Below are 72,089 nucleotides of genomic sequence, written 5' to 3'. Positions count from 1 at the left end.
TTTGAGAATCTTGCTGGACTCCTGTGCCTCTTTAGGGATTATCCAACAATATATAGAGAATATGTTTATCACTCTCGGAGTTTCTCTCATTCTCTAGAAGCCTACATCTTAAGTCTGAGCACTGAGTGGCCTGTCACTCCTACCAATCTCCCTACTTGGGTCCTACTTCATAATGCTTGAATGTGGAAAGCCATTACAGGGAAAAGTGAGAAGAAGTGTGTGTCTTCTGTCTCCTTAATCTCGAGATTTTAGACCCTTCTTTAGCTAAATTGTTTACCTTTCTTTTGGTTTGTTTTTACTATCATCACTAATGCACTGCAAGATGCTTTATACTGTCTCTACTCTACTCTTTAATTTACTGTAATATAATTTCCATCTGACTACTCCATTAAAATGCCCTGGATAGAGTCCTCAGTGGTTTCCGTGATGCTAATTAATTTACTGGATTCTCATCAGTCTTTATCCTACTCTTTCTGAGCAGAATTTGACACAGCTGACTATTTCTTGTCTTTAGTTTTTATACCATTCACTCTTGATTTCTTGCTGACTTAGATCATAGCTGGTTTTTTCCCCTCCGTATTCTCCAATGCTCCTTTATAGGTAATCTCGTTTCCATAAGCCAAAAATTTTCAGATTCATATTGAAAATTTATGCAGTTTCTCTAAGCTTTACTCTTTAGATATAATGACCTATTTGAATTAGATGACTAATAAAGGTTTCCAAACTTAACATGTCTAGCACTAAACTATTTTTTGCTCTAGGCTAACACTTTCACCTTCTTCCTGGGGTAACACTTGTCACCTTCTTCCTTTCCCAAGTTCCCAGTTTGGTAAAAGTCCCAACTCTCCATAATTCTTGCCAAACAGCTGAAAATAACCTTGATTCTTCCTCTGAAAACTGTTTCTAGTTTTCACTGTAAAGGCCCTTGTGATTGTTTCCCAGCAGAGAAAACATTCCTGTGGCCTCCTGGTGTAGACTATGACCTGGTCTGCTTCAGAAATTTACTCCTTGTCTTTGGAGATGAAAGGATAAATCAAGGGTTGTTCTTGATTCATTTCATTTCAATACAGTAGGTATTGGTAGCTCACCTTTAGATTAGACCATCAATTATTTTAAGGACTATTTCTTGATGGATGATGACCATAATGATTTGTGTTAGATCAAGTCTACAGCTCTAGAGAGCACTACTACAATCATTTTTATGGTATTTAAAGACAGAGGATGCAAGCTGCTGAATTTACTGTATCACTACATATGATATATACAGCCCTTCATAGGCAAAATGAAACTAGTGACATAAAGATTAATGTATGTTTTATGAATTTAAGATACAACTAAGTGTTACATGATTTCTAGGAACATTAGCAATTTGAGAGCTAGAGAGGTAGACTGCAGGATAACTTTTGTAAGTTTTTTTAATGGACAATAGTTAAAGTCTTATAAAATTGCATTTACATCAATTGCAAAGAAATGGACTGAACTGAAAAATACATTAAGCGAAGTAAATCAGGGTCAGAGAGTCAGAGGTTGAATGTTTTCCTTCATGTATGAAAGCTAGCATTTTTTGGCTTACAAACATATACCTTGGCTTATATGAAGTGTACATAAATGTATTAATTGAAATACAGTAGATTTAAAGGATAATTCAAACAGTGTAATTCCTTAGAAAGGCAAAAATCATACTTCAGCAAAACAAAATTGAAAGGATGAGGTGGAGTGTGGCCAAAGAAAGGTGGGAGAGGTAGACGAATGAAGAATGAAGTACAAAATGCAGTAAAAAGTTCAAAGTATATCCTACAAAATTTAAGATATGTGAGGGAAGGAGGAGGTTGGGAGGGATGGGTAAGAATATTGAAAGCGATGACATTGGCCAAGATGCATTGTAATCATGGTTGAATGGTAACTTCTTTGTACTCAAAGATACTAAAAATGTTTTTAAGAATTGTTCCTAGCTCCCAGTGGATTTATGTCATATTCAAACAGAAAATTTTGGTCATTTTCAAATCATAGCTAATTGAGAGCTTTGGACTTATGTCACTTCGTTTATGAAATGTCTTAAAAATGAAAATATTTATTTAAAAGAATGAGACATTTTGGCTAATGGAGTTCTAGAGAAATTGTATAAATTAAATTATCTTCTAATAAATAAGCTTATTTATAACTCCTAAATACAACAGAGTACCCACTTACTTGGGTGGCCTTGAGCAAGTTACTTATAAAGTCTCTATCCCCATCCTTCTTTTTTTTTTGCAATGGTGAGAATGACAGCTCTGCATTGGTGCCATGATATGTAACACCAGACTTCTCTTACACTCTTTAAAGCATTTGACCTGTATCACTTACTTCATTCCCACAAGACTCCAGGTAAGAGGTTTAAAATCATCTTTTACTTGTGGCTTAGAGAAACTCATGACTTGCCTGAAGTCACATCACTAGTAAATGTGAGATCTAGGAAGCTTGTCATCTTTAGGAAGTTTGTCATCTCTAGAGTCCAGTATTTCTAACCATAATGCTGAATTCCTGAACACCTTTTTCCATTGGGTGATTGCTTTTACTTAGAATGTGATACTTAATTTTAAGTGTCAAATCTATGGGCCCATTGGACTTCTCTGTCTGTTGTATCCCGTTTTTACAGAGTCTTAGAGACTTAGAAATTTATAAAAAAAATAGATATATTTCATAGCTCTGGAAACTGACAAATCCATGCTCATGATGTTGAAAACATGGATTTAAACATCTGGTACTATTTCAACATGTTCTGAAGAGATTAGCATTTGGATTGGTGGACAAAGTAAAGCAGATGCTCCTTACCAAGGTGTGTGGGTTTCATTGAACCCTTGAGAGAACAGAAAGATGGAGGGAAGTCAATGTTCTCTCTTCCTACCTGACTGAGCAAAGGCTTCCTACTTCTGCCTTCGCATAGCAATTCATACTATCAATATTTCTGTTTCCCAGGCCTTGGGACTGAAAGGTATACAATTATCTTTCCTAAGTCTTGAGCCTGTTGATGAAAGACTGGAACTTCTCAGCCTTCATAACTGCCGCAGCCAATTCCTTATGTTTCTTAATTCTGTTACAATGGATTCATCCTCCTCAGCAAAGCTTTTAGGAATAGACTAACACCCACGATTTCAGCTAATCTTCTTCCTCTGTAAAATGTCTCTAGTTATCATTGTAAGGGCTCTTGTATTGATTTCAATCAGAGCAAAACTTCACTGAGGCTTTCTGAGATGGGCTTTGCCTTGCCTGCTTTAGAAAAGTACTGTTTGTCTCTAGAGATGAGAGTGACCCATTGCTGGCTTTTGTTCCTTGGCTTTGGACTCACCTCTGTCATTGCTTTGTTTCCAGAAGGCATTTGCAATTCTAACAAATTACTCATGCAGAACCTAAACCTTATGTTACCTAGTTCATATTTTCTCCACTGACTCTTGTCTTAGCTTCTTTTGGCAACCATGAAGTTCAATCTTTAATAAAGCAGGTTTGCTTTTATATTTAACATTCATGATCAAATTTTAGCATCAGTGTAATTGCTTGCTAACTCAAATCTAGATTTCTTTCACTGCCCTTCAAGAGACAGTATATTATTGTATTTGCCATTTAATACCTTTTAGGTCTTAAGGGTGTGAAGAACAGACCAAAAAGAAATTAAAGTTCTACAAGGTAGCAGAATCTGTAAAGCTCATTAAATCATGGGTGTGTGTGTGGAGGGTGAGGATTCATGTTCTCATTCACTAAGGGTCTATAGAATCATTAAGTATTGGAGCCAGAAAGGATTAGAGATAGTTTTCCAGATTCCATAAAAATGAGAACTAAACCATGTATATAGAGTGATAAATCTACTATCCCAGAGCCATTTGCATGCTGTTGAAATTTTACTTTCCAAAAGATACTTTCAACCCTAAGCACTGACACCTGTGAACACAATCTTATTTGGAAACAAGGTTATTCTAGGTGTATCTAAGTTAAGATAAGGTCATACTGGATTAATGTGGACCCTGACTCCAATGACCAGATTTCTTATGAGAAGAGGGAGGACACATAAAAATGCATGCCTAAGTCCATATGAACACGATGCAGAAATCAGAGTGATTCAGTCACAAGTCAAGGAGCTCATAGAACTATAGGCTACTATAAGAAGTTAGGAAAGATTCTGCCTTTTGAGAAAGTATGACCCTGCTGCTACCTTCATTTCGTACTTCTACTCCTAGCTTCAGGACAATCTATTTCCGTGGTTTCAAGCCACCCAATTGGGAATTATTTTTTATGACGGTCATAGAAAAAAATAATGCAGTGTGGCTATTAATAAAATGTTACTTTTATCTAATTCCACATAATGTTTAAATTTCATGTTTCAGTTCTTTCAGGGAGGCAGATACTTAAACTCAATTTATATTCCCTCCTCATCCATTTTTCCAGAAAGAACATTTTGCTGAAGCTACAAAGTACTTACAATTGTCTCACTGATTTGCCTGGGAACAATCTTATTTTTGTTTCAATAATTTTTACAGATCTGGTTGCTTCAGCAGCTTTCTACCTCCTGTAAGATGGAGTGTTCTCAGAGAGGAAGTATATTCTCCTCTATACCTGTTTGTATACTGGAATGTGAAAATTTGTCATGACAGCTCTACCCAGGAGAAAGTGTCAGAACTTTTTTATCCAAGACCCACCCTGTGTCTGTTCTCTCCTCTTTACCTCTGAAGTTATTGAAGAAATAATTAAACCCTATCTCCTTAAGTCCTATTTCCTGATACTTTCACGCATTTGTTCTAAGCTCTAAATCTCTAATTTTTTTCTTTTCTTTCTTTCCTTTTCCTTCCCTCCCTTCTTTCCTTCCTTTCCTTTTCTTTCTTTGCCAGTCTTGGGGTTTGAACATAAGGCTTGGGTGCTGTCCTTAACCACTTGGTGCTCAAGGCTAGCATTTTACCACTTGAGCCACTGTACCATTTCTGGCTTTTTCTGAGTAGTTTATTGGAGATAGGAGTTTCAAAGACTTTCCTGCCTGGGCTGGCTTCGAACTACAACCCTCAAATCTCAGCCTCCTGACTAGCTAGAATTTCAAGCATGAGCCACCAGCACCTGGCTAAATCTCTAATTTCTTACATTATACCTTAAGAATACAAATCCCTAGATATTTATAGATTTTTCAGTTTTGTCAAACACACACTCCATCACTAAAGTAATGAATCCAGAATGTTTACTGTTAGGGAAGAAGACAGGGAAAGAGAAAAATATTAGTGAGAAAACACACACACACACACACATATACATACAAGTTAATCAATAAAAACTAGTTTGCAAATACTAGGTATGTGAAAGAAACATATACTGACACCAAAGAGATATAATGATGACTTTCTAGCTGCAAATACTAGGGCAAGTTATATTTAATCTCATGGAGACTTGATACTTTAATTTACCAAAAAAGGGAAATTAGAAGTTATAAGTAGAGACCTTGTAAGGACTAAATTTAATAAGATAATTTATGCAGAGTTAAAGTATTTCCTTCCAGCAAAAGTATAATTAGTGTACTAACTATTCAAGTCAGAAATGTTGCCAAAATTATTTAAAATGAGTTCATTCCTATGGAACCAGCATTCATAAAATCACCAAAGATTTAGTCTACAGGCTCTTTTTGATTGTGGCCCCCCATTGTTGCCCAAAATACTACTTTAGAGGATGGTTACCTGTTTATTGCCTCCATTGTGAGGAAAGAATAGCTTGATGAGGAGGGTAACAGTTTTAGTTCTTTCTTTGGGTTGTGTTTAACTTCTGTGCACTTTGACTTTTGTGCTTTCCTGTATCCAGGTGAACATAATGTTAATTGGCCTTGCTTTTAAACTGGAATACTGCCAATATCCTTAATGACTGAAGTGTGCTCTATTGGATTTTTAGGAATTGATGAAACCTGTGTAGAGCCACTGTTAACTTCACCAGACTTTCCTCTGCTACCTAAGGGGTTGCCATGCAGCCATGAAGCCACTAGATGTCATAAATGAGAAGGTGTTCTGCCACATTCCCACAGTTTGTCAAGAATGATGGTGTGAAACAGTCCTTAACTGGAGTGGCTCCAATGGCATATTAGTGACCAGCTAGTCACATATCTGTGTTCTGTCCTTACAGCAAGGGTTCAAGAAAGCTATACATTGTCTTTATCCTTATTTATAATAAGAATTTCAGAACAGAAATGGTTTAAGAAGACTTCATTTTTGAATGCTGCAATGCAGGACAAAGGGAAGAGGAAATCTCATTGGAACCTCCACCCTACAGATTATCTGGATCATCTTCATTAGTGTTCTCAATATCTCTTCTATGACACTGAAGGTCTTTGACAATGTTTCTAGGGAATTGTTCAGAAATTACTTATTCCCAGCAAGGACATCTATGACACTCACTAGATCCTAGAAAAGTAGTTGCAAATAAGTTCAGTGGTTAGAGAGATCATCAGAGCAGATTAAAGACATTTGGTCCTCAGTGAAACCAGAAACATAAACACATATGGCAGACTTTCTTGTAGCAAAAGATACTTACCTCGAAGAAGTGGACTTTTAAAAGAGTTTCAGCTTTGAGTTAATGGTTAAAATCTCCTTTATTTAATAAAATAACATTGTAATATTCTTATTGGAGAGAATTAAACGTTACCAGCTTTAAGATGAATTTAATGTTCCAAAATGTTTACAATTAGAATCCAAAGTTACCTCTCACGTAAGATTACAACCCTGTCCTGTCCTCCTCAGTGACTGCAATTGGGAAAGCTGTCAAAGGACAGGAAATCACCCCCCCAGATAAATGGAAGCTGAAAACAAACAGATTAATAAATTGGATAATGAATAGTATTAAAGCTTTCCTTCAGGAATCAATCAGTTTTAGCCAGAGTATTGTATACATACTGGGTCTCTGAGATCACTTCATAATATCTGTATTTTATATAAGGCCCTCCATGGAAATTAAATGATCCAATATTTTTCTGGATAAACAGTTCAGTGAATTTTTTAAAGGGAGAATTCTATCTAAAATGAGTGACCCTCATAAATACAAGATTTATCATATCTTTGTCATTATAAAAATAAATCATCATGTCTTTATCACTATATTTATCATAGTCAATTTGACTCAATTCATTTAAAAATTGATACATAAGTCAGGCATGTGTGGCTCATGTGTAGACCTAGCTACTTATGAAGCAAAGATCTGAGATTGCAGTTTGAAGACAACCCAGACAAGAATGTTTGTGAGATTTTTTATCTCCAATTAAACACAAAAAAACCTCAAAAAGCAAACAAACACAAAAACAGAAGTGGAGCTGTGGCTCAAGTGGCAGAGTGTTAGATTTGAGCAACAATGCTCAGTTACAGTGCCCAGGCTTTGAGCCCAACCTCTAGGATCAGCACCTCTCATCTCCCCTTCAAATGATATACTACCTGTTGCAAAGAGACTTTGAACAGTGTCCATGGAGATTATATGTACATAATATATAATATTCTTCATACATGCTCTAAAATAAAAACATTCTTACTAATATCTGTAGCAATATCCCTAAATAGAATGTTTAGTTTTATTAGGAACAAATGCGGAAGACATCAAGAATATGGAGAAATAGCAGGAAAGGGTTCTTTTGTAGACTGGTGAGTGGGTTAAAAGTAGAAGGGACTGAGTTCTTTATGGCTATTACAATGACCAGCCAAGATACACTCCAGCATAAGCTTCACTTAAAGGCACCTATCCATTTAGTGCTGGTGGTCAGAAAAAGAACTGGTGGGAAACAGTAAAGATTCTTCTTGGCTAGAGAATTCTAAAAGGATAGAGTTGGCATGAGATTGCGAGTGGAGATATGTAGATTCTATTTAAAAAAGACACAGCCCTATTCATGTAGGTAAGTGTCCAAAACAATAGAACAGCTCCCCAACACCTGGAGAAATGGCTGTAACATGCAGATACAATCTCCATGTGGTCTTTCAAGGGAAGTTTGTGGGAGCACTGAGAAGATGACCTTCAGCTGGCATTTCCATGGATGCTGCAGGTATGGGACACTCATTTAAGGACAAATACTTTCTAACGTGACCCACATCCAACGATTGAGTAGTCACTAAAAGCTTGAGCATTTCAACACGTTATAGGACCATTGCCAAGTGCCATGAGGGCAGTCGGTATGTGCTGATTATCCCAACTGTGGCATGAAATTTAAACAGAAGGATCACAATCCAGACCAATCTTGGCAAATAGGCAGACACTCTCTCAAACATAACCAGGCAAAAAGCTCTGTACAGAAGCGTGGCTGTAAATATAACCAGAGGAAAAAGGGCTAGAGGCAGGGCTGAAGGGATAGGGTGTTTTCCTGACTGCACCAGAAGGAAGGATGACTAATTCAGAATGGGTAGTGAAAGCATGGATTGAAGTCAGCACCATCTTAATCAACGTATCTGGTGAAAGGGGACCTGGGCATAAGCACCAGCCTGTGCTCAGTTTACTAAACCATGTACTTGCTTCCAGGAAGAGTCAAAGTTCTGTCCCACCCAGAGGTGACCTCTTTATCTGATTTCTTCAGAAGCCTTGCTTAGTGTGCTTTTGTGACTCAAACTGAGAGAAGGGTGGATAAGCCAAGTAAAGGAGAATGGCTAGAGGAGAGGATGAGCAGGCCTGAGAAAGGAGATTCTTAGGGTAGTTAAGATGGGAAGGACCAGAGCGATTAGATGTTGGGAAGAATAAAAAGATAGCTGGAAGAAAAATAAATTTTTAAGAAGGATCAATAAAATAAAGAATTTGAGATACACTAAAATGTCTCTGTTGCTGGGCTGTTTTCCTTGTGAGCATCATGGTAACAAGATAACTTTACAGGTCAAAGTTGTTTTTTCAGATAAACTAGTGAAATAAGCGAACTTTACAAATCCAGTCAGTGGATGTTGGATAAAGGAATCTGTGAAAAATAGAAGGAAATGTATGATGAAGGAAACATATAAAGGGCTTTCTAAAATGGAGCTGAGAGGCCATGAAGGGTTTGGACTACAGGAATCTATCTAGACAATAAGACAATAGACTAAATTGGGTCCAGAACCTCAAAAAGTAGATTAAGAAGTTTTGGATGTTTAACTAATCTCTACCTTATTTTCTTTTTTGCTGTATGTAATGTGTGTGTGTGTGTGTGTGTGTGTGTGTGTGTGTGTGTGTGTGTGTCTTTTTCCTGGGGTTTGAACTCAAGGTTCTTGCTTGGATTTATCACTCAAGGCTGGCTCTCTACCACCTGAACTATCCCTCTATTTCTGACATTTCACTCATTGGTTGGAGATAAGAGTCTGCCTGAGCTGGCTTCAAATTGATAGCCTCTGACTTTACCTTCCTGATTAGTTGGGATTGTAGCATGAACCACCGGTGCGGTAGTATATTCTTTACTTTCTTTCCATTAGTCACATACTCCTGTTCTTAACTCCAACAGACAATGAAAGAAATTTTCTATCCTATAATCAGTCAATGAAGATTTGCTTAGTATAAGCGCCTGCCTCCCCTGACATTTATGGAACAAACACTGATTTGTAGCCATTTGAATATGTGACTCCTAAATTGCAATTCCTAAAACCTCAACTCTGTACAATATCCTCTCATCTTTTCTTTTTGTTTTGCAACTACTTGACCTTCAGAAAGTTAGTGCTTTTTATTAAGGTTCAATTTTTCAACTACAAAGCGGGATAATAATACAAAACATTTTATGGAAAGGCTGAGGATTAAGTGAAATCACATACATCTAAAGCCCTTTGTTTAGGATTTGGTGCAGTAGAAGTGTCAAGTAAATAATAATGTCCCATTGTTGTTTATGTTGCTAGATGGTAAAAATCAAAAGGAATCCTTCAAAGCCTCCGGCAAAAACTGTGTGTACTGAAAACTGTATTGCGCCAAGCAGAAAGCCTGGATTTCACTGAATTACAGTGACTAGGATCAAAGCTTTCTACTCTTCTGAGATACATATTTTTATTTTTAAATGCAACCATTTCATATTTTTCCTAAATAGAAGTTTCTTATGTTGTCTCTTTCATATAATTTTCACATTTTCCAGAGTTCCATTTGCTTATGTTTTCCTCTTGACATCCATATTCCATTTGGTTTGCATGCTTCTAGTCCATCTTTCTTTTGATAGGATTTAAAGATGTCAAAACATTTCCAAATTTGAATTCAAGGGACAACAAGGTTAGCATCTCTCCTCTTATTTTTCTCCAAGACACTGTTCTATTTCTCTTCTACACCCTCATCTATAGCTTGGATATTTTCCCTGAAAACGCTTTGTCCTGCATCTCAGCTCTTTCCCTCAGAGTAGAAATGTAGGGACTTTTGAGGTGGAGCTTTGTATTTCATGAAGAAATAATAACAGGAAGGAAAGTGGAGGGTCCTGCAGGATTGCAGCATGTGGGATAGTAGATATACATTACATATATCTATGAAAATTACATAGTGAAACTCACTAAAGACTTTTAAAGCAAGTGAAAGAAGGAGGGCTAAGCAAGAGCCATGAAGAGGGAATAAACTTGAGCAAAATGCATTATATACACGTATGTATATATCACAATGAGACTTCTTTGCATAATTAATAATTAATGCTAATAAAAAATTTAAAAGTCAGATATGACCACATACTGTCAATACTTATCAACAGCCAGTTGTAACTGAAGGCCAGACACAATACAAAATAAAATTCAACAAATAAGACACTAGGGCAATAATTTTTCATCCAGATAGATCCAAACTGTTAGCTCCCATGAGGCTCTTTCACTTTCTCCTAAAGCTTTGCCTGTATGCTTTCATACCATTTTCTAAAACCCTGTGTTCTCCATCTATGGTTTGAAGATAGATACTTTGAATCTATAACCTGTGGATGAAATTCTGAGGGGGGGAACCCTTTAATATAATTTTAAAGATTTATGTGTATATATTTTGTGTATATGTGTCTGTTCATGTTTTCTTTTTCTTTCTTTCTTTTTTTTTTTTTTTGTCAGTCGTGGGGCTTGAATTCTGGGCTTGGGCGCTGTCCGTCAGCTCTTCAGCTCAAGGCGAGCGCTCTACCACTTGAGCTACAGCGCCACTTCCGGTTTTCTGGTGGTTTATTGGAGATAGGAGTCTCATGGTCTTTCCTGCCTGGGCTGGCTTTGAACTGCGATCCTCAGATCTCAGCCTCCTGAGTAGCTAGGATTACAGGCGTGAGCCACCGGCACCCAGCTTATTGTTCATATTTTCTGAGGAACAAATGTTATCTATTCTACAAATCAAAAATGCCCCTGTAAAGTTAGTCACATTTTGTAGATTTTAGTGGTTAATTGCCATTTATTTCTGCTTTACTTTTATTGTACTCAAATTATTCTTACACATATGAATTATTCAATGGCAATATTTAGTTATGTTCATGATTGTCTAAGAGGATTATCTTTCAGTAATAAGGAATTTAAATTTAAAATAGATAATTTCTGGCAGTTTTATATGCAGATATACAGATTACAATAAACAGAAGGCAGGTTTTTTGTTTATTTGTTTTGTTTTGTTGTGCAGTTGTGGCGCTTGAACTCAGGGTCTGGGTGCTGTCCCTTGGCTCTTTTGCTCAGTATTAGTGCTCTACCACTTTGACCATAGCTATTCTTCCAGTTTTTGAGTGGTTAATTGGAGATCAGAGTCTCATGGGGACTACTCTGCCTAAGCTAGCTTTGAACCAGAATCCTCAGATCTCAGCCTCCTGAGTAGCTAGAGTTATGTACATGAGCTACCAGTGCTTGGCTAGACAGTTATTTTTTTTAAAAGAACAGTCCCAATAGCAATGAAGAGTTTAATATATAGGAAAGACAGTTGAGATGAAAAAATTCATACAAGCTTGTTGAATCTCACTGTCCCTTGAAAGCCATGGGAAAATCTCACAGTGAGAATAGCTAGTAAAGCAAATTGTTGGCAAAAAAAAAAAAGAAAGAAAGAACAACTGTTTGGATGCCTGAGGGGAAGTTGGTGGGACTAAGTCAACAATCTTAGTTGAACAATTTACTGTTTCAGTAGAAATCATGTATACATGTATTTGGGCATTTGTGTGTGTGTGTGTGTGCATGCTCATGCACACGTGCATACATCTTTATATAACATTTACTTTGGGTATAAATGTACTCAACTGTCAAAAGGCTTGTAGGTTGTGGGAGATAAGAAGACAGTGTGAGCAGTGTCCAGCATCAGAGCCTTAGAAACGAACTTCCAATTGTAAATCATAGGAGGGCAGTTCTATCAACATGTCATGAGAAGAGACTTGAATTTGTCAAAGGGAAAAGAAGCCAACTTTGTTATACACACTACTCAAGTCTATGAGCATTATGAAAAGCACCAGGCTATTGACCCTTAAACATGACTTAGGTTGAGGACTATGTGAATTTTTCACTAAGACACAAAACTAGAGCCTTCAGGCCAAAGAACATGAGACTAAACACTGTGAAGTTGTTTGTATGTTACAACTCTTTCATTGAATCAGACATATGTATCCTTGGCCTTTGGCTTGTTAGGAGAAGTTCAGCTGTCAAATTAAGTCAGCAAATATGCTCTGGATTTATTTTATATGGATCAGAACCCAAGGATAATGTTGCAAGTATCTAAAAAATTTGGCTTAATGGAATAAGCTAAATTAAGTGGTTATTACTAGTTAAGTTGCCACAATTGAGCTTTTGTCTTAGTGTGCAGAACTGTTTTAAAAAGGTAGTGAGATAATAAAACTGAATTAAATGTAATGTGTAGAGTAATTATGGAAAGATTTTTTTTGTTCTGTGAGTGGGTTTTACTAATCACTTTTCAGGATAAATATGTTACAGAATAGTGTTTTATTTGCATACATTTTTTGTTTTCTCACAAAATAATAGCCACTTGCTATGTTTTATGTGACAACTCTTGTTTCTTCCATTATTATCCTGATGAGTTTATTCAACTGTGTTGCTGACATACAGGCCTCAATTAATGCCCGGGGGTCTTGCAGGCAAGAGGAAATTGTTCAGGATATCATAGAGTACAGGATTTATCAGACACAGAGGGATCAAAGTAAATGTCTTATGCTTTCCAGATAAATGCCCTACTACTTGGGCACATGGCTTCAGTCATTTTTCTTTTAACTTCTTTTTCATATAAGATCTTGGGTTTTACTGAGGCTCTTCTGGACCAAGTGCCTCGTCCATCTACCTAAATAGCTGGGATTGAAGGTTTGTGCCTCTACACCTGGCTTGGAGGAAGGTTTTCCAGGAAATATCTTCTAGAAACAGCATTCTTCCTACCAAAGTTCACAGAAGTGTTAGGAAATTGATGCCACAAGAGCCTCAGAAAGAAAAGTCCTTGCTGAAGTCTTTCCGGGAATCTCCAGGAAGTACATTTGTAGATGGAAAATAAAAGAGACTGAGCCCTTTGAAGTCTAGTTTTTTGCTGAGCTCTAGCTATATGAGGTACAGAGTTATTAAAAAAATAAATTGTGTTAAGAATGGCTAAATGATATCTAAGGATAATTGGTATAGTTACCCTAAGACAAAGATGTAATACCTTTGTTGCTGGTCAGTGTGGGACACAGAAAAGGAGAAGCATACAATAAGGAATTTAGAATTGCTGCACAAGCAAACTTGGGTAGAAGTTTTTTCTGAACTCACCTTTTTAGAAAGAAGCATTTCTTCAAAGTACAAGTGTTGAGAATTTGAATAGATTTTGTTAAATTTATCTATAGGTTGTAAAGTCTTTCTTGAGTAGTAGTCTGAAGAAACTATTTTAAATACCAACAATGGAATTTCTGTGAAAGATGAAACTTTTTGCTTAGAGAAATAATTTGTGGAGCAAGGTATGGTGACACATACCTATAATCTCAGCTAGGGATACTCCAACTAGAGTTGAGACCCTGTCTCAAACCTAAGAAATAAACAGCAGCCAACTAAAACTAAACAAAAAATAAACATCTTAAATCTCCAGGGTCTTAGTACACTGATAGTCAACCAACCAAATGGATGGGGTAGTTGTTGTGCGTTACCAGAGACTTGGATGCTATTCAAGACAAAGTAGAGAGAAGCAGGGATGTAAATAAGGAGCTCAACCCTTGAAGATCGTTTAGAACAGTTATACCTGCGGTTAATGATTTGTGACTTGATTTGTATTTCTTTCTAGCACTCAAAATCAATGCAGCCTGCTGTGTTATCTCAAGGTACTGAATAATGGCGAAGATACCATTTTCTTTGGCAATCACAGCCATATACAAATAATAAATTAAAAGTAAATATCTGCATTCTATTATTTACCCTTTTAGGTACACTTGAAGATGTCAGGATGTTTGTCAGTAATTGCAAATGCAATTAAACTCTAAATAAACATCTAAATCCTTACTCGGACACTGTGTGCCTGATGTGCGATGATGCTGCAGATGCTCTGGGGATGCTCTTGCACCAATGGTTACACAACTCCCTGCAATGGGAATGAAAATCCAGGATGGGCAGCTTCTCAGTGCTCTGCAGAGCCACAGAGAAAACATTTTTGGATCCAAAGCATGGTCAGAGGACCAAGAACATCGTATACTATTCTTTGTAACCTTTGATAACCACATGGCTGTCATAGCTAAAAATAACACCTACGAGTTGCTGAAGAGAGAAGTTAAATGTATGGCTTCACTCTAATCTTTGTATGAAGATTAGAAAAAAAAACATTGTGTTGCTGTAGATGATGCTGAGTTTCCTCAGTTTAGTCATCCCATATCCTCCTCTGTCAGCAACAGTCATCACCCCTGCCTTGTTTGCAGAGCTAGTCCTCATCCTGGAAACCTAAAAATACCCCATAGGAGGTCGTAATGCTGCAAAGATAATGATTTCCCTCATGGCCTTCTCCCTATCCCTCCCTGTTTCTAATGTATGAGGAAATCGACACCCAGCTTGGTATAGTGATATATCACATATTTTAATCCGAAAGAAACCAAGTAAATTGCAAATGTTTCAGCGTCTCTCTGACCTCCTACCCTCCACAGGTGTGCTGTCCTATGCAGGAGGGAAGGTTGCAACACACACAAGTCCAGAAGGAACTGAGGAGATTTGATGTAGTGAATGTCACGACATCCAACATCTCCCTAGGTTCATTTGTTTGTTCATTTTTAGCAAACTGTACTTCTAAATGAATACATATTTTATGAAACCTCAGGCTCCCTTGTCATGTACAATTTTGTTTAAATGTATGTTACATGTTACTCTTACTAATCAGTCTTTTATTATTACAGTGCTGTTCGCTATGAGCCTCGGGATGGTTAAAGAACAATTACTTTTCCTCCTTTATGGAAAGACATAAGCAAGTCCCAGAGGGGAACAAATGAAAAAAAGAAATGTGACTTCAGCGAAGGATCACAACAAAAAATTGTGTAAGGATTTTTATGACTCAGGTGATCCAAAACATCAAAGAGGACACATCATCTCACACTTAGAATGACTAGTATAAAAAATGGAAAATAGCATGTGTAAGTAAGGAGAAATGAGAACCCTCATGCCACTTCGGTGGGAATGTAAAATGCTATAGTTGCTCTAGGAAATGCATGGCAGTTCCTCAGAAAGACAGATACAGTAATCACCACCCTCTAGAAATGTGAAATATGACTCTAGTGATTCTTACCATATTAACATTTAACTCACCAGGTTAGCGCATAAAGTTCACAGGTGATCCTTGTTAAGTAGTAAGGCAGTATTGGAAGCTTAGCAAATAGTAGACTACAGATACAGCTGGCGTTTACAAATGTGTTCTCTTTACAGGTCTATAACTACTTTGTACCCCAAAAGTATGTTCCAAATTAGCAACTTGCCCCCACATGACTTATTTTAATCTGTGTTTACACAGTAGTCTTTATATTTGACAAAGACTATATGGCTTAATTGCTTTAATCAGGGCTACATCAAATGGTCTAGATTTATGTTATGTTTTAGGCCACAGAAATATTGATCATCTTACCATGCTGTAACATTACACTTAGGATTTTGTTGACATTCATAATTGGCTGGAATATAAGCAATATGCTGGACTCTTTGGTGAGAAATGTGCATAAATGATTAAAAAAGAATCACATAGAAATTCAGAAACCAGCCACAGCCATAAAGTGTAAAATTAGTCCAGGAAACGAGGACAAGAAAGGGTATATCATCTATCTAAATTAGAATATGAGTACTTATACTTCAGATCCTTATTTTCTAGCAAATGACACATGATATAGAAGCAAAATTTGGAGGAATTGATCCAGCATTCTGTTTTCTCCTAGCACTGTAGTACCTGATGATACTCAATAAAATAGTACCATGAATGAATGTTGTACATGAGCTCAACAATAACTACCTTCTCCTTTCAATCATAATCAATGGAATTTGGTCAACTGATAAGAAAGTGTAAACTAGAAGAACCTGCCAGAAACCTGGTTCCATTATGCAGGCAAAGAAAAGCACCTTCACTGAAGTATGCAGGTATTTGGGCTCAATTCAGTGTGTTTGCTTTTACCTAAATATGTACATTGCTGTATGCTCCCTCAAACTTTTGGTTCTATTTTATACCTGGTTTCTTAGGGAAGTGGCTTTTCTTTTTGTTCAAGGTACACAATCTTCACCATTCTAGATAGATCAGGCAAAGAGTTGGGAGGTCTTTGGTACAAAATAGGGGGGTGGTAGACAGGCCTGAAGCTGAGCACTGGCAATTGTTGACGCTTTAGGATATCAGCTCTCTCCCTGGCACTGTCTACTTGAAATCTCTTGAAGTCTACTTGAAGACTCTTCCTGGTATACTCTCATCCATTCTCCAGCCCATGTGGCAGTCTGCTGATCTGTCTCCTCTCACCTACACCATTTTTATAGCTCTGGTGGTAGCAAACCCATTCTAGAAGCATGCTTCTCAACTTCCTGTTAGACTAGAAAAAAAATTTCGAGTGTATACCTTAAGTTTTTCTAACCAGACTATTATGCCTGAGTAACTTGTGTCTGACTTTGACCATTGGAAAGAAAGGAAAGAGAGAGAGAGAGAGAGAGAGAGAGAGAGAAAGACCATGAGAGTATACATGAACCAATTCTGTTATTATTGAACCACATCATGAACAAATATATTGTTTGCTGTATGTGAAGTGGCAGAAAATAGTATGAGTACTGCTGAAATACATAACATTCCTTGACTGACTACAGCAATAACAGCAATGTTTCGGTCAAATCTGGAAGTTTTCAGCTTTTAAAATTCACACTTTTCCCCAGTTGTTCTGGAATAAGTTCCATGTATTTCTACTTAGTTATTTAGAATACTAGAAATCATTGATGATTTGAAAATTTATCCTTGACCCAAATTTCTTCCCACATTTACCAAGATTGATTCATACTTAATCAACTGATAAAACACGAACAAATATCAATTATCAGTCACTTTCTTTTTCCCTACACAGCTGGCTTAACATTGAGGACTGCATGGAGAGGAGAAACTCAATTATTTTAGGATAAAAAAGTTAGATTAGGTGGAACACCACATATTTGCAGGCCATCTGCTTCAGTCATAAACTCCCCAGGGATCCCGAACATATTTGCATTTGAAAACAATTTGAACTTGAATGACTTTAAATAGGGACATCAAATGTAGCAACTCAGACTATGCACAGGTATTTAGCAAGGACTGATGAATAGATCTGTTTGAGCCTTATGTTCTATGGTATTTTCTTTTCCTCAGAGAGAACAAAATAATGCAACACCTGTTAATAACTGAATAAAAAGCATTTCTCTTGAAATTAAAGCATGCATGTATAATGTATTTTAAATAAATCTGAAAAAGTCATCTGTTCTGATATTAGCCAGAAAACAGATGAAAGAATGATAAATGTGCTATAAGTATTCTTTCCTATATAGTGGTTGGCATGGAAATGAGATCAGGAAAGTTCTTATGTTGAATAAGAAAATTGCACAAAAAAGTGCACAAGTAATTCTGGAGCCTATAAAGTAACAAAGCTAATTTTCATTGGTGGAATTATTTTATTATCCCATCAAAATCACATTTACATCTATCAGTTTCACTGAGGATTTTCAGAGTATAGTTCACAGGATAGCATATCCTACTGCACTTTCTCAAGAAGTCAAGGAGAATATATAGTGTTTTACCTCAAAAATTTTATAGCAGTGTTCTCTCACACACAAGAACATAAGAGGTGAGTCAATATGTGTGGACATAGTTGACGTCCTGCTTTTACTAGTTTGGTAAACACTAAATTTAGATTTCATTGGAAGTGGCACTGTGGCTCAAGCGGTAGAGCACTGGCCTTGAGCTGAAGAGCACAGGGACAACACTCAAGCCCAGAGTTCAAGCCCCACGACCGACCAAAAAAAAAATAAAAAAGATTTCATTAAAATCATACACTAAATGTAGATCTCATTAAAGTCATATACTAGATTTAGATCTCATTAAAATTATGACTAAGAATACCCTCTTCTCCATTAATTATGAAAATCAAATTCACTTTCACCCAGGAACAGCAATTTATAGCTTTATACTGTATTGACCATATTATCATTTAAAGCATTCTCAAATTTCTTAAGCATGTAAATGACAGTGATATGATAGATACTCAACTCTAAATTTGAATTCTGGACAGAGGATCTATTGCTATAGAAGATTTGTTAAACCAGAAATAAAATACTTTGTTCAAATGTCATAAGTCTTGCATTAAAAAAAAGCACAAAACTTCAGGGGAACAGAAAATGGAAGACAATGACCATAGAGAGAAGTTATTTTGGAAGACCCTACTCAGGTCTGCATCTTTAGGAATCAAAGTTCCCTGGATTGTCCTGTCTCTTGGAACCTATTTGGTAAGAATTAGCACTCCCCTGAGTGCTGACTAGGAGAGTTGATGTAGCTAAGGTAAAAATACTCAAAATCAAAGATGCAGACAGCTTAATATAGTGGGAAACTGGCCAATGTTACAGCAGAAGTAAAAGTTGCTTCTCACTGGGAAAACTAGCAAATCCCACAGCTCTGAGAGTAGAAAAGATCCATAGCAATGATTACACATGGTAGCTAAATTGTGGGAAAACAGACCTGGAGGATCTGAGTATTCTACTCGTCTAACAGTGAAACATTAGGTAAGTACCAGAGAGTAAGATCTAATGCTCCCAAACTTTCAGTCTGCTGTATGCATCCTTAGAATCAGGATGATTTTTTAGAGTAATTATTATACTGGCTGGGCCCCAAAACAAGCCCTCTGGTTTACTGGTGAATAACATAAATGAAAACAGAGGAAATCAAATAGTACAAAGACTACTCTCATCAGTCCACATGTAGCCAAAGTACATAGAGAACGTGAAAGTACTCGGCCATAATCAACAGGTTTTCCTTTGCTGTTGTTTTTAATGTACAAGGTGATTTCTTGTTTCTTTTGAATATTCTCCCCCTATGGTATATCCCCTGTTGTCACTGCATTTGATTTTGGTACCCTGGTATTGTATATACATTTATCTTAATTAGATCAGAAGGGGAACAGCAGAATGGTGACAAAAAGGACAAGGCAGGAACCAATGTAACAGTGATGTTCAAAAGACACCATCTTGAAAATGATTTGTACAACTTGGTGGCGGGGGTTGGGAAGAGGGAAAGTAGGAGAAGAATGAGGGAAAGGGAAACAAGTTTGACAAGAAATATACTTATTACCTTTCTCATGTGTAACCCATCTGTACATCACCTTGACAATAAATTAAAAAAAAGACTTTGTACTGTTGCTCTTGCTTATGAGAACAAAAACTTATCTTCTTTGTTTATTTAATAAAAATATTTTGTTTGCTCTTTCTTTTTCTTTCATTTTATTATTGGATTGTTTTTCTATACAGACAGCTAAAATGAAACTGATCAAATATTTAAATTTTGCATATGTCATTTAAATCAGTTTTGAATATAATTTCCTTTTTCCTCTTTGCTTTTAAATTTTGCCTTGTGCCATTTCTTTGATCTGTTTTAATTTTCTATTCTGTTTTCTTTATTGATGTGGGCTCTTGCCATATGCCTTGGGAGGCCTAGGGGTTAAGCTCTCTGTGGCTCAGTTTGTTAAGTTCTGGAATTATACCTAGATATGAGCCAGCATATCTGGTTTTTAATACTTAATATTTAATCTCTTCTTTCTCTTTATAGTTTGAAATTGTCCTTTTTGATCAATGAAATTAAAGAGAATGTGTATGAACACTTTAGTGCATTTAAAAATAAGTAGTTAATGAAAAAGGCAAAGTAGGATATGAAAGAGGAATTCAATGGAAATATGGAAATCTTGAAAAAAATCAAATTGAAACTTTGGAAATGAATAGCTCAGAGTAAGTTTAGGTTGGCTCAGGCAAAAGGTGAGAACTTTCTTTTCTTTTTTTGGGGGGGGGGTCTGGTCGTGGGGCCTGAACTCTGGGCCTGGGCACTGTCCCTCAGCTCTTCAGCTCAAGGTTAGCGCTCTACCACTTGAGACACAGTGCCACTTCCGGCTTTTTTCTTTTTGCTTATGTGGTGCTGAGGAATTGAACCCAGGGCCTCATGCCTGCAAGGGAAGCGCTCTACCACTGAGCTACCTTCCCATTCCCGGTGAGAACTTTCTTAAAAATAAATAGAGGTGAAACAAGCTAGAAGCATGGATCAAATGGCCGATCACCTGCAAGCAAAAAACATTGAGTTCAAACCCCAACACCGTAAAACCAACCAGAACAACCTCCCTTCAACTGAAAGCCTAATTAGTTGTAAAGTTGTAAAGTTCTTTTTTCGACATAACGACTGTACATCTCATTGTTGCAATGGGTCCACCTACATCCCTATTTAAACAATTTGTTTTTTCCCTTCCCCTCCACAAATTATACCAGAATCAAATACAGTGAAAGCAGGGGTTATACCGTGGGGGAGGGACATACAAAGCAACAAAGAAATCACCTTAAAATATGTTAGAAACAATAGCAGAAAGAAAAACCATTTGAATACTTACCTTGGGGTTCATTTCACCCGGGGAATGAGGGGTGGTTGCGGGAGGTAAGAGATGGGAAGGGATGGGAAGGAGAAACAAAGGAGGAGGCAACGATGCTTGATAAAAAATGTACTCATTACCTTGTCCATGTAATTGTAACGGTATTTTCACAATTAAAAAAAAAAGCCTAATTAATAGACTGGATACGATGGACGACATAATATCAGAGCTTGAAGACAAAATAGATTACTAGTTCATTCAAATAATAAATAAAAATAAGAATGTAAGAACAGACATATAAGAACTCTGGGGTAACAGTATAAATTAAATTAAGAATCATGAGCATAGAAGCAGAATTTCCATTCTTAAGAGAGGATAATAAAGGCTCAATAGCTATGTGAATTTGATTATATAAATTAATGTTTAGTGAAATGAACTCTAAGAGATGGGAACAAGAAATTTTCTTATTTTGCTTTTTGTTTTTGCTTCCCCCCTCCTTTTTTGCTGTTCTAGTTTTCTGTGTCTTTTGTCTTACTTGAAGGTTATCTGTTTTGGGGAGGGTTATGGGAAGCATAGAAATGATAAGACAAAGGGTGAACAAATGCAGCAGTGATACTAGACACTATGTTGAAAATGAACTATACACTTATGGGGGGGGAGGTTTGGGATGTAAAAATTAGGAGAAAACAAGGGAATAGGTGAAACTGTTCAAAAAGAGATGCATTCATTACCTGATTTATATAACTGTAACTAGGGATACAGGTGGACCCATTGCAACAATGAGATGTACAAATCCTTAAGTCAAAAAGTGAACTTTACAACTTTGGTGGCGGAGGGGGGAGGATCGAATGGAGGGAGGTGGGGGAAGTATGGGAAGGGATGGGAAGGGGAAACAAAGAGGAGGCAACAATGCTTGATAAGATATGAACTCGTTATCTTGTCCATGTAATTGTAACTCCTAGGTACGGTATTTTTGCAATAAAAAATAATAAATTATTTTTTAAAAAAGCAAAAAAATAAAATGGAAGACATTCCCTATATTGTCCTAAATTCATATGATTTAAAAATTATACATGTAAAGTACTTAGCCCAAAGTGATGGATTATGTTAGCTATTACCAAAATATATTAACTCCTTCAAATTTTGTAATTTTTTTGAGGAAGGCACAAATAATATAATTAACACTAATATTTTAGATTGAGAATGCAAGGCTAAAAAATATTTACCCAGAAGCAGTATGGGTTAGAATTAGATTTGAACTATAGCTAGTGTCGGTGATCTGAGCTACTGTAGACTTTAAACAGTTCATATGTTTCACATGATGAATAAGCTGGAAGGGGTATATGTTTTCAGTATGCATTATACGTAACAGAAACACACTTCTGGAAAAGTGTGTCTATGTTAACATGATAGTTGCACTGTTTTTGGTACTTGGTAAGCAGACTATCAAAATATATACCCCTATTGATAACAAGGACATTCTCTCCTGCATCATTTTTTTCCTTAGGTTAATTTTGTTTCATTTGTCTCTTGCATTTTGTCAGCACTTATTGACCTTTTAAAATCTGAAATCCTATGTTTGTAATGTAAAGCTCACAGTGGACAGAGCATTTTTGTCAGAGGTTAAATTGAGATCTCAGAAGCCATTGACTTCAAATATTTAGCACAATTATTGTTATATCCTATAAATTTTGCTAGTTTAATGTCAAGGTAATTCATAAATGGTTTAAAATAAGAGTTAAAAAATTGGAAACACTGGGGTTTGAACTCAAAGCCTCATGCTTACTAGACATTTGTTTTGCCACTTGTTCTAGGACTCTAGTACTAAAAGAGATTTGTATAAAATGAGTTAGTGACCATATCAAAGGAGGCAGGTAAATAACTTGAAACAAAATTCCAAGATTATGAGGCTTGTCCTCGAGGTGAAAGAGCAATTGAAAGAAATTACATTTATGATTGAAGACTATTCGAGTTCAGTTAAATACAAATTTCATTAGTTTTAAGAATAATTTCACAATGTGAGTTGTATAAATGTCAAATGTATCAGATATTAGTGGACTGGTTCTGGTCTCCTTTCCCTTATACGTGTTAAGACCAATGGCTTTCAACACTGTCTTCCCATTAGAACCTAGAAAAGTGTGGAATGGCGTGGTTATGGGAGTTGTTGATAAATCCTCATGTTCTCGTTGCTCCTCTGACTATGATCTTGGGAATGGACTCAGGTCTTAGTGATTTTCTAAAGTTTGCCAGGTAAGGATGTTATGAAAATACAACTACTTTAACATATTCCAGATTTCTAAATTGTTATGTATGCTAATCGGAAAGAGTGACTTAATTTTTTTCTCGTTTATTTGGATAGGTTGATTCTCATTCATTTGAAATTTGGCTCTCATCACAAGAGAAAGCATCTTCCAATGGAATAAGGATTTTCACTTGGGCAGTATTTGTTCATAGGAAGAATAAAAAAGAACAGCTTTTGTCTTTCTCTGGGCTTTTAGCAGCAATCATTTCACACAAATTCACCAGAACGTTAGATGAGCCTTCTGCAACACCATTTTTAGATTTAAATACAAGATTCTCAGCATATGAAAGACCATTCTTCTAATGGATTTTTGCAGGCCCATTTTCATTGATCAAAATCAGAGAGAAAACATAATTTAAGTAAACCAGGATGAAGAGCTAGTGATTAGACTGCTTCAAAAGAAAGAAAAACACAGGTGGTTTTTTTCTTTCTTGCTATTGTTTCTAATGTATATATAAGGTGATTTTTTTTTGTTGCTTTGTTTGTCTCTCCCACATGGTACAACCCCTGTTTTCACTGTATTTGATGTTGGTATAATTTGGGAAGGGGAAGGGAAAAAACAAATCGTTTAAATAGGGATGCAGGTGGACCCATTGCAACAATGAGATGTACAAGACCCTATGTCAAAAAATGAACTTTATAACTTTGGTAGCAGGGGAGGATCGGGTGGAGAGAGGTGGGGGGAGTATAGGAAGGGATGGGAAGGGAAGTATAGTCATGGAGATGGGAGGGCAGGGATGGTGAGGGAAAAACAAAGGAGGAGGCAACAATGCTTGATAAGAAATGTACTCATTACCTTGCTCATGTAATTGTAACCCCTCTGTATGGTATTTTCACAATAAAAAACTTATTTTTAAAAAAGACACTGGAATACAATATTCTTAGAGCTCTATTGTCATCTAAGAATCTTATATTTACTGTTAGTGCCCATAATTTTAGTATTCAGTAAAGGGAATTTGAACTTTCTCTTCACTTGGAGAATACTAGCCTGAATTAACAAAGCTGAGGCTAGTCAGATACCAATGATTTGTAAGAACTAAATCTTATTAGTTGAGGTATGGAATGGTGGATATTCTTAGTGGACAGGAGATTTGTTGTGATAAACTGAGAAGAAAAACTAGTGGATTTCACAGAAGACATAGAGATGAACCCTAGGCTAGCCTGAGATATTTTATATAATGAGTGTGTATGTGGAAATAACTTTGCCAGCTTAAAAGAAACACAAAAAGGAAAACAAAACAAAAACCTTGAAGTTTGCATCAGAGTGGAAAAAAAATAAATATTTACCGTAAGTTTTCTACTTAATGTTGGGGCATGTATTTGATTCCAGAATGTGCTATTTACTCAGAAGCAAAAACTGTACTCCTAAGCAATCCTAAATGGAGGGCCCAAAGAATGGAGGTAGGAAAGGAAATGGTGCATCATTTTCTTTTTGGTTCGCTGCCTCTTGAATGTTTCCTTCCTCCCCTTTATTACTCGTACTATATATAAAGTACATAGAGTGTATTCTATGCTGGAATTGTCTTAATATCAGGAAACACAGAGCATTCTGTTTTTAACAGTTTAGCTTGTTTTTATTTAAGCATTGTGAAACTCTGTAAGACCCTTCAATATTCTTACCCCGCAGGTATAACAAGATGACAATAATAAAGGAAAAAAATGTTGGCCAAGTAAAGAACGATGCTTTTCCTCTTTATAAGAACTTACACAGAAATCTAGTAATTAATTCATCTTTTAGTTTGAAAGTTTATGCCTCAAGGCATTTCAATGTATTGTAGACAACTAAGAGACATTTTTTGAAGCACAATTTTTTTCTTTAAATATAAATGATTCCAAATCATTTATGTTTATTTTCATCGAAGTCTTTGCACCAGTAACAAAAATCTTATTTCATGGTATATAGGACCCCTTTTTTTTTATCTACTAAGGACATCTAAACTGAGTGCCAGTGGCTCAGGCCTGTAATCCTTGCTACTCAGGAGGTTGAAATCTGAGGATTGTGGTCAAAACCAGCCCAGAAAGAAAGTCTGTGAGACTCTCATCTCCTATTAACCACCAGAAAACAGGAAAAGGCATCTGGCTCAAAGTTGTAGAAAGCTAGCCTTTAGTAAACAAAGGTTCAGGGACAGTGCCCAGGCCCTGAGTTCAATCACTATGACTGAAAACACCAACAACAAAGAAAAGAAAAGAAAATCTAGAAGTAATTTTTCATGTTGAAAATTCATAGTACTAATGGAAACACTAGAAGATATGTTGTTATTGAAGCATAAAATGCTGGAGCAAGGAATATTTTTTATGAAAATTAAATTCTTCCTTTTAAATTCAATACCAATAGCTCTGAGATTGCTCAGCTCATTATAAAAATTAATTAAGCTGGTGTAAAAGAAGAAAATGATGACATATTATAGGACAGCACTATTGCTGATTTAGCAACATCGTGCATATGTTTTCTTTCTTTCTTTCTTTCTTTTTTTTTGGTTGGTCCTGGGGCTTGAACTCTGGGCACTGTCCCTGAGCTCTTCAGCTCAAGGTGAGCACTCAACCACTTGAGCCACAGCACCATTTCTGATTTTCTGGTGGTTAAATGGAGATAAGATGCTCAGAGATGCCCAGACTGGCTTTGAACCATGACTCTCAGATCTCAGTCTTCTGACTAGCTTACAGGATTACAGGATTACAAGAGTGAGCTACCTGCAGCCAGCTTCCTTTTCTCCTTAATTTTGCAAAAGTATTAGAAAATTAAAATTGCTCTGTGTAAACAATTTGAACCCAAATCATCATAGAGAAGATAGGTTTAAATGTCTTTTGTTGAAAGAATGCATTTATGGAAACTGGCACAAAGACAATTACCTGAATCTACAATTCAGAAGAATCAAAAGATACTGCAGTAACACAAAATTGACTTTTAATGTTTCATTACCAGTTCATTGTATCTTACAGAAAATAAGAACATTTTTTGTTATACAGATTGGTTCTTCTCCTCAAATTTATACTTAATAGATAGTAAACATCCTCATTGATTTTTTTCAAAAAAGGTGGCCTAATAATTTTATATTATTCATTCTTTTTTTATTGTACTCCATTGATATTCTGGCAGTAGTGAGCTCTGATACAGTGAACTTTTCAACAAAATGATGTCAGTTATCCATTCATCTCTCAATACTTCCTGTGCTAAAAACTGATCATTGATTTTCTTTTAATTCCTCCTTCCTCAGTTGTCAGGTACTCCATGAAGCCATCATATTCTTTAGAGTACTGAAATCAAGAAACACAGTATGGCTGCCAGCAACCAAGTCAGAATCTCGAGTCTACTAATTTGCAAAATAATAAGCAACTATATTATTGCAGAAAATAACATCTTAATAGGTACCAGCCCCCTCCTATGAGAAAAAATTTCAAATGACAGATACAGTATCTGGCTGAAAATTACTGTGATGAAATGTTGATGATAGCAGTCATTGAAAGATTGCTTCTAGTGTTAATGTGATCATTTATTTTCCATGAGTTGCTTTTTCTGGTTTGGATTTTCAAATATAGTTGTCTTGATAAAAATCTGTTTATATATTTTATTCCTACTATGGGTCACAGGATTTAAGTACAGATGAAATAGTAAAACTCTGAGAATCAGTCTAGAAGGCAACTTCTAGGCAACTGCTAAATTATCCATATTATTATTATATCCATATTATATCCATATTCTGTTGGAAACTTTACTAGGATATTTTTTAGACATTTTCTGTGAGATATCTTTGGGAATGAAAAATAAAGTAGGAAAATAGACATTTGATGGAAAAATCAGCAAAACAAGAACAATAAAAAGACTTCTTTGACAAGTAGAAGTCCAAAGAACTGCTCAGCAGTATTCATTCTATTAAGATTTTTTTTAAGAATGGAAAAATGTTATGCAACTGCTACACATTTGAATGAGCTAACAGTCACTCCAGAGAGTTTGATCAGCACCAATTCCTATTTTAATTATTCAAAAGTCAAGAAATACTGCTATGTCTGACGTTATAAAGGCAGAGTTCTATGATAGTAGGTGAAAATGATCAACCTGCTTCAACAGAAACTTTTCCCACTTACATTTCTAACAACGTTCTTGTAATATAGGCAACAATTATTCAAGTATGGTCTTTCAAGAAGCTAACTCTCACATTTGAGGTTTTAGAATGATCATTTTGAAAAAAGCCTCCTTTTTAAATAGGTTCTTCTTAGCTTGAGACCATGTTTTATTTAAAAAAATTTCCAACAAATATTGATCCTATTTATATCAACAGTATTTGATATAATCTCTTTGGATTTACACTTTTGTATAATTTGCAAATCCAGCCTAACTTAAAAAATGTACATGCATACATTGTCACCTTTTAATATTAAAGCAGCTGAAAATGTCCAGGTATATTTTTGATGAAAGGAGGAATTATGTTTATTTACAATATTCTATGTAGATAATACATGAAGATAATTATGGTTTCATGGACTTCCAATTGTTCTATGCCTCCACACAAATAACTATATTTGTAGGTAAATTTATTAGAATTATTACAGAGCTTTAAAGTCAACCACAATCAATTCGGGAAACAGATTTATTTACTCATTTTCAAGGGATGATAATCTACATAAAGACATTCATAAAAGCATACCAGCTATGTCATTCCTGCATTATTATAGTAAGTCCTATTCATTAAAACTCATTGTGAAACAATGGGAAACCATGAAATGTAACTTGGATACAAATATTGGTCCCTATGGGGTCTCAAGAGTCATAAAAATGTAGGAAAACAGAGCTTTATTTAAGATTGGAGCTGCTAATATGAAAGTTGTTTTTCTGAAGCGGGACTTTTAATTGAAAGCCCTGAAAATTTTAGTGTAAACTCTTTGATGACAGCTTCAGCATTTCCTTTATGCTTGTTGATCATCTGGCAGAAAAGTGGCACTGACAGCATCTTCTATGTGGGAGAAGGTTTAGAACTAAGGTTTTTTTTTTTTGTTTGTTTTTATTCTTGTTTCCCAAAATACAGGCACCATTTGGGCTTTTCTAGTACATATACAAATAGGAATAAGAATTTTGAAAGTTGGATCTTGGTTTCTTAGTTAGGCAAGTATACAATTATTCGTTCTTCCTTCTATGATTTAATTTTTCCATGTAATGTAAGAAAGGAATATTAAATAGTTTAAAGTTACTTTTATAGGACAATAACATTTCATAGGCTAACATAAAATCAAGCTGCTAAATCTTACAATTTATCTGTCCAGCAGTTTATCTATGTAACTGCCCTGAGTAGATGCTAAATGCTGCTTATCAAAGGGCCCCTAGTATTTTAAATATAACTCAGTAAAGCTACTCAAAACATAAAACAATTCTTCTCAGGCATGTATAATTTTCATTAGAAGAAGGCAGGAGTCTCTCATGGATTAAATACTATGCTTATTTAAGTCTCATACTCTATATAAATGGGATATTTGAGGTGTTTAAACTGTGTTTATTACTATGCATTTGAGTTCACATGATCTTTTTGTTTATTCATCAAAAACAGAAAGGATTTCAAGAGGAAAATATTCTGTCTTCTGGAGCCTTGAAATAATAACTTTTAAAAATCATAGATTGCTCCTTTGTGAAACTGAGTCTGGTGCAAGCTCGCACAATCTCAGTTCTTGTAAGGAAGCCTGTATGGGAAGCTTGCTGCACTTACTTATCTATTGGACTGCATTTCAAAATTGTAGAAAGGTGTAAAACTTGTGCTTGCGGAAGTTGCTGCTCTGAGTAGCTCTAACTTGCTTTAATAATCCTAGCAAGGTCCAAGCAAACGACATGCCCCTTTTTGAGAAAGACTACTTGGTGGGGATGATGTAGCTAAAAGAGTTTGGCTTGAAAGCCTTCTTATGTAGAGCTTCCCTTTAAAAGTATATTAATTTACAATGCATATTGAATGATACTTCTACAAAAACAAATTAATGAGTTGGTCTTTATGAAAATGACTCTTTACAGTAAGTAAAAAAAGGGTTATCACAGTTTTGGTAACTTGCGTAAGTTCATATCGAAAACAAACAAAACCTTTCACATGTTCTTAATAACATGTTCTTAATAACATGTTCTTAATAACCTTAGGCCTCCCACGGTGTGGGGGGCACGCTCAGTTGTATGCTCTGAAGCAGTAGACACCGTACAGCTTATGCTTTTTATCTGGGAAGCCCACGAAGCGCACTGCAGCCTCGGTGGGACTGCAACGCCTTCTAGGTCTAGAGATAGGGTAGCGGACGCTGCCATCCGCCAACCAGCCTGCATCGCACCGGTCATAGCCCAGAAGTTTCCAGGCAGCAAAGATCTGGCCCACTTTGGCGATCTGAGCACCATCGTGGAGACACGCTTGCACGGCTTCGTCATAGGTCAGCTTGGTAGGGTGGATGAGATAGTAGAAACGGCCTGAGGAGAGAAAGAGAAGCAATGGGCTGGAAAGTTTCTGAGCCAAACAGAGGTAGAAACACAAGGGAGGGTGTCTCGGTGAAGGGAGAAGTCAGAGCAATGTCTGAAGTCAGTTAAATGCAATAGCTCTAGGTCACTCTACTATTGAAACCGTCTTTCTCTGCCCCCTTCCATGTGTTCGGAAAAGCTTTAATAGGAGAATGGAGATGGCAGATGCACTTTCAGCTAGCTAATTAGTGACTAAAAAGCCCTTCTTTGGCCCTCGTGAAGACAGAATTTCATGCTAAAAGCAAGGGTTATTTAAATTCTAGCTGTAGCAAGCCTGAGCCTCAGCACAAGTTTCTGGAGAGGCAAAATTTGAATGTGAAAAGATCAAAAAACATTCCTGACATAAAAGTCCATTTAAAAAAATCAAAAGACTTCAAGTTCTTTTCACTACAGGTATCAATAAGACAGTATTCTCCTTCAAAGACTACTGTACGCAAAGCATAAAATACAGGAAGTCACGTGCCACACATCACACATGGTCCGAATGGAAATCCACTGTCTGTATTCACCCACCAGAAAAGAAGATACATTGGTGGGTGTTTCTCAGCTTCCAGCTCAGCCCTGACACCCGTGCCATTTCTTGATTTCACAAGAGGGACTAGTTAGTTTCCAGTACTTATTACAGGGTATTAATTACTGAAATTTCTTCTATATATATTCAGCATGCTTAAATATATATAAAATAAGACATGAAGTGACTGTACTAACACATATTGATTGAAGATTTCCTCAGTCATCTGTGTTCCAGGGAGGAAATCATTATATTTTCTTATCTGAGCACATATCCTTCTACCTCTCACTAAGTATAAATTATTAAAGTATAAATAATAATGGGCAGTTCTTTTTAGTGTGAGATGATGTGATTTGGAAAAAGGCCATGGGAACATGAACTAGAAGGCTGGCTATATCATCTAAACTAGAGGTCAGCAAAGCATAGCATCTGAGACAATCTGCTCTGCTCCTGCTTTTGCAAATGAAATTTAACTGGAACAGAGCCAGGCCTGTAGACCTGTCTATACATAGCTTCACTGATAGCTGTACTAGGCTGAGTAGTTGCAATGGAGTTTATATGACTGCAAAGTGAAACATATTTACTTTCTGCCTCTTTACAGGACATATGTTGAATCTGTTTCTTTTCTATGTCCTCTAAACTGCATTACTGGAGATTGGAAATTTAAAATGACAGCAGTGGATTTTTGATAGTATGGGCTCAGGCTCATACTTAGAAAGGTTCTATACATGAGTTAATATTATGCCTTTCTGTGGTCATCTTAAAATTATTTTTTGTTGCTATTGTCACTTCTGTTTTCAATTTTTAATGTAGGATCTTGTTACATAAATGTCTCTGATGATCTGGAACTAGCTATGTAATTCCAGGCTTTTCTTAAACTTGTAATTCTACTGCCTTAGCTTCCTAAGAGCTGAGATTCTAGACATGAGCCACCCTGGCTGTCTTAAAATGCTCAGTCATTTTTGAACCAAAGTTTCCAAGGTCTTCATTTTGTGCTGGCCACACAGATGGTTCAGGATGTCAGAAGAAAAGGGCTAAGGGTTGGAAGACTGAAACAAATCACTTAGGAGCATGGCTGGAAGGCAACCTTTCATGGCCAACATTACTATGAAGATTTGTGGCAGGAAGAAATAGACTCCACACCATATCACAATTTCATCTACTTCATATTAAAAATTATATGCCTTTAAACTTAGAAATGTCACAAATATTTTTGTTCTGTTGACTCAAGGATATTTATGAAAGCTATCACAGTCAAAACATTTGTATACTTATTCAAACTATAGCAGTGCTTCTTTCTTTCATTCTGCTCTTCCTCTCTTCTCCATTTTTTGTCTTGCTTTCTTGTCTTTTTATGTAGCTAAGACTAAAAGCTACAGTAGTGTTTTAGTGAAACTTGGTGTCTGGGGTAAGATAAAAAGCAGTCAATATCTTACCGTTGAAGTTGGATGTAAAGCAGAATACATCATATCTGCTTTTATCTTTATCCCAAAATCCATAGTTCCTGACGCCAGGCACTGTGTTCTGACCCCCACAGGGCTCTCGTGGCTTTGTGATTGGGTACTGCACAGATCCATCACTGAGCCAGCCTGCATTGCACCAGTCTAGCCCACCCCTCCAGGCATCATAAAGCTGGTCGAAGGAGGCAATCACAGCATCTTGGTCCAGACAAGCCTGCCGGGCCTCGTGAAAATTGAGATTGTAGCGCCCTAGTCGTGGAAAGTAAGGGAACACCACACCTGTCCAAAGAGAAGGCAAGGGGTTATTGGTTCCAGAGAAAAAATCAAGTCTTAGCAAATACACTTAACTGGTTACACACACACACACACACACACACACACACACACACACACACACACACACACACACACACACAGAGTGACATCTCCTAATTTCTATTTGGAGAGAAATTAGTTCTCTCCAAACCCCTCACCCTTGAGCTACTTGGTTTGACAATTGCACTAATTTACTTCCTGCATGTCTACAGCTATTACAATTTGTTGTCAAGACGCTCTTAAAACCTTTCAGATAAGTAACTACTACTTAGGAGGCTTCTTAGTTGGAGAATCATTAAAGTGAATATGCACATCTCACAAAAACCTAAATAATCTTTTTTTAATATTGGTAAGCATTCTGTAATATAAAGCACTGCAAGTATTAATATAGATTTTAGTGTTCTTTTTTTCTGTCCTGGCATAGTATCACTAACATTAGGGATTTCATATGTCCATATTATTTTTCAGCTTTTATATTTGTATAATTGTAAACTAAGGTTTAAAATCATTCATATCACAAACAAACAAAAGAAATTTTCTCTAAACTTTTTCTAAACTTGTCTGGTATAAGACAATGACTTGTTAATGCAGAAAAATGTAAAACCTCATAGCAAATGTGGATGTGACTTGACTTTGATACCTAAAAAGATTCAATGGCTTTAAAGACATTTCTTTGGGTGCAATTTTTAGAGGTGACTGAGCTGTTTTACAAAATTCTATACCAGTTCTTAGAGGAAAAGGATTATCAGACTAAGAGAGCAACATTTTATCATTTATTGGATATCAAGAAATACATGGGTCCACGTATTTCTCTCATAAAAATCATTTATCAAGAATGGTTATAGTTTTAATATTATTAAAAATAATTAGATTTTAGTTTGTGGAATGCAAAAGCTTTTCCCATTGGCATAGTAGTTTGATGGGTTGTAGCAAATGTACCCCAAGACTAGATAGACCCTATTTACAATAATGTTCAAATTACCTAGTTCATTTCTTATATAGTATAGCCTTGAATATATAGCATTCAGTGAATGCAATTTGTAGGGATGGGAAGGGGTATATGGGGGGAAAAAGTAATGTCAAATTACAGATAACCAATGTATAACCAATGTAGAAGAAATGTCATTTAATAAGTTGTCTCAGAAATCTCTACACAGAGTCTATCAAGTCTAACTCTAGTTTCAGCTACTGAAGGCCTCTGTAGGACATGTTTGTCCCTCTCAGGCAGTTCAGCTGGCATGCACATTAGAGGCAGAGATCCAAAAAGGCTTCTTGATCTCATTCTGCTTTCTCAGGTTCTTGGCTGAGGGATCTATTAACTGAACCTGAGCCAAAGGAAGAAGGAAAAGACTCTCTTGGTTGCCACTGAATCCCTGCTGTGCTGAGGGAAAGGAAGAGACTGGAGAAGGTTCTGTCTAAGAAGAGCTTTGCCCAGGCTAGGAACCTAGCTAATGCTGAGAAGTACTTAAGGCTCCCTGTCCCCACGTGGCATTTGTTCTTTGTCCTTTTTGTCTTAGTAACCCCAGAATGCCCATGAAAAGGAAAATACTGTTTATCCAGCAGAAATTTCCTTGACTTTAGAGCTTACCTAATGGAAAAATTCTTAAAGTACCTCAACTGTAAGAGAGGAAAACAAATCACTATTTGGTTTGTCTTCCTTTTCCCAAATGGTTGATGATGGTAGCAGTGTAAAATATAAGATTTAAAAAATGTATAAAAATTTCAAAGTCCTAGAAGACTTTTCAGATTTCAGTTCCTTATGGTGTATTGCATTGGATGCTCCTGGACATTAGAAAAATGTTAATTCAGTTATGAATCTAGTACAGTTGAGTGGCTTTCAATTTTCACGTAATTTCTCACATCATTTTCTAAAGTCAAAGTGAAATGTTGTATTTAAATGTCTAATACTCTCAATTATAAGAATAAATGTCACCTTACTCTTAGAAGTAAAAATATTTACTTAGTACATTTTAATTAATGCTTGATGATATTAAAAAATTATGTTCTGAGCAAGTCAAGGTCAAATTTGCCATACTCAAAGTTTTTAAATGTTTCAAGATATCCTAGACTCTTGGGGCACACAGTTAAGTAACTAGATTATTCTCAAGCGAGAGTGAAAAGTATGTGTTTGTTAGTATTTTATTTATTTCCTTATTTTATTCCCAGGTAGTTAATGTTTCAGCATCCAACTGTAGGACTCTTGGCTTAATGAAAAATCATTCAACTCCTACACTTGAATTGTTTGTCGGTGGTGGCTTGGGCGCTGTCCTTGCGCTCTTCAGCTCAAGGCAAACGCACTACCACTTGAGCCACAGCACCACTTCCAGTTTTATAGTGGTTTATTGGTGATAAGAGTTTCACGGACTTTCCTGCCCCGGCTGGCTTTGAACTGTGATCCCCAGATCTCAGTCTCCTGTGTAGCTAGGATTACAGGCATGAGCCACTGGCGCCGGGTTCACGAGGTTTCTATCATGCATGAAAGAAAAGTTAGAATTTCCTAAGTAGGAAGAAAAGTTTGACTTTTATTTTTAAAGTAATATCTAACTTATTTGGCACCTATATTTATACATTTATCCTCAAGATATATCTAAAAGCTCTCTTCTTTTCCTTGAAGAGATGTTATGTAATGTTAAAACGGGATAAGTGGAATTAATAAGTAAGATACTATTGCAATCAATACCAAGTGATAGGAAGAGATTGTTAAGACACATGTTGAGGACATCCGTTTAAGATTTATAATCACAGCCAGGCTCTAGTGTCTCATGCCTGTAATCCTAGCTACTCAGGAGGCCAAGATCTGAAGATCACGGATGATGGTTCAAAGCCAGCCCAGGCAGGAAAGTCCATGAGACTCTTATTTCCAATTAACCACCAGAAAACCAGAAAAGTGGCACTGTGGCTCAAGTGATAGAGCGCTTGCCTTGAGCTGAAGAACTCAAACCCCATGACTGGCAAAAAAAAAAAAATTATAATCACATAGTCCAATTTATCCTATCTGCACACATTTGAAATTGTTTCCGTTTCTGGAAATGTTCAGGACCAGTGCCTTCTTAGCCCACTGTTCAGCACGTCAGTCTCATAATGTTCAAATAATATGTTTATATATTAGGTCTTATTTTCATCACCAGAAAATTAATACAATGGAAATATTATGAGCAAATTTCTCATTTTTGTTGTTGTTTTCTTATTTTCATCCATGAGCTTTTTCACTTAAGGGTAGTACTCTACCACTTGGAGACATAGCACTACTTCCATGATTATCATAATTTTTCTATTTATTGATTGCTGGTGAGTACTGTTGTACAATCTACATGATTTCTTGTGATAATATCCTTGTTACAGCTGTATCCTCCTCCTCCTCCTCCTCCTCCTCCTCTTCTTCCTCGCCAGTCCTGGGGTCTGAATTCTGGGCCTAGGCACTATCCCTCAGCTCTTCAGCTCATAACGCTCTACTACTTGAGCCACAGCACCATGTCTGGCTTTTTCTACTTGAGTGGTGCTGAGGTATTCAAGTCAGGGCCTCATGCATGCAAAGCAAGCACTCTACCACTGAGCCATTTTCCCAGCCCCATATACTTCTTATTTTTTAAGGGTTTTTCTTTGCTCATTTAGTGTGAGGTGTTAAATCCACGACTGTTTGCCTGCTAAGCTCTCATTCTGCTGCTGAGCTAACATGCTCTCCACAATTCTTATATTTATTGGATATTATGTGATTGTTACCAATCAGAAGTCATTACCCTATGCAAGATTTTAGAACATACACACAAATGTATGAAAATTATAAAGATAATGACAAGAATAAAATCCAAAATGAATAAAAAATTAAGGATCTTTAGCAACATTTTTCATATGATCTGTGATAATAAGTTGCAGCAAATTATAAGCATAAGAGTTTGAAGGCTGTGGTTATCATGTATTAGCTTTTTTCAGAATGCAAATCAGTTCTCAGAGTTTGGTGTATGTCTTCTCTAAGACAACTTTCATCTTGAATAATGTCAACATTCATGATTAATATGAATATGAATCAATAAAAAATGAAAAGGTGGCAAGCAATCAGGAGCCAAAAATCTACAAAAAGGAGTAAGAATTCACAAAAAATACCATTTATTATACTGTGAGGATTAAATAGAGACATAAAGCTAGTAAATCCCCATTTGAATGATGGGATTCTATGGGATTCAGATCATATCTCAGTACTTTGTGAGCGAATCAAGCAGGTGTCTTTTCAGAAGCTAGAAACTTATGCATGAAATACACACCTATAGTTTCATCAAAGGAAATATTCTGTCAATGTAACTAGAATCTGTTCTTCAACATAAAATACTGCAAAAAATCATGGAAAATAAGATGTCTTGTGGTATCTGAGAAACTAAGGAAATAAATTCTCCTAGGGGATAGATATTGGACAGAAGAGCTTCAATAGCAAGACACTTTATATTGTAAAGCTTTGTGTGTGTGTGTTTTTAATACATAGCTTTATATCCTAGTTTCTGGACCTACTAAATTCATTGCACATACAAGAAATTTAAAATCCTCCCTCCTTTCAAAATGCCTTGATCATTTCATAATCAATGCCTTTGAGACTGGGGGCCATTAAAATTTTTTTCTTTGCAAGAATTTTTAAATAAATCTAGAAGACTTTTTTGTTTGTTACATGACATTTTTGCAATCACTTTACAGAATACAAATAAATCTATTTTGGTGCAGATGCCCTTTACAAAAATTGTCACTGTTTTGAAACTGAGATAATTTTGGAAGTATAATAAAAAAATTTAATCTGAATTTCTCAATAATCATACAAGAGAATTTAAAATTTGAATAGTATAAAACAATTTTCGAAAACTACTGATTCAGTTCCAAAGCACAGTTCTCTTAGTTGCAAAAGCTTCAATTTTGTGCATCAATACTGTGTGTACATTTCAAACATGAGAGCTGACATTACAGGCTTACTGTGAAATACAAAAGAACTGAAAATCATGGTGAGCGTGGACTTTTGGTTTCTCCCACTATTGCTAAAGTAACCATTACACCTCAATCCTCACTTTAAAAAAAGGAGCAATAATTAATTACTACTTTTAATTGTAACTTGCTTCACAGATACTTACCTTGTAAATCTAATGCAACTACAGCAGTGTCATCTTCTAATCCTTCAATCACCTCACACTTGTATCTCCCATAATCCTCCAGGGTGAGGTCTGTGATGACCAGAGAAGCATCATTGTCACTGCCTCCTTTCAGAAACACTCTACCCTGGTAGCCTCCATAGGTTTTCTTGTGATATCCCATGGAAACAAAAACATCCACTTCCTTGAGGTAATCTGAAATTAGCTTGGTCCACTTAATTCGGATTTTGTGGATTCCTGAGCCAAAGGCTGTAGGGTCTCGATAAAATTTACATGGCAGTGTAACATTGCCACCTCTGTGTGAGAAGACCTTGGCTTGCTCTGCTTCCACAAGGAGACGGGGGCCATTTTCTGCTATAATGAAAAAGAAGATAGAGAAATAGTCATCAACATTCTCTGTCTGTTTCGAGCAGTGGAATATGCTATGTATACAAGACATAAGACAAAGAATGGTTTTGGTGATTATTGTCTATATGTAATCTCTTGAATCACAGAGGAAAGATATTCTTAATATTTGAGAGGTATCTATTGCATAATCATCTCTTTTAAACACAAAGAAAGGGAGAAGTTTACATTATAATCATTGAGGAATGTTAGATACAAGTTTCCATCAAACCTTAGGTTTGATAATCTCACAACAATTTCTATAATTATTGCATATAAAACATAACACTCCCCCCTCCCCCGGACCATCACAAAAAAATCATCAAGGTGAGGTAAGCCCAACTGGGTTTTCTAACACATTAAAAAAAATCCTGAATTTCATTTATTGAAAAATATAAAACAACAGATTCACTTTCATTCAATGATTCTGGCCCAAGAATTGAGAATATCCTTGTTTCAAAAGGTTTCCACTCAGATATATCCTTTTGATAGCTACTCTGGGACACTTCAAAGAACATGGAGGTATTTCACCTTCACATGAAGGTAGACATCAAAAAGATATTTTAGTAAAGGCAGTTGATAAACTTCAAAAATATTTAATCTCAAATTCTTCAAAATTTGGATGTTAAAAGTATATTTATTTTTCCGAGAAGCTACATCATTATTTTCTTCTTATCTCTTTAAATATCCCTCTGGTGTCCTTTTGCCTTTTGCTATGTCCTATTGTATAGTTATTATTTCTACCTTTCTTTCTTTTGACCTCTCTTTCCTCATCTTCATCCTCCAAGGTCTTTATTGCTTTCTAAAGAGCATCACAATATCCCAAGTCTGCCAAGTCAGCAGTAATGTCAATTTTAAGGGAACTAGCTGCTATTTTCAGATTCTGGCTTTTTCTGGGATTTCCCCTGGTTAGCACATTGTGTTTCTGACCTTGACAAAAATCTCTTGAGGATGTGCAAGGTTTAAAAAGGAGAAAGCATAAAAAAAACCTCTTGGGCATATACACCTCTCCTCCCACACAACCTTCAAAATAACCAAAGCTACTTTTCAAACATCTTTGCAGGCCCTGAAACCTTAGGCCAAAAGGTATTGAGTACCTTATTGGCCATTGATTATTTAAGGTGTACAAATTACCAAGAAGACTAACCATTCGTCATGAGACAGGTCTTAATTTTTTATTTACTTAATAACACACACAATACTCTAAATTTAAAGCAGAAAGCACCTAAAAATCAGACACTATATTTCTATTTTATAGCATAATAATAATAAATTGCAAATGATATTGAAAAAAATCAGCATGTCACTTTATTTACAAGTGAGCTCCAGTCCTCAAGATTCCTACTTTTAATAGAAAATGAAATAGAGTCCAATGACTTCATTTAGTATGAATCACAAACCCAGCTCATTAAATATATTCTTGATATCCTTTTCTTCAGCCTCTTATTTAGGACAAAAGAATTTCAAGGGATGAAAAATGAATCTAACTGCAGTTATACAATATATGTAATCCCATAATATTGTCAAAGGCTACCTCTAAGTTCCATGTAAACAATTTTTGTCTACTTTCTGGTAGAGGAAAAAATACTGTTGACTAGAATGGCTCAGATGCATGAGGGCTATTTGGGGCACTGTTATCTGGATTTTGGGGGGCCATATCTGAGATCTGGGCTTTGCCATGCTGAAATGGCAGTTGAGATAAGGCAAACAGATATAAGAGGTCCCAGTTCCATGATGTGTTTTCTACTTGTTTAGTTGGAAGTCATAACTGATGCCCGTATGCACTGATAGAGATGATTTTATAGTAGTTAGGAGTAAAAATTTTTTAGCGACTTAGAACTTATTCTAATTTAAGCTCAATTTACTAACTCATTAGTCATTGGTAGGTTGGGCAATGCCACCTGCAATATATAGGAGAGTGGAAAGGTACATGGTTTACTTGTAATCATTATAACCTATTGCAGACTGAATGTAAGGGCTGAATGATTTTCTAAATTACAGAGCTAGAGCAAAGACCAAAAATATTGTATAGTAGATGGAGATTTCTAACTTTTTTTTCTGTAGTTAACTGTAAGTTTTCATAGTATTTTAGAAGACTCAGGTTCTCTGTCTCTGTCTCTGTTTCTCTTTCTCACTCATTCTGTGTGTGTATGTGTATGGATGTGTTTTAACTCCACAACACTGTAGACACAGGATGACATATATTACAATATTGAACATGGAGTTGGCACCCAAAGTCTAGTGTTCACATACAAAATAATTTTTTAACAATCCTGACAGAATGTCTGGAGTTCTAACATATTATTTCTTTTGGGAGGGTTTGAGGTAATAGATGCTAGAATCCCCCAATAGAAATTTGAAGAACCTCAGGAATGATATGTAGCATATTTAGTGATGAAGGTCCATAAATTCACAACATAACCTTGATCATGTTTTAAATTGCTAATTTTCATATCAATACTGCAGATTATATAGCATCAAGCATGATTGGAGACCATGGCCTATTTCAGAATAGGAAGATAGGAAAGAATGAACATCCACTAAATGAATCAGAAGCTCTCTGGTTGTTTCTAGTCCTAGGGCAGCTTGGCTCCAACTACCTCATGAGAGCACTGAATTTAAGATTGTAATCAGGCTCTTTTTCATAGACTGTTATCACATGAAGCTCAAGAACAGGAAGGGAAACGACAAAGATAGCAGAAAAGTGAGCAAAGACCACTGATGATTAACTTTACACCATGTTGACTAGAGGAGTAACTCTTGGATATATCATTGACTTGTAAAACCTGGGTCAGTTTGAAATTTATGCGTAAGTACAATCTTTGATGAACAATGCAGTGTTGCATAGCAGAATGTGAAATATAAAAATAACCATCATCTGGAGGAATATTTTGTTTTTTTCCTTTAAACAATGAATGAAGTAAACAAAATGGAGTTTCAAATGTGTGTTTATTTTCCCTGTTTCTTTTAATTAGTGAGAGGCAATGACAATATGTTGAAAGATGGGTTGTTTTTCAATGCCAGGGCTGTCTGCAGGGGAAGTAATGGGGTGAAGCAATAGAGCATGAAGAGACATTGATGGAGACTCATGAACCACTGGGGTCTAGTTATTATTTTACAAATTCTGCTGTGATATCCAGAGGACATCATTTGGTTTTGCTGAATAATGAAGCCCATTGAATGACAAATTGGTCTTCATAAGTGCTATGTAATTTAAACTAGATCTTTTAAATGGGACAAAGTGGACTTTTTGTGTCACAAGTGACACAAATTCTTATCACCTGACAAGAATAAAAAGAAAGTGGTGTGTATCATTTTGTATATTTGAATGAATCGTGATTGTACAAAAAAAAAACAGCCTTGGTTTGGGCTACTTCTTCCATCAGTACACAGAAGTTGACTCCAGATTTTTTTATTTCCTAGACCAATCTAAAAAAAAAACCAATAAACAAAAAACCTGGGATGGTGACAAATAAAGGCATTAAAATATGTCTTTTCTTTAACTGTGGCATTAAACATATTACATATAAAATAGATATTATATAGCTATAGTACATTATTATTACTTCCACTATTTTTTCCATAGATAGAAAGTTCATTATTCTCTGGCATTCCATATGCAGAGGCATTAATTGAGTAGTCGGTTTCTGGGGTCTTTTTAAAAAAATGCTCAAGGTTTAAAAAAAATATTTCTTTTGAGAAATTTGTTATCACTTTGGTGGGTCTGGATGTGTAAGACAAACCCCCTGGGAGCTGTGGTTTTCCTGACCATAGCGAAAGCCTGTGGGAGGCTGAGCATCAGGATGAGTTTGTGCCTTTACCGCTGTGCTCACCACAGTCTACTGAAAACAATCAACTCTGCCTGTTTACCTTGGCTCTCCAACATCAACTCTGTGTCTGGCATGCCAAAAGCTCCTGTAACTGATGCACACTTGTGCACTCAGTAGGCATAAATGCTTGCACTGCCTTACATTATGGAACAGCAATTAAAAGTGAAAACACTTTATACAAATAATCACTCTTGTTAAAGAAACAACATTTCAGTAAAGAATGTAATTTAGAGATTTATGTCTGTAATATAGCTCACATGGTACAGTGGAGTAGGGTGCATAATTCTGGGAAAACAATGTCTTACTGTCAATCTTTAACATTTATAATGATTTCCATCAAATTGGAATAAGTGATTGTTCTGAGACTGTCCACTGGGGTCAGTTGTAACCACCTTTGGTCACAGACCTGATAGATAGGAGAACTTCACAGGTGCTCTGCTGTTTCCTTCTCACTCTTTCTCAGAGAACTAATATGTAAAAAAAACAAAGCTTTGTTACTTTTCTCCCCAAGCTAATTCTTAAATTTGAAGAATTTTGGAGATATTTTCTAGAAGAGCAGACATAAAGTGGTAGTGGAGAAATGATCTTATTCTCTGTGCTCTTACATATTGTTTTGAATTTTAACTCTTAAATTTGAATCTGGCTAAGTTTTGCATCCATCTGAGATCCAAACTTTAATGTATAGATCACAACGATATGCATGCTTTTCACTTACTGGGTTAACTTGTTTATGTGTGGTTCTGTTTCAACTACACTAAAAAGGATTCACAAGAAACTCACTTTGCAGTCATGTGGGAACATGTGCTGGAAATCTTAGTAGAGGAATGTGGGGAATATTTTCACCACACATACTTCCACATTAAAAAAATCTGAATCATGTGAATGCATGACACATGCAAATGAAATATAGAATAAAATAAATCTAAAATAATTGAGAAAATTTAAAGAACATAAACAAAGAAAAACCCTTGCTTAGAATATCTTAAAAGAAGGGGGGAGGCTGGAAAGGGATGTAAAGGGGAAACAAAGGAGGAGGCTACAATGCTTGACAAGAAATGTACTCATTATCTTGCCCATGTAATTGTAACCCCTCTGTACAGTATTTTCACAATAAAAAAATAAAAGGATATCTTAAAAGATTAACAAGAAACTGGCAGCCACAATTAAAAGATATATATTAAAATTAAAAGACTGTATATATGTAAGAAGTTTTATTATTTTGCTAATTAAAAATGACACCTTTAAATAAATCTTTGGAAATTGAGAGTTTTATTTCACTTTCTTGGTTCCATACTTTGTGGCCAAAGACACAGATTAGAGATTAGTTTGAATTAAAAAGAATGATCTTATTGTGGAAAATTGGATAAATGAAGATTATTCTTTGATGTCAAATAATTGCTTTTGTTTTCAGCACCAATAACCCTGCCTTTAGATCCCTTAGGCTACAGTATTCTGCTTGTTCTATCCATTTCTCCCCTGCTAGGCACTACCAGTGTTTAGTCTGAGTGTTCTGCTCTTTCCTATAATTCGACCACATTGCCTAGAATTGTATTTTTACTGCTTCTTCAAATAGCATGCATTATTTTTGTTAAGAATTGCATTTTCTGATGTGATGTGTGATGAAGTAATTCTATCTTCCTCTTTTGCCTCTTAGTAAAGTTGAGTCTGTGATGCAAAAGGGCCAACACCAAATATACAGCATTGCTTTAGCTGATGATGGTCATGAATATGAACTATGTTATTGTCATAGTCAAGCTTTACAGTGAAAAGAAAGGCATGTACATCACTATTTTGGAAGCTTGGTGTATACCTAATGATACTATTTTTTAACTTATATCTTTTTCAGGAATTGCAATTTTTCCCTTCTAAGTATTTCTTAAAGAAATATTTGCTATGTACAGCTGAAAGAACTGAGGTTTCCTGTGTGAAATGGTCACTAAAAGGCTTAAGAGAGCTCTAGAACATCAACTGAACTATTTAAAAATTGCAATTCAGGAGGATGGGCTATAGACATAAAACTCTGTCTCAAAAAACATTTATGCCTGGTGACAAATACCTGTAATTCCAACCATTTAGGAAGCAAAGACAGGAGAGTCACGGTTTAAAACACTCCCAAGCAAATACATGAGACTGTTTCTGAAAATCTTAAAGGAAAAGGACTTAGGTATGGACCTGAGTTCACCCTTAGGTACTGCCAAAAAGGGGGAAAAAGTCTAAAATGTACACTTTAAACTCTATTACAACAGTCCTGAAAAAAATCATTCCTTTTTCTTCATCTCTCTATTTGAGGAAGGAGGAAATAGTGAGAAAGGACTTTGGGTCTGTCTTGCTGGTAGAATTCTTTGAGAGCTTTTGCCTTTCTAAGTTAACATGACTATTTCTTTCCTCAGAAGTTAGAGCATTAATTAAGCAAATGGGTTGACATCTTATCTCACTGTGCCTCAGTTTTGTCATCAGTGAACTGGTCTTTAGCTTTGCCACTGACTATACACTTGAGGTAGGAGATCTGGTGTCACAGTCTTAGTGAGGATAACCAGGTTCAAATAATGTATAGCCAGAGTGAAAAGAGATAACCAGGTAATGTGCTTCTCATTTGTGTCCCACATATTCTAAATGATTATATTACATGTTATTATGCAATCAACTGTGATTCAACTGATCCTAGAATACGAGTGACATCATCAACTTGGAGATGTTTTTGCTGGTGAACAAATCAGAATTTAATGAATAATTAAAGTACTATAATTTAATTCTTATTACTTTAGACCAAGGAAATAACATATTATGTTTCATAGTTATCGAACAATAAAGGAACAATGAAGAAAAAGAAATTGGAACCTTTCAATAATATGTTGATGACATTCTTAAGACAAACATACTTTCCAAGATTTTAACTGTCGCAGAAACTTGTTTCAAAGGTCATAGAGAAACTAAGACATAGCATGAGTCAATCTTCTTCATTATGCTGCAATTATCCACACAATTATTATCCATGCAATTATCCTTAATTATTGAAAACATCCCATTATGTGGTAAAGAGGAAAATCTGGAATCCACTTATTTCCACTCAGACTACTACACTCAATGGGGAGTGTGGGGTCAAAACATTGTAATTCACACGAAGAACATTGCTGGTTTAATATACTGCTAAGACTAATATCTTCATTTAGAAGGAAAAACATCAAGGTAATACAGATAAGGGTCAGTCTTTGAGGCCCAAAAGGAATATAAAAGGAACTTTTGATTCTTAATAATCATGAATCTATTGCCTATAATGGGGTGGAGAATTAAATCTGACATGAAACAGAACAAAAGATGAATCCAACACCAATGCTCGAGTTGAGCAAAGGTTAGAGTGAAAGTCAGTGTACCCACTCCTGGAGCACAAGCCCCAAGGCCAAGGGACAGCAGACACAAATTGCCATGATGTTGTTCTATGAGAATCTAGCTGAAATGCAGTAGGCCTTTGGATTTTTAACAAAGACTAGAAATAAAGGTTTCAGTGAAAAGTCTATCTACCTTTACATCCTTATCACTAGTTTAGATTAAGAAAAAACAATATGAAGGAAAATCCCCACACATAAACAACCAGGAATTAAGACTTTTGGAAGTGAATCTGTGGCCTCTGTATCTTCCTATGTCACAACTCTTGGTAGTAAAGACCATGAAGTGACATCTCAGTGAATCTGCATTTCCCACTCTCCTCTCTGGGCTGCTCTTCCCTGGTTTCTTACAGGACCATGTCCTGCTTATTCTGCAGGTCTCATTTTCATCGTCCTGATCTCCTCTAATGGAGCTCATCCCCTTCCCCATGAGTACGGCCTTGAAATCACTTATTTTTTCCTTAAAAATCTTGGATATGTACTTATATGTTTGTTGGATTTATTTAGTTAGTTTAATAAGAGGGCCACATGATATTAGTTCCAAGAAAAGAGGCTGAAGTTTTTAAAACTTGCTTTTGGAACACATTTTCTTTTGTGTACATGTGGGAAGGCTGTATAAAACTGTCTGGGTTCGTCTGTTAAATATTCTATTATATAGAAAAATGCAGATGAAGAATTAGCCATTTATTATTGAAAATAATTTTTGGGGAGCTGAGAGCTGTCCTGGGGCTTAAACTAAGAGCTTGGGTACTGTCTTTGAGTTATTTGCCCAAGGCAAGTAATCTACAACTTGAGCCACAGCTCTACTTCTTGGGGTTTTTTTTGCTGGTTAATTGAAGACAGAACTTTCACAGATTTACTGTCTGGGTTGGCTTTGGATTACAATTCTCAGATCTCAATCTCTTGGCTTGAGCCATTGTTGTTTAATACTGAAAAGACTCTCTGTTAATGACTGTGGGATCAAAGACAAAGTGACATCAAAAAATAATTACATGTAGAGTTTGTGGATGTGTTCAACTTGTGAGCATAATTTCTAATAGTTTTCAAGGGAATCTAACGTTCATAATTCTCATAATATTGGAGGAGAAAGCTTTCAAATTTGATTCTCTAAGCTGAGAAAAATAAAACAGGAGCAGAAAGCCTTTTATGGACATACATTATCTCCTTATAGGTAATTGTGAAAGCATCTTTGTAAATGCACTTCCATTGCAAGAAATTAAATTCATGTAATATCTTGTAGCTTATAAGGAAACAGGCATAACTTTAATTTACAGGATTTTCCCCCTTACCTGCTCTTGCAGTAACTCAGAATAAATACAATAGCATAATTTCTTCTGCTTTCCAGAAATAATTCCAAGCAAGGACATAATGCAAGCTTAATTCACACAATCTCTAAAAGTAAAACCTACCTCACTTCAAAGAACTGTTTACAGTGGTGTCTTTATTTTAAGCACACACACACTCTTTAGAAACAACTATGAAGCCTTTCTTTTTTGCTGCCTTCACATAATCTACATATGTCACTATAGCAAAAAGCTTCTTGTTCCAACATGCCTTGTCAGTTTTGTACATTATCTCTCTGAGTCTTCTGACTTGGAAAAGATAAGTAGAATTCATATTCAACTTATTTGTCCAGAATAATTCATAGTACCATCTTTGAGCATTTGCACATATTGGTGATTATCCTTGAATAAATAATAAAATTGAGTAGCCCACAGGTTTAATTAAAACAGGGTTCAAATGGCTACAACTTGAAAATCATTTCCAATACCACATATGTCTAGTGCTCCTACATTCTGGCAATACAAACTACACAAAATACTTTTGAAGAAATGAAAATAAAATATTCAATTTAACTTAATATACCTTTCTTTTGAAATAATCATTTTCCTATGATGTCATTATAGGAACTTTAATGACATAAAGCCTCTTAGTCATAGATCATTGCTTAGCTAACTCAGCATTGTGTCTTGCAGAGTTGCTACCAAAGGAAAAAGCTTCACTACTGAAAAACTTTTCATCCTATATATTTGGAAGTATTTCCAATAATCACTGGTTTCTTGCACAGTTTGTCAATTTGATCACCCATCCAGGAGGGAACATAAAATGCAATGGTTGTTCAGTGTGAATGTCTTACTACTTGAAAAGATGATTTTTTTTTTGGTCATGGGGCTTGAACTCTGGACTTGGGCACTGTCTCTCAGCTCTTCAGTTCAAGGCTAGTGTTCTACCACTTGAGCCATAGCACCACTTCTGGTTTTCTGAGTGGTTTATTGGAGATAACAGTCTCACTGAGTTTCTTGCCTAGGCTGGCTTTGATCATCCTCCTGAGTAGCTAGGATTATAGGCGTGAGCCACTGGCACCTACTTCGAAAAGATGATTAAACTGTAGATAAAACTATAGATAGTAAGCAGGGTAAGACAGAAATCAGCATTGATAATTATTCAATACCAAGTTTAGAGATATTCTCAGGGTATATTTTATGGTACACTTAGTGATAGTAACAAGATTTTTTTTGTGTTGAACTACTTTTCTCCATATTTCTTTATATATGTAATCCTTGTTTTATTCTTTGTCACATTTATCATCCTTTAGTACAGTTAATGAACTTTCTAAGGAGATGTTTTGTACTCCCACAGAGTTTAAGTGCTTGTGTACAAAGAAAGCCAATGTTTGACAAATGCTTGAATGAACAGATCTTATCAACAGTACATACAAATACAAAGATAGGGGCAGATATAATATGTGTATCAAATGAAGCAAAGGTGAGTATGAAAATAGGCTTTCTCTAATGTTCATGTAATGCCTACCTCTCTCAGTAAACTTGGTAAACATACATGTTGAATAAAATGAACTATAGTGATGATATATATTCACCATATATGAGTATATTTATATATATATGTTTACTTATTTCTTTATTTATGTTGATACAAGGGATGGAACTCGGGGCCTCACACTTCTCCATTTGCTTGCTTCGGTGGCACCACTTGATCTATGCTTCCAGCCCAGCTTTTGCTTGTTATTTTGGGGATGGACTTTTCTGCCTGGTCTTTTAACTATAATCCTCCAGATTTCAGCCTGCTAAATTAGCTGAGATTACAGGCGTGGGCCACTAAAGCCTGGCTTTATGTTTGTTTTCATATAAACATTTGTTCTTATTTCCATTTCCATTGGGAGTCTACTTACTATATTTATATAGTTATGTTCTTAGTTTGGCCATATACCATGACTGTGCTTAATTCAGTAGGTTATTACCATTTTTTACTTCATACCTGCAAAGTGGTAAGAAATTTTAGAATTAGTCATCTAATGTGGATGTTACTGCTGTTTTCTTTTTATAATTTCATGATACCATTCTCTAATGCTCTTAAACTAATATTTTCAGGCAGAATCATTAATAGTATCCATACCTACCTAAACATAATTTGGAAAATATTTGTGGGACATACTCAGCATCAAAAAGATAAAAATGTAACACACTCAACACACTCCACATTTCAAAGTAGTTTTCAGTAGGAGAGAAAAATTAAGCTCAAATAACACTTAGTTCTCATATTAGACTTTGGCTCTGTTGTTAGTTTGTGATCATACATTATTAAATCCACCTACTTTTTCTGATCTGTTCTGCACTACTGGGTCCCCACTGCAGATATTACATAAGGAACAAGATAGCATTGCAGTGATCAGATATAAATCCAATACTTTTCAAGGCCATATATAAATGTTAGATGATTGCACCCTGCCTCAGTGATCTCTCACAGATTACAACGTGCTCTACTCAGTGTGAGAACCATATACATGACCAAACCAAAGTGGCTATTCCAACACACAAAGCTCTTGCTACTATGTATTTTGCATTTGACAAATTGACAATATTTCCCTGAGATTTTGAAAGAATAAAAATTGGCTAGGAAAAAAAATAGGACTCATTTAACAAGCACAAAATGCTCATCTATCATGTTCCAAGTAGACTTTTTAGTGACTGAGGGTATCTGATAGGGATCCTTGACCTTGTGGAAATTTTGTATGTCCTTCACAAACAACAAACAATTGCATACACTAGGTAATGCATTTAGCTACAATGAAAAAAGAGGAATAATGGATGACAGAGATAGGAGAACTACGGGAGTACACAGTGCGATACTCAGGACAACTTCATGTTGTAATGAGTAGGAACGAAAGGGCATGGCTTACCCTCCTGCTAGCCTGGACCTGGAGTGGCAAAGATCTGAGTGCTTGCTTTCTCATTTGTCTAATGGGAACTTACTGTAGATGGTCTATGCTAGCATTCTGTAATATTCGTTTTTTGTTTTTGGTCCGGTTGTGGGGCCTGAACTCTGGGCCGGGGCGCTGTCTCTCAGCTCTTCAGCTCAAGGCTAGCACTCTACCACTTGAGCCACAGTGCCACTTCCAGCTTTTTTTCTTTTTGCTTCTGTGGTGCTGAGGAATCGAACCCAGGGCCTCAGGCATGCAAGGCAAGCACTCTACCACTGAGCCACCTTCCCAGCCCCTGTAATATTCTTAAAATCTGTTGACTCTTAGTTTACACCAACAATATAAAATGGAAGCAATGATCTAGTCAATGTTCATTGAACCCACACAATGTATCATTTGACATTAATGGATGACATAGCAGTTAAGAAATCCTCATTAACTTACGAGGATGGTAGTTGGGAAATGTGTCATAGCAGTCATTCACGTATTCACTCAGCTAACAAACATTTACTATATGCTAGGTACTACCATACAGTAGCTACAATTATCACAAACAGAGGAGCAGTCTCATCAAGAAGGCAGTTGGGTTGACTGAAAGTAGCATAGGCTACTTTCATGAGTGTTAGAAGGGTTGTTGGAAGAGAAAGGAAAAACTGCCATTGGTTGGTAACAAGTGACTGCTTTGGTCAGAGATTCTAAATATTCAATATTTTTTTCTATTTATAAAAGTGAATTTCTAGTAGTTCTTTTCTTTAAAACTGTTCTGTATTTTGAGAAAGTTGACAATTTTTACTTAAATAATTTTCTTTACTTATTTGTAAATATTTTTACTTACTAAACTTATGGAGACAAGTTTGTGTTTCTGACATTTTTTCCATTACTTATTATAAAAAATCTATAGTTTATCTCTGTTTACATTAAGAGAAAATATTTAAGTAAAGGCCAATGGCTTTAGTTTCTACTATGAAAATAAATTGATCACATAATGTTCAATATTGGGAAGGGATTTTAAGTTATGAATTTAAAGAAGACAAAGAAGGCAAATTATTAGCACTGAAATAATGTCATGATTCAGTCAACAATAAAAAGTAAATAAAATACTTTTCCATAGTATTTATGACTCCTAAAATGTTAAAAAATTATCCATGATAGCAAGAAATTCATAGATATAGTGATAATAACTACCAATTATTAGAAGCTTATTCTGTGCAAGGCATATAGTGAAAGCTACATACAGCATTTAAGCTCAGTATTGTAAGTGATGTGACTGAGACTCAAAGGGAATAAGTAAATATTCCAAGTCTAAGCTAAAAAGGACAGTAGAAGAAAGACTTGAACTTGTCATCTGAAGACCTGTGCTTGCCCACCAGGCACTGGAAGCACTTGGCAGGCACCGTGACCTTTGAAGGTCAAGAGTCAGGTGTTCTGCTCAGTGTAACTCTTTTGCCTGTGGCAGAAGTGAAAAAAAATCACTATCAGGGAATGCCTTCTTAAATGTTGCATTTTAAAAACATAGAGATCATTTCTGAAGTTCTACTGTTAATTCACAGTTTATGGAATAGGTCATGTCTTTCCTCCAAATATTTTAAATGTTGTACTTTTGTGTGATTTGGCACTCCATGTGTAATCTGCCCAATATTTCAGCCTCCAAAGCAATTAGAGCTTGACTGTATCGTACCATGAAAAATATACGGAAAATTACCCTTTTGAGAGCTCTCTAGACAGAATTTTCAGTAATCAGGCTTCAGCACATCATTGTCTTCTACATGGAGGATAGCACAAGATGTACTGACTAATATATTGATTGCACTGTTCTGTTTTTCTTTTTTCTTGATTGCAGAACTCAGGGCCTCTTGTTAGTCAAGCTGTCATATCACAGGTCTATGTGCTCTGTCTATTTTGAAATGGTAGCTTGCTTTTTGCCAAAGACATACTGGACCAGGATCACCCTATTTAATTTCCCCCAAAACTGGTTTGATAAAGGTTTTTATTTCTGGCTACTACTGGTATGATAGGCATATGCCAAGACATCCAACATTTTCTGTTGAGAGGAGGTCTCATGAACTTTCAGTCATGGGGCTTGAACTCTGGGCCTGAGTGCTGTCCCTCAGCTCTTCAGCTCAAGACTAGTGCTCTACCACTTGAGCTACAGCCAGTTTCCTTGTGGTTTATTGGAGATAAGAGTCTCACAGACTTTCCTGCCTGGGCTGGCTTTGAACCATAGTCCTCAGATCTCAGCCTCCTGAGTAGCTAGGATTACAAGCGTGAGCCACCATGCTCGGCTGTCTCATGAACTTTTGATTCAACCAACTACAACTTTCTAACCTTAGCATCTGAGAAACTAAGATTGCAGATGCAAACCACCTTAAATGGCTCTTGATTGCACTTATTTATTTACTTTTTTACCAGCAACTGTTGTCAAGTGAAATTAGCTTTCTTGTATCAAAAAATTAATTCAACCAATAATAAAGGGAATAAATTAGTGGCATGGGCTGTTTTATCTAAAGTTATACCTTTTCTTGATAAGAAGCTGGGAGAGTTTGTGTTTCTTTTCACTTCAGAAAAATATTTCCTTCTTGAAGTAATTGTAGAATAAATTTTGATTGATGGATCTAAATGTATAATCTCATTAATTGATTTGCATTTCAGTAGTAATTTCCACAAGCCAATAGAGGCTTGGTAGCTCTGTCATTTCAAAACCCGAACACCTCTTCCAGGGAATCCTATACTTTCTAAGAATATGAATTTACAATTAAAATGAAGTAGACTATCAAGGCATTTGGAACAAAATCAGACAGGGTATGCAAATTATTTTCATGTTTCTAATACCTTTTTTGTGCAGAGAACTTCACCAGAACACATGAGACTGGGAAGGCTGGACCAACAGAAGTTTTCTTGCTGAAAACTTCCAACTGACTTATAAGAGTAATGTTTAAAATGTTAGTACATTTTTAAACACTGGTTGTGATGTACACTAGATGGTTTGTGCATATTTTTCATAATAACGAGTAGTTGCTAGGAATTTGAAACCATTCATACATACAGGTTTATCTGACAATAGCTATTATTAATGATTAGGTATTGCAATTTAAATTAAGCTGCATCCTGTGACCCAACCCACTAATCCCTATGTAAATCTTTAGGAAACAGCTTTGACTCTCTTCTGTACACCAGGAAACCAGCTGAGTCAGCAGCTTGGAGAGTAAAATTTATAGTTATATAATTCCTCCTTATGATTGAATAGTAAGAAACTAGAACTGTTGGGAACAAAAAAAAGCCATGAGAAATGTGTCTAAAAATAGCAAGAAAGAGACATATTCAAGTTTTTATTTCAGTTATGAAAATACATACAAGAAGTCACACTTCTTTATTTTTAGCAGTAAATGCAATTTTCTGAGGCTACACTTTTGACCTTGAAGGCATACCTTGCAATTTTATTTCTGTCTTTTAGCAAACAATGTCTGTGGCCCCTAAGTGGAGTTTTATCTAGAATTACTGCCATTATATGTTTATACTGTTAAAGTCTGTGATTCTTACTTTAATTCTCCAGCAGACCAGGGAAGAAGAGAAGCTACAGTTTTTAGAGCTGTCATTGCTTATTGAGTAAGCATCTTAGCTTTCTTAATGCAGGATGTCTTTCTTCAGAAGCCTGGATAAGGAAAGAGCTGCATTGCACCGCAGCCCCAAATCTTGCCACAGCTCTGGAGCTTGAGATTCAGCTGAGCTCACCAGAAATATGCAGGACTAACTAAATATGCAATACTAACAGTGGAATATGCAGTGGAAACTATGGCTTCACTGAAGGAAATTATCATGCTTTATTCTGGAGTATAGTTTGTTTGATTTTTTCACTCTCTTTACATCATTTCTCTTAATTATTATAACAGAATAACCAGATCATAAGTTTTCCTTTCTATTTCTTCCCTCCACCTTGCATTTAAATGAACTCTATGCCCTCCATTCTACTCAAAGGTACCAGCTGCACTAAAAAGCCACAAAGTTGATTGCACCAACTCTCTTTATTGGCAAATTCTGAACCAACTCAACTTTCACCCTTTCAAATTCTTAACTCTCCTGTAATGCAGTAACATTTAAAAAGTGAGGGAGCATGGTCACTAATTAGCAACAAGGGAAAGAAAGAGTCCATGCAGCAGAATTAAAATTAAGAAACACGAGTAGAGTATCAACTGTTAAGTAACTTGAAATTCATTTGACTGTCCTTGGAGAACTTGAGTTTTCTTACCTTGAATGTGAATAACTCTGTCATGATTCAGAGTGTAGTTGTCTGAATGATGATCAGCCCAGCAGATTGAGATCAGCACCAGAAGAAGTAGACTCTTCATCTTTGGAGCTCAAAGAATCTTCTTCACTGTGGGAACATCACATAGCAGGAGGCTTGTGAGATTTGGAACCCTTAGGAGTGTTGCACTGCACAACTTATTACCGCTTTATCATCCTAGAATGGGTCTGTAAAAATATTTAACCCAATCTGTCCAGAAAGTTACTGTAGCTGTCTGTGAGAACTGAAGACAGCGGCTTTGAAGAATTTCAGTTCCCCTTCGGCATCCAGAGTCCAAATAGTGTTTAACTCTATCTTTGCAGAATTGCAAAGCTGGGAATTTAAAGCACTGTACTTTGGACTTAGTTATGACAAGTTACAAAGATACATGCTAGGGAAATACATAGATGCTTTAAATAATTAACCCTCTTGAGTTTGGAATATAGATTAAAACAGAAATTTGACACATCTATACATGAATATTTATCACCTGGTCTAACGAGGAGCTGCATCTAAAATAAGAGCAAATAAAGAATAGTGACATAAAAGTGAGTATCATCATGAAGCAGGTTAGATTTGCTTGTTCTAAACAGAAAGAGAAAACTAAAATGAAATAAACACCAGATTAAGCAAAAGCAGTATGTCTGGTTCAGATTCACTTACCATCTTAAACATTTTGTAAGTCTTTGGTAACTAAATGAAAATTATGACAAAACTAGGTGAGAGTTGTGCATGCTCTCATTGCAGTCACCCTATTGACTTTTCATTCATTCCAATCTAAATGCTGACGCACCAACTTTAAGTGCCAGGTAGGGTCTCTGCAGTCAGCACAGCCAGGGCTGCAGGAAGCATCCCTGCCAGCTTCACAAGGCAATTAGGCAAACGAGGAGCTGAAATAGAAAGGCAGGCAAAACTCTGGTCCTTAGTCAGAGAGGAAGAGTCATCACTTGCCTGTCCTTCACCCAAAGATGGACTCGATCAAAAGACACAAAACATTTCTCCCTCTTAAACTATGTGTTTAGAAGGACCAAAAAGTGATTTTGAGCCTTACAAATCTTATAAGCTTTGCAGTATTGCCAGACAAGAAATCTCATGTAGCCTCCCTGTGATAATATTGAAAGCCCAGGGGAAATATATATAAATACACACACACACACACACACACACACACACACACACACACACACACACACACACACACACACACACACGGAGATTCTCAGGCACACAGCGGCCTTCACAATACCGGCTATTTTTAAAGCTGAAATTGCACAGGCTGGCTTCTCACACTCATTTGTTTTATTTATTTATTTATTTCCAGGAAAGCTCGACTCCCTGGAATGTTTATTAATGAGTTTCTATCTGTTCCTGGAGGTGCTAGAGGATGAGCTGAATTCCAGAGCCTGAGCTCTCACTCACACACAGAGATTCCCTGGAGGGACTGAAAACCACCTCTTTTGCATTTTCCCCTCTAAATCTCTATGTGACCCAATACTTAGGGCTTTGGGATTCATGCTTGTTGTAATTCCCTTTTTTTCCATTATGGTACAGAAGGAAAGTAGTGGACAAGCAAACTTTATAAATTAGTTGTTCTAGAAACTTTAGAGGTTTTAGTTTTGTTGCTGTTGTTTTTAATGTACTTATAATGTACTATGTGATTTTTTTGGTTTCTTTTGTATGTTCTTCCCCCATGGTATAACCTCTGTTTTTACTGCATTTGATTCTGGTGTCCTGCATCTTAAATATACATTTTTCTAGTTTGGGGAGGGGGGGGAAAGAAAAAAAATGCTGAAACAAGGATACAGGCTGATCCATTGTAACAAGGAGATGTATAAGATACTATGTTGAAACTGAACTTTACAGGGAGGGAGAGAGGAGTTGGGGAAGTGGGGAGGGAAGGGTTAGGGAAAAAACAAAGGAGGGGTAATGATGCTCCATAGGAAATGTACTCATTCCCTTACGTAAATGTAAACCCTCTGTACAGTACCTTTACAATAAAAAATATATACATTAAAAAAAGAAACTTTAGCATGTAATCTTCAAAATTCTACCTTGACTTATTAATCTTATTTTCAGAAGTTGTTTTCTTGCTTGTTCCTCTGAGAACTTTGCTAAAATGATTATTATTTTTGTGACCATTGACTGTTGTCCATAAGATTACGATAAACAAATGTTGTCTACCTTTTGGGGTTTGTAATAAAATTGGGAGAACTATTTACACAAACATGAGACAATAAACAGCGATAAAGAAGGGATGTGCTCTGTGCTTATTCCAATAGTCTGAGAAAGGGAGAAGGTACAATAGTAAATGGTACTGTGATAACAAAACCATAGCACTTCAACAGTTAAACAGCAGATGTACTCTGTAAGGAGCCAATATGAGCAATGGTCAGGAATGTGCTAGACTAATTTTTATGTAAGTGTGATCACCATAAGACTAATTTTGAGGGAGCTATTCCCCTACATAATTCCTATTTAAAATAAATCATATATACATCTAGCCTTTAATTTTCACCTAAGTGTTCAATCTTATGCCTCTAAAGGTGCATTCTACTTAGAGAAGGCATGGATGTCCAATAGCTAATTCTGAAATGCAAATTATCTTGAGAATATATGTGTGGAAGGGACAGATAATAGCAATAAAAGCACTCTTCCCCTACCCCATTGGATGTCTACTTGTTGCTAAGTCTATGCTGTCACTTTGAAGTGTATCACACCATCCTTGTAATCATACTGAGAGAAACATATTTCTATTTTCCTCATATAGACAGTCGTGCTGAAAGATACACATTTAGTGAGTGGCAACATTTGGATTTACCTTTAAGCAAGAACAATATTTATCTCAAAGTGTTCTTATTTTTCTAACAATTTGTCGTTTATGTTGCCTTTTTTATTCAGGCCTTTAAAATTTGATGCTCATTATTTGTGGATATAAACTTTTCTCAGGACTTATACACGAGAAGCTGATCAGATAGTACTTTTCTTATTATTGTGCCTGAATTCTTTTAGGATATCAGCCTCATGGCATGAACTCTGCCCTGGTGTCAAGTTTACATGTGTACATATCCATCCCTTCTTTGTAAAGGCCAAGGATATTGAACATCTGTTGTGATTGCTGGTTGATCTAGATGCTTATATAATTGAAAAAAAAATTCTACCTGCCACACACTGGGATTGATGCAATCCAGAAAGTGGAAATCACCTTTGCTATTCTGATAGCACCATACCCACCAACGAACAGTCACAAAACCAGAACAACAACTTTAGAACACAGCCTTCAGATGTCTGAACAAACTGCAAAAATGGTTGCACTCCAGACAGAGTCTCTTGAGAGCATGGATTCTACTGGAAGTCTGAAATCGGATCTCGGACAGACAAGGACAACTCAGACATGAGTGGATGTGTAAGTAAATCCAAGTTGTTTTTGTTTTATTTGCTGTTTGCAATGAATATCTTGGTGTGCTAAAAGAAAATTTTCAGGTTTCAATATGAGCACAATTTAGGGAAATTGGGGGACTTTTATATAACAAGTTATCCTGCATTCGCTCTCACATTTTATCAGCACCTCACACATTGATGAGCTCCTTTGATAGCTTACAGGTGTGCTGCCATGGTGCTGCAGCCAGCTTCACCATGAGCCCAAAGCAAAAGGTCTCCATTTGTTGTGAAAGGTTGGCAACAAGGATATCATTTTGTAGTTTGACTTAGGCAATACTTCAGCTAGTCTTTGGAATCAAGATAGCTATCAAAGGTAATGACTAAAATAGGCATAACAAAAGTTTTACACTAACCCAAATGATCACAAACAAGGCCATACTAAAGCTACCAGCACAACTACGTTTATCACAGCATTATCACCATAGCTAAGATATGGAACCAACCCAGATGCCCCTCAGTAGATGAACGGATAAAGAAAAAGTGATTTTATATATATATATATATATATATATATATATATGAATTCTATGCCTCCATCCATTTGTTAGGAAAATGGAAAGACTTGAAAAAAATTATAATAAGTAAAGTAAACCAGTCCCAAAGAAACATAGGTCCCATGGTTTCCCTTTTCTGCAATAACTAGTGTATGTCTAGGACAAGCAGAAAAGGTAAAAAGCTATATACATATGACCATATAAAATAATGCTAAGTGAAATGAACTCCAAGATAGGGACAGAAGATATTATCTTTGTTGCTGTTGTTTTTAATGTACTTACAATGTACTATGTGATTATTTTTGTTTCTTTTGTATATTCTTCCCAGATGGTATAACCCCTCTTTTCACTCTAATGTTGGTGCCCAGAAACTTGTATATACATTTTTCTAATTTGGGGCGGGCAAGGAAAATAACAAAATGTTGAAGTAAGGATACAGAATGAACCATTGTAACATTGAGATGTACAAGACACTATGTTTAAAATGAACTTTACAACTTTGGGGTGGGGAGGAGTTGGGGAGGTGGGGAGGAAAGGGATGGTAGGGTGAAAACAAAGGAGGGGTAACAATGCTTGCTTGGAAATGGACTCATTACCTTGGTCATGTAACCGTAACCTCTCTCTATAGTCTCTTTACAATAAAAAATATACAAAAGTTTTAAACTAAAGCGACCAGTTGATATTTCTCATCTATTTTATAATTATTACTCAGATAATTGGAAAAAAACATGGAATAGAAGGCACACTTCTGAACCTTTAGAGCAATATGCCATTTTTCCTGAAGTGCTATCACATGCTGGTCACTGTCCTTGAAGCTTTATCTACTTAATTACTATTTGTCAGAACAATTAGGTTGAGCCATATTGTGTATTTACACTCTGAAAATGATATCTCGGAATGATGAGGTACTCAGCGTGCACAATGAGAGCTGGGAGTCTGATAGTCTGACCAAAGAGAGCCCACTATACCCACCATTATCAGTGTCCTGTGTAAGCTGAAGAATAATGTAACTCTCTCCTTGCCATTTTCACAACTTTTTCAGGATCTCACACATGCTCTATGCTTCTTTTCAGCCCTCTCTGACTAAGGCCAGCTGAGATCCATTAGTCCATGAGCTATTTCAGGTGAAGTCTGCAGGTTATGTGCTCAGGACTAGGCCTATATACCAAGAGAAAGAATGAATGGGAAATCATGTTTGGGAAAAAACTAGTTAAAGTAAAAAAAGAGCCAAGTCCAATAGAGACATTTCACACAGTTTAAAAGTTTACATGTTATTCTATAAAGGAAATGGGAAATTATGCCATTCCTCCACAGAGAACATGATAAAATTAAACAAAACTTCGATTTAGCATATGAAATGTGGTATAAAAATTGTGAGAAGCAATACAAAGTGTGCTCAAATTTGAGAGAGAAAAAAATCATAGAGTTTTGTTTGACTCTTCTTAATATCATGTAAGTCTGATCTAAAGAGAGACAGAAGAAGGATAATCAGTATTTTTAAGTGGTGGCCAGTAGTGCAGTGACATGGGTTAATCAATTAATTTAATTAATAAGGACTGTGAAAATACCTTTATTAGGTAATTATGTAATTTAGAATGTTATTCTGTTTTCCTTTATCTTGGTGCTGTTACAACAATAGCTGATTCATGGAATCCTAAATTTTAGGTTTTTTAAAAGGTAGATCTTTTTAAATTCTGACCTCTGTCAGTAAACAGATGAACAAAATCTGCTTCATTGTACAGTGATACTGGTTTGTGACAACAGATGTGTGGTGTTAACTCCACTGTGATCAACTTCTTGCCGTATTGCATAACTCCGAGAGAGCACATGTACTCAAGCAGCTTTCCTGATCTCCTGAGTTACAGTCCAGCAGAGCCCTTCTTACTGCTGTGACCTAATGTGGCCATGCTCAGTCTATTGCATCCTTGGCCCTGATGTGATCCTGGTCACCTGGTTGATTGGAAAAATTCAGAGCTCATAATGGGGAAAGCTGTGAAGTTTATTCCAGGCCTTATAATAAATATGCTATCTCAATTTCTCCTACAAAATAACAATGATGGAAATTCCCTAGTGAAGTATTTTTTTAAGGGCTACACAGAATACGCTACTTAAAAAGAATCAAATTGGTATAGACTACCTCAAAAATTGATCATTTTCCACAGATAAATTGAAGAAAATCATTGAATAAAGACATCTAGCAGTTCTCTAATTCTACCACTTGAAATGCATTCAAGAGTTAAGTCAATGTGGTGCCTGGAGCTTTGTGAGAAATGCTGATTCTTGGGCCCCACCTAGGTACACTGAATCAGAAACTCAGAGGTGGGACTTGGCATCAGGGTTTTACAGCTCCCCCCTCAGGTGATTCTCATACTTGGCCAAAGTGGAAAACAACTAGGAGTCTAAGCAAAGATTATCCGCTGTGAATTTTTGTGTGGAGCTGGAGATTGTGAATCCCCAATCATTTTCTTTTCTGTTGTCCTGATTTTTCCGTTTTTCTACAGAACATTTATATTTAAAAAAATAAAAATTTAATACACTGGGGAAGGAGCATATACTTAGTTTTTTTTAAACAGTACACAGACAGATTGATATTTTTCTCTATTTAAAAAATATTAATGGTACTATGACTTATAAAAATAGGGCAAAAACTAAATAATTTTCTCTTGTTGGTCGTGGATCCTGAACTCTGGGCCTGGGCGCTGTCCCTCAGCTCTTCAGCTCAAGGCTAGCACTCTACCACTTGAGCCACAGCATCACTTCCACTTTTTCAGCTTATGTGGTGCTAAGGAATCAAACCCAGGGCCTCAAGCATACGAGGCAAGCACTCTACCACTGAGCCACCTTCCCAGCCCCAAACGAACTGATTTTGTTTAGAACTATTTCCATCCTAAATCAGTTATGAATTAAAACAATAATCTTATAATAAAAAGGACTATTTGCCTTGGTTTATTTTCTGTACATTTGGGACATCTTCCATTTTCTAGAAATGATCTCTGAAATTTACTAGCTTTGGCTTTTGACAAGCGCAATACACCTGACTTGGTTTCAGCAGGGTGACATGCTGGGCCCCTCTGGGTCCTCTCTGAAGACAGCATGATGGCCTTTAGTGGCTCATTGCCAATGCCAACGGGTAGAAGGTGAGAACGAAAGGAGTGAAAACCAGCAAGCAGATGCAAATTGATAACAGCAGAGAGGAAACAAATGAAAGAAAAGAATGGACGTCAAGAAAATAAGAGAAGTAACGAACAAATAATAAATGGTGAATATTTGGCATGCTACCTCTTAGTTTGAAGAGAGAAAATGCTAGAACTTAATAAATTCTGAACTATACTCCCAGACCCAAGAACTAACTAGTAAAAATGACATTTATAAGAACACAATTTGTTATGCAATGTAAAGCCAAGTTTTCCTTGTATACAGGTCTGCAGGATATGGCAGAAAAGGATGTAGTAGTAGAAATGGAAAGGAGAGAGTTATCTATGGATCTCCTATTTTTCATTTGAATGACAAATAACATTTGGGAGCAAATATAATAACACCCATTTCAATCTGGTATTTATGGAGTTTTTTATGCCTGTAATTTTTGTTAAAGAAGATCAAAGTACAGTATAGCCACTTATATACAAATGGTTTAGGGTACAACAAACAATCTTATTTTATTTTTTAATTTGGAAAGTATTTTAAGTTATAATGGTATTCTAGAATATTTTTATTTTTAAACTTAAATTTTATTGTAAAGGTGATGTACAGAGGAGTTACAGTTACATAAGTAAGGTAATGAGTAATAGGGTTATCCATTCTCTCATTTTCTCCCACTTTCCCTCCCCTTCCAGCCAAGTTATAAAGTTCATTTCCGACATAGTGTCTAGTGGATATCACTGTTGAATTGATTCACCCTTTGTCCCACCAAAGGAAGATATTCTTAGGAGAGAATCATAGAAATGGTGCAGCAAAGCATTTTAAAATGCTACTAAATGGATACTACTTAGTCTTGTTGTCTCCACAATTGTGGTTTCAATTTAAAATTTCAGAAATCTCAGTGAGCCAGACAAACTGAATTGAATATAGAGGGTTAACTCTTAGATCATCATGGACTCTTGTTTGTCTTTTATGCCTCTATTTCTCCATTCATTATCTCCAAGTTTAGTCCATCTTCTCTTATTTGATTGCATTATGATACATTTTATGATGTTCATTGAACTCTTTTCTAGTTGATATAAGCGTAAAATTATATGGCATCCAAATCAAAGAACAAAGTAAAATGAGGATGTTTCCCACAAAGAAAATGATAGCATGTAATTTTAGGCTGTCTTGTAGAAACATAAATCTATGTTATAGGAATAAAGAAACAGAAAAAATAGTTTTATTCCTTGGTGTGACACTTTCTGTTGTATGATCTTGGAAGAAGTCATCCAATTGCTCTACGGTCAAGTTTTCATTGGTGAATTGAAATAGTTAATGTCAAATGTCAAAGTCTTACATTAGATGTTATTATTATGTAATATTTGTCCTCAGTGCTGATATCAGGCCTTTCATTCATTCTATGTTGCACTTCAGGAATTTCCTCAGAAAACAAAGTTGTACATTGTCAAGGAATGATAGTAATAATTCTTATTTAAGAAGCAATGCAATTTACCTACTGTTTTTGGCTGGCTCTTTGCTAGCTCTAGCTTGGAAAATATTGACAGAGCTTTGTTAAACTTCACATAACCAAAGTGCCTTTGCTTAAGCTGCTTATTGGTTTGTCTCTGCCTACTTTATGCTTAAGCTAGGTGTTAAACTTTTTTTAAAAAAAAAAACTAGCTTTGAATGAGTTCTGACATGATTAATTGCTTTTTTTATTGAGTTTCTAAAACAAATACAAAAAGAATAACTTAGTAAAGCCATAAATTGTGTTTGTTGGTTATAAGCTCACATCCATAGCTTTTTATTAAATATTTAGGTTATGTGGTGAAAATACTACATACACATTCTAATTCATTCAGGGAGTATATTTCTTGTTTCTCATATACTGGAATACTGGAAATACTTGGTGGATAATTTGAATGATGCACATACAGCATCACCAATGTGATAAGCCACATTCAATTCCAAACATTTTCTAAAGTAAATCTTAAAAGTCTTGACCATGTCCTTCAAACTTTATTTGCACACAATATTTTAGTTGTAATTTTATTGTAGGTCTTTTCCTCTAATTTTGAGTCCGGACAAATACAATGAAGATAACATTGTCTATTTATTTCACATCTACTTGACTCATGTAGTGGCTGTGATAGGAATGGGGAAAGTAAATTATGTCTCGTTAATCTTATAGCTGGTATCTTAAGCCAGAAATCTTTACAAATGGGTAGTACAAGTGGTCAGGTAGTTGCCCAATAATCTAATCATATGGCTGGAAGGAAAGAATAAAAGCCACAACTAAAATAAAAATAGACTTTACTGTCATTACGTGTACATCACTTTTGCATGTTATCATGTTTACCTCACAGAGTGTGATGCATATGTATATAGAAATGCCAATGGACTCTAACAGTTGAGACTTAGCACATGTTCCTCTTTACATTTGCATGATCAGGTGGCAATAGAGACTAGTATTAGAAGTCAAATTCTAGTTGGATAATAGGAGAAAAAAAGTAATATGCTTAATGGACATGGAGATTTATGCCCACAAGGACCTGGAGATTAAGTAAAACTTGCTACAGGTGCTTCAATCTGCTGCTTTGAACTCTTCACTGGTTCTATTTGCAGATGTTTTTATTACCTCCTTAAAAAGTTTCAATTTTCTGAGATATCTAGGTTTTTCTTATGACTTCCATGAATTGTCTATTTTTTATCTTGAAAGCCGATCGTAGGAGAAGTAAAAAAAAAGCTTGTGCTAAGCAATATATTCTTATGATGATGTACAGCTACTTAAAGATAATCAAAAATCAATATTAAAAAATAAAATATAAAAAGAAATAAACACTTTTCCCTCTATTTGGGGGAACTTTCCTTTTGTTGCCTGAATAATCTTAATTTTATTTTTTTATTTTTATTTTTGGGTCCGGTCATGGGGCCTGAACTCTGGGCCTGGGCGCTGTCCCTCAACTCTTCAGCTCAAGGCTAGCGCTCTACCACTTGAGCCACAGCGCCACTTCCAGCTTTTTTTTCTCTGCTTATGTGGTGCTGAGGAATCAAACCCAGGGTCTCATGCATGCAAGGCAAGAGCTCTACCACTGAGCCACCTTCCCAGCCCCCTTAATTTTATTATATGGCATTAAGACCTACATAACAACTAACATGGTATTCCACTGTGATGGTATTAAAAATCTGTCTTTCCCAGGATTCAGAAGAAAAATTCATATTCTCACATCACATATAAAGAAAATTAGCAAAGCTTAAATCATCTCATGAACAATTCTGGAAAGATTATTAAGTCTGTCAGAATATAAAATCGTAATGCTGCCACTTCCCAGGCTAACACATAATTTCTTTAAAGTTTAAAATATTAAATATCATGCTACTAAAATGATGTACTAGCACTATAATAATGTCTAAATTATAAGGAAGAAGGCCGTAGGATAGAGATAGTTTTGATTAAAATGAAAATTTTATTAAGAATTTTTTCTGAAACACTAGGCAATATTAAGAGTTTAGATTTCTTTTTCATCATCATTTCCTAACTTTCAAACATAAACCCAAAGACAAATATACACCCAAAGCAAATACAATTAAACAACTTCCTCTTTAAATTACTTTTTTTCATCACTTTCAAAACATGGAAAGTTACTCTCCTCTTAACATTGTAGTGTACAAATATGAATAAAATTGAGAAGTTTTAGTGCTCTTTAAATGTTGGTTATAAAAATGAATGTAGAGTCTAGAACAAGTGTGCACAATTAAATGAATATAAACATTTTAATTACAGGTTTTATAACTTAGAAAAAGTTCATGTAAAGTTTTTAGAAGTGGAATTTATCTGAATAGAAAATTGATCATAAACTCTGAGAACTAAATTACTTCTGAAAATGTTCCTAACTGAGCTGGCAAAACAATATTTTAAGACTCCATTTCATTTACAATTTTAACATTTCTTTCAAAGCTCCAACTTTCAACAGCTGTCACGTAAACTTTATATTAACACTGTATCTACAAATACAGCTGCAAATCATCAGTATGCCAGGTCTGATGCCATTCCAGATGTGACAGTTAAAACATATTTTCTACCTAATAGAAAAGTCAGCACTAAAGTCACCACACATCCCTCATGCAGTTCAGAACTAGTTGACACAAACATGCATCAAACAACTCCTGTGTATTTTAAACAGTGAGCACATTCTGTGAAGGAGTATAAAGCCTTAAAATATGTGTCAGCTGATGCACTGGAGTTGATACACAGCTCCTTTAACTGAGGTATCTGTTATCTAAAAGCAAATCACACTATTTAACCAAATATAGTCATTGAAGCATACTCAGGTAACACTGATACTGCCTATTGTAGAAATTCATATCATTGTAGTTTTTCTTTTTATAAACAAAAGTGATCTTTACAATTTTTATATACACTATATGGTTCGTAGTAAATTTGTTATCAATTCAGAACTAAATAATCCTATGAACTTCATACAGAAAACTTTGGGGAGCATTTTTGCCAAGAAGTTGACAAATTAAGATATCCAAATCTCCAAGGTTTATCGTATTCTAAGCAGGACAAAATTACCAGCCATCATCCCTCTCACAACCCTTCCCTTTTAACTTTACACTGGATTTCCATCATTAGAGTGACCAAAACACTGTTTTCAAAAGTATCACAGACTCTCAATTTCCATGTTAGTGAGAGTCACTTAGAGGTAACAAGGTACCTGGGTGGGTACTAATGAAGTTAAATGAAAGAGGTTGTCACAAAAAACCTTGTTTTCCCATAATTTTCATAAAAAGTAATAGTCATTCTTATTGATCAAGATGCATTGGACTCATAAACTGCTTTACTGAATGGAAACCCTTGTGTACAACTACTTAAAGATAATAAGTATTTTAAAAGATAATAATCATTCTGATTTACAATTACACAAATGCTTCAAATTCTTAACAAGTATATATATAGATATATATTAGTCATCACTCTCAGATGATGGTAATATGTACCCAATTCAAAATATTTTTGTACACACAATATTGGAAAGGCTAAGGGAACACTAAAGATACCAATGCCATGGAAGTAGGCAAAAGGCCAACTAGAAGACGGATTCCTAAAACCATGTCTTTAAGCCCCAGGGCTGGTAAATAAATAAATAAATAAACATGGCACAAGCCTATAATTCCAGCGACTTGGGGAGCAGGGATGCGAAGTATTATAGTTCAAGTACAGCCTGGGCAAAAAGTTAATGAGAACCTATTTCAACAAACCTGAGAGGTATGGTGTAGCATGCTTCTGATATTAATTATGAAGGAGGGATAGGTAGTATCAGACCAGCCTAGGCAAAAAGTCTGATACTCCATTTGAAAAATAAACAGAAATCAAAATTGGATGGGGATATTGCTTAAGAGGTAGAATGTCTACCTAGTAAGGACAAGGATCTCAAACCTCAATTCTGCCTCAAGTTTAAACCTCAAGACTGTACCCCAAAAGAAAGCAATTTTCTTAAAAATGAAGATCATCTTTTATCAGTTTTCCTTTTATCAGTTTTCCAAAAGAAAGCAATTTTCTTAAAAATGAAGATCATCTTTTATCAGTTTTCATCCTTTTATATAATTTTAGTGAGTATTCAATGAAGGGATAAAAGGGATTGTGATGGATCTAAGCACAGCTGGACATTGAGGTTGACTAGAACTAGCAGAAGTAAAACAATTACTAGAATAACTTAGTGCTTCAGTGAGTATGCATGTGTGTGCATACATGCATGTGTGTGTGTGTGTGTGTGTGTGTGTGTGTGTGTGTGTGTATTGCCTGGAATGACCCTTGCTGGTTTGTTGATGTCTTAAGCTGTCATGGCAAAAATCTTCCAAGGTCTTATTTGAAGAGAGTAATCTATCTTGATAGAAAATGAGAAGCTTTTGCCCATACCTAGCTCTACTTTTTCCAAGTGTTTTTCCACACAATTGCTCAACATATAGTTGTAAAAGAATGTAAGGCTAAGTAAGTATATGAGACATTTGCATTGGTTACTCTGCTGGCTTTGCATTTCTCACCTCCTTTACCAATTTCCAGTCTGTGAGATGGACAGAATATTCTCATCCCATCCCAATGGAAATTGTACACATTCAAATCATCATAGACTTATTGTGAATGGGATTCATTCATCATAACATATTTAGTTCTTCATCCTGGTGCACCAGAGACTAACACTGTGTTACTACCCATGAACAAATCAATCCAGCAATTGAAAATGTAGCCTAAAACATGAAGAAGGAAAGTGGAGAACAAACTTGAGATTGCATTGCCTATTCCATGTCCTATTATCTGCTCATTGAAAATTTACTTAAAGGTTTCTCTCTTATTCTTTGCTTAATTATCTGACCTTTGTCTTAGAAAGGAAAATTTATGAGAAGTAAAACAAAAGAAGCAGCTATTATTAGTGATGAAAAGACAGGAGAAGAGATAAAACTGGCTTGTCAAAGAATAAATTCTAGCAATGAAATAATTTGGAAGCAATCGCGACTCTTGTTCATTAAATGATTACTGGCTGACAATGTCATACACCAATGCAGTACAAAGTAGAGCATGTCCTTTGCCCTGTTCCACACTGATCCCTGCCCATCAGTTTGGGTCCAGTGAGCCAATGAGTTTAGGAAAGCTCTCTGAATCTACACCACTGGGCCAAGAAATGAGAGCAGATTGTGAAGCAGGTGGCCTGCAGAGTGACAGGAAACAAAAGGAGGTCATTGCAGTTTCCAGGAGTTCAAGAGCAAGATGAGGTTTAAATCCCTCACATCTGGAAGGGTGTGTTGTATTTTCATTCCTGAATTTCAACCTTTAACAATGGTATTGTTAAAAGACACAATCATTCAAAAAGAAGGTAATAGATGAAGTTGGCTGTTTGAACATGAAGGTGTCAGGTATTTAGGAATGCAAGACCAAAGGAAATGATGGGATATGAATAAGAACAAAAGACACATCTGGTAGTTTAGAAGAAAATAACCCATAGGAAAAGAGCAAAAGAAAATGGTTTCATTTACATCATTAATTTTGGTGCTGGTCTAGTCAAAATCAATTTTGAAAAAGTGCACAAAATGCTAAGTATTCTCTCTGTGTGGAGTGGATGGCCAAAGGGTGCATCTGCTGTTCGTCTCTGAGAGAAAGATAATATGGCCCTCAGTTGGAAACCTCTTGACCAGAATTTGCATTTTTTCTAGTGATATCATTGAGAGGTCTTTTCAAAATTACCCTCTCAGCAAGAGCAAAAATTTCTCTTCAGCCATATCTATAAACAGAATAAATCGCTGCTTACTGCTCTGATATTCAAAGCATTCATTCAACAGCATACTGGGCAGACATATATCAAATTTAATGCCTGTCCCTGAATATCTCTTATGATGAGGAGATCAAAATACAGAATGACTCCTTTAGATCCCAGAGATTGCATTTAGTGTCACAGCTACTCAAATAGATACTTGTCTTTGGCTACTAGGACGCAATTACCTCTATCAGAGTAAAGGTCACATTTCATTATTAATCCTGGCATCTCTAGCATTAAACATGTGAAATACTGTAATTATTTTGAAAGTTATATCTATTTGTTTCAATGTTTTGCTGGTTATTATGGTCCTTAACCTATATCATGGGAAAAGGAAACAACAACAACATAAAAGGAAAACATGAAGAGGATTGGTTTGCTCTTTTGTGTTAGAATATGTGAGTTTTAGACATATGTTTCTACAGAACAGCCCCAGTCATTAGTATTTCACTGAAAGATCACTCCCTGATTTTTTTTGTTAAGATACAGAGTGTACAGGAGAATCTCCGTGCCATAGACTAAGCCAACTGGGGTGAAATTAATAATTTATGCACTCCCCCTTTCTGTCTATCCAGTCGCTTTCTACTTTCTTACTCTAGAACAGTGGTGTTTACCCAGGCCTCTGCCACTCCAGACTTCCCTCTCAGACCTACTGTCCCAACCCAAGGCTTAGCTCCTTTCTAGCCATCGTTCACCCAACCAAACCTTCCTCTGCCTTTCATCTTCCTACAATCCCTTGCTTTTCTAATAGCATCTTTAATTTAAAGGTTTTCTTCTGTATTGAACATGTTAATTATTTTGTCCGTGTGTCTTCTTTGAAACCGCAGACTTCACACCATCCCCTGGCTGCCTTCTCTGAAGCACCAGGCTATCCCACTAGCTGGGTAGCAGCATAGTGCCTACCCTTCTTTTTTGTTCTCTTCACAAGTTAAACCTTTCAATACCCACAGTGGAACTGGCATGAGCTTACTGGCATAGACCCCACTTTAAGAAGACCTTATTCTCAATTGTAGAATAAAGTTCCTTCAAAATACTAGCATAATTGCCCAATCAAATTCTCTCCAATCATTAAATGCACATGAAAAGCAAATGGATGTTGACCTCTTTTATTGGCACCCACAGTTTTGGATAATTTCCTGGGGTAGTACTTGCCAAATGCCGCTTTGAGTCTGTTTTTCTTCTTTTTCTTTTTCCAGAATGGGTTTTTGAGGAAAGCTATTTAAATAGATGACATTAACTGTGATTATAACACTAGAAAATGACATATTCAGGCAAATGTTGGACAGTCACCTTCTGCTTATCTAGTGAAAGATAATTATCAATAATTCCTCTATAATAAAGCAACAAATAAAACTAAGCTTGAGGCTACACAGTATTCATTTGCCAACTAATGCTCACTTGGCCCATATCTTATAAAACTGAGCAGCACCATGGGGAACTTGAGCTCAATGTTCTGTGTTCAAGCTTAAGTACAGTTTTCAGTACAGGCATTGTATTTACACAGCCCCAAATGCTATTTAGAATGAGCTTGTTTGGGAAATTTGCAAAGTTTATAATAGGTGCATAGTCTACCTTATTTAAATTTGCCTAATCCACTTGCCAAACAATCCCATTCATTTGGCTGTTTTTTGTTTGTTTGTTTTTCAATGTGAGATTTTTATTTTTAGTTTTAGAAGAAAATTACTTGGTATTATCATTTCTATGTGGAAGAGTGGAGAATAACGATCAGTAAATTTAGTGGTCACTCTTGACATTGTCCAACTGTTATGCACACATAGGAAAGAGCAGTAACAAAAATCCAGTTTGGAGCTTTTATATAGTAATAATTGCTAATATTGCCAGCCTATCCTATGTTTCACTGAAGTGGATAGATAAGTGGACATTTAATTTTATGAGCAATCATGGTTCTTACACTGTTAATAAGTTTATTAACTTATTAAAGGGCAAAGGAATTTCTAGAACATCATGTGATGTCCACCAAATTAGCCTTAACAACTTTGTTATTTTGCCTAGGGTCATTTGGAATAGGGGTGACATACCAGGAGTATATTCAGATATTTTACACTTGAACGTGAAATCAAATATGCAGATTAGGCTAAATAATGGCCAATTTTCCTAGAAATGTGAAGCTCTCTTTTTTTCAAGAAATACTATATAGACTCAAAACTTTAGATTTATTACACACATTTTATTCTAGAGAGTGAAGCCTAGTTCTCACAAAAGTTAAGCATGTGTTCAACTACTGAGCTAGGTTGCCAGACCAATACTGATTTTAAATGGAAGATGGTATGTGTGTGCTCCTGCCTTCCCATAAAAATAAACGAATCAGGTAATTCACTTCTTTGGTTCCCGAGTGTCCACAAGGGATCCTGTATTCATGAGTGGTGGTTTGGGGGAAGGTCTGTGGACCTTTAATAAATGGTGCTTAGTAGAATAAGCTTAGGTCATCCTATGATTCTGACTCATCCTCTGTCTCTGATTCCTGGATTGTGATAGGAATTGTTAGATTTGACACATACTGCAGGCTATGGCTGTCTATTGCTTCACCAAAGGCCTGTTGTAATGGTGTCACTCAATCTTGGAACTCAGGAATTCCATGAACCTTTATTTTTATGAGTCAGTGAGTTAATTGGCTCAGGCATTTTCATATAGTGATATAAATCTGACTAATATATTTACATACATGAGGGTAGCAGGTAGACAGATTTTTCCACTTACTTGTCAGTTCTTGATAAAGACCAGTTATAAACCTAAACATATACAGTATAAGTCAGAGATAGGAAATACTGTATGAAAAAGAAGACTCACTGAATTGCTATTCGTTCTTAGCTTCCTCAAGGCGGAAGAATAAATATAATTTTACATTTAGAATCTTAATAATTCACTGGTTTCTTCAAAGAATTATTTTATTTTCCAAGACCACCCAGAAGTTTCAACTAATTGAAGAAGCAATCTTCAGCTTATTTAAGTAGGAAAGCTGCATGTGACACATTCCTAACACAAGTATTGGGTCAGATCTGTTTATGCTAGGTATATGTAGAAAACAATCTTAAATTCTGAAAATACCTTTGTAGCATTTTTGCTCTTAAAGTTACCATAGCAAAAATTATTTAAGAATCTAGGGTACTTATTTCAGAAAGATTTTTTTTTACATAAGCTAAGCTTTTGGAAACTCCAGGAAAAAAAAAACCACCCAAGGAGATAATAAAATCCACAGTTACAGATGTAGAAAACAGGCTATTAGTAATGTGATGAGTTTCTCAGTTTGGGGGAAGTAGATGATGTTATTCAAAGTGGAATATTTAAGCCATGGAATTTTCATCAGTTGTCATGGGAGACACATCTGTACATGGAGACTGAATGCTTTTATTAACAAAAATGCTGGAGAAACACCTTGGAATCTGGAATCAGTAAGGAATCAGGTGACTGGTATTTAGAGCTATGGTAATGCTATTTTCTTAGATTTTATTGTATGTGTAGGGTATGTTAATAATGAATCCTAAATATTGAAAAATTACAATTTTTTTCTTTTTACAAAATTTTTCACAATTTTTATCCCCTAATGCATAACTGTGTATTTCTGATAGTATATAGATTGTTGAAAATGAGCTTGAAAACTGGTTATATAACTATTTGCTGCATATTCATGCAAACTAATATGGATAATTATCAAATACAATTCTTTTTTTTTTTTTTGTCGGTTGTGGGGCTTGAACTCTGGGCTTGGGTGCTGTCCCTGCACTCTTCAAGCTTCAGACGAGGACTCTACTGCTTGAGCCACTGCGCCACTTCTGGTTTCCTAGTAGTTTATTGGAGATAAAAGTCTCATGGACTTTCCTGCCTGGGCTGGCTTTGAACCGCGATCCTCAGATCTCAGCCTCCTGAGTAGGGAGGATTATAGGCGTGAGCCACTGGTGCCCTGCTCAAATACAATTCTTTAATGGCATTCTGCCTATTTTGTTAAGATATAACAAGTTTTACACAATGACCACACATTTTACAGTATGTACATATTATTTAAAGAATGCATAAAAGTAAACAATGCCAAAACTATGAATATAAGTCCATGGATTCTGCTTCTGATCAAGATAGATAGAGTAATATAAAAGGAAGATTTCTCTGCAGTCTAAAACAACTTAAAAGAAAATCATGAATTAATAACAACAATAACAACAAACCCTTCAAGACTTTGGATGTGAAGTAAAGGACAATCACTCCTACTTTACGTGCAACAATTTAAGTACTGTGGGATTGCCCTTTCTTATTACCGAAAGAGAATTTCCATCCAATAGAGGAAGAAGGAACCAACTCTGAGCCCAAATTTGAGTAGGTGAATCTAGAAACTGGAGATTGAAGGTTGCTAGAAATGATAAAACAAAAAGTAACAATATAGACTATTGGTGAAGAGAGTGGCACAGTGTGAGAATATGAGATGTTAAAGGAGACTATCTTTGACATATTTAGTTGGAGACTAAGCAATGCATTTGTCTAAGGAAGTTTCATCCAAAGAACTAGCCTTCCTA

The 72,089-nt window shown here is 35.9% G+C and overlaps 1 protein-coding gene across 1 annotated transcript; it reads right to left on the bottom strand.

Moving 5' to 3' along the window:
* Positions 1–29,351: 29,351 nt before the first annotated feature.
* Hapln1 (hyaluronan and proteoglycan link protein 1) lies at positions 29,352–53,288 on the bottom strand. The gene is made up of 4 exons (XM_013015848.1): positions 53,166–53,288; positions 37,089–37,460; positions 31,645–31,947; positions 29,352–29,649 (listed from the first exon to the last, which is right to left on the bottom strand). The coding sequence occupies exons 1-4, from the start codon at positions 53,263–53,265 to the stop codon at positions 29,360–29,362; spliced, it is 1,065 nt and encodes a 354-aa protein (XP_012871302.1). The 5' UTR covers positions 53,266–53,288; the 3' UTR covers positions 29,352–29,359.
* Between the last annotated feature and the right edge of the window lie 18,801 nt (positions 53,289–72,089).

The sequence above is a fragment of the Dipodomys ordii genome, unplaced genomic scaffold (assembly GCF_000151885.1).
Source record: "Dipodomys ordii isolate 6190 unplaced genomic scaffold, Dord_2.0 Scaffold28, whole genome shotgun sequence".
NCBI classification, from domain to species: domain Eukaryota; kingdom Metazoa; phylum Chordata; class Mammalia; order Rodentia; family Heteromyidae; genus Dipodomys; species Dipodomys ordii.
This window is presented reverse-complemented; position numbering and strand designations above follow the sequence as displayed.

Bases quoted from the DNA above. Each gene is read 5' to 3' on its own strand.
- Hapln1 (XM_013015848.1), bottom strand. From the start codon at position 53,265: ATGAAGAGTCTACTTCTTCTGGTGCTGATCTCAATCTGCTGGGCTGAT. The intron at 31,948-37,088 runs GTAAGTATCTGT...CTCTTTGGACAG, and splicing joins AGTTGCATTAGATTTACAAG to GTGTGGTGTTCCCTTACTTT. The intron at 29,650-31,644 runs GTAAGATATTGA...TTCTCTCCTCAG, and splicing joins CTTTACATCCAACTTCAACG to GCCGTTTCTACTATCTCATC.